This window comes from Dipodomys spectabilis, unplaced genomic scaffold (assembly GCF_019054845.1).
Source record: "Dipodomys spectabilis isolate Male_0828 unplaced genomic scaffold, ASM1905484v1 ptg000325l, whole genome shotgun sequence".
NCBI lineage: Eukaryota > Metazoa > Chordata > Mammalia > Rodentia > Heteromyidae > Dipodomys > Dipodomys spectabilis.
In genome coordinates this window covers 232,147-288,803 of record NW_024871002.1, presented here as the reverse complement: position 1 = coordinate 288,803, position 56,657 = coordinate 232,147, and the positions used below count along the sequence as shown (strand labels likewise).

At 43.4% G+C, this 56,657-nt stretch overlaps 2 protein-coding genes across 2 annotated transcripts; one reads left to right on the top strand and one right to left on the bottom strand.

Annotated features, from left to right (window-relative positions):
- The first annotated feature begins 10,055 nt into the window (after positions 1 to 10,055).
- Positions 10,056 to 18,339, top strand: Akap14 (A-kinase anchoring protein 14). The gene is made up of 5 exons (XM_042702515.1): positions 10,056 to 10,276; positions 10,367 to 10,458; positions 13,318 to 13,497; positions 17,445 to 17,497; positions 18,194 to 18,339. The coding sequence occupies exons 1-5, from the start codon at positions 10,057 to 10,059 to the stop codon at positions 18,276 to 18,278; spliced, it is 630 nt and encodes a 209-aa protein (XP_042558449.1). The 5' UTR covers position 10,056; the 3' UTR covers positions 18,279 to 18,339.
- A 5,235-nt stretch (positions 18,340 to 23,574) lies between these two features.
- On the bottom strand, positions 23,575 to 44,618 carry LOC122128206 (NFKB activating protein). The gene is made up of 9 exons (XM_042702487.1): positions 44,113 to 44,618; positions 41,513 to 41,593; positions 38,216 to 38,286; positions 36,370 to 36,513; positions 33,725 to 33,788; positions 31,397 to 31,506; positions 30,592 to 30,667; positions 27,481 to 27,630; positions 23,575 to 23,794 (listed from the first exon to the last, which is right to left on the bottom strand). Exons 1-9 carry the CDS (start codon positions 44,490 to 44,492, stop codon positions 23,620 to 23,622), a joined length of 1,251 nt encoding a protein of 416 aa, XP_042558421.1. The 5' UTR covers positions 44,493 to 44,618; the 3' UTR covers positions 23,575 to 23,619.
- Positions 44,619 to 56,657: the final 12,039 nt, after the last annotated feature.

The following is a 56,657-nucleotide window of genomic DNA, read 5'->3' as shown; positions in this document are numbered from 1 at the left end:
TGAAAAATGTTTTTTACTGTCATTATAAAGGTAACGTACAGAGGAGTTACAGTTACATAAGTCAGGTAATGAGTGTGTTTCTTTCTGAACACTGTCACCCTTCCCTCACTTTCTCCAAGTTTTTCCTTCCTGTCTCCACTCACAAAATTTTGTATCGTTCATTTTCAACATAGTATCTAGTGAGTACCACTGCTATATTTGTTCACCCTTTGTCCCTCCATTTCTTTACCTCCCAGATAAATGAACAACCACAACAAAAAGAAAATAAAAGAAAAACAGCATTGAAGAAAAACCCTCTTGTTTCTATTTCCTGGAGTTCATTTTATAAATATTATTTTATATGATCACATGCACATAGGCATTGCACCTTTGTGTTCCTCCCCAGAGGCATTTCTTCAAAAATCTATGCCAAATCAAGCAGTCTACCTAATGTAGCTTTATTACCTTTATAAAATGCTAGCAGACAATCCCATCAATGCTTGTGAACTTATATAGTGTATACCACACACCTATCTTTGTGTAGCATCTAATACTTCATAAATACTTTTAAACATTGTAATAGATTTTGTATGTGTGCTTGTGCATGTCTGTGCCAGAAGAAGGGCCTGAACTAAGTAAGGGCTTAGGTGCTATCCCTTAGTTTTTTTGCCCAGGGCTGGTGCTTTGCTGCTTGAGCCACAGATCTATTCCTGGCTTTTTGTGCCAGTCCTGGGGCTTGGACTGAGGCCTAGACACTGTCTCTGAGCTTTTTTGCTCAAGGTTAGCACTCTACCATTTGAGCCATAGCTCTACTTCCAGCTTTTTTTGGTGATTAATTGGAGATAAGGGTCTCATGGGCCTTCCTGCCCTTGCTGGCTTTGAATTCTGATCCTCAGATCTCAGCCTCCTGAGTAGTTAGAATTACAGGCATAAGCCACTGGCGCCCAGCCATTCCAGGGTCTTTACTGGTCAATTGGAGAGTTTTGTGGTCTTTTCTACTGGGACTGGCTTTGAACTTTGATCCTCAGATCTCAGCTTCCTGAGTAGCTGGGATTATAAGGCAAGAGTCACAATAGTTTTTGTGTTTTTGTTTTGTTTGTTTTTAACATTTAGTCAGAGATTGCTAGGATAATGTGGGGGGAAAGTTGTGTTTTTTCCTCTAGTTCCTTTTCTAAGTAGTCAATTTTTTTTTTTTTTTTTGCCAGTCCTGCAGCTTGAACTGATCCTGATCCTCTCTAGGCTCAAGGCTAGCACTCTACTATTTGAGCCACAACACCACTTCTCGTTTTTTCTGTTAATGTGCTAATGAGGAATCAAACCCAGAGCTTCATGCATGCCAGGCAAACACTCTACCACGAAACCACGTTCCCAGACAGTCCCTGAGCTTCTTTTGCTCAAGGCTAGCAATCTACTGCTTAGCCACAGCGCCACTTCTGGCTTTTTCTGTTTATATGGTACTGAGGAATTGAACCCAGGGCTTCACGCATGCTAGGCAAGCATTCTACCACTAAACCACATTCTCAGCCCTATATCATCAATGTTTAAAATTCCAGTTAGGGGGCTGGGATATAATTCAGTGAGAGAGCTGTTGCCTAGTATGTAAATGGCTCTGGATTGGCGCAGTTGTTGATTTTTTTTTTTTTGGTAGGTCATGGGGCTTGAACTCTGGGCCTGGGCGCTGTCCCTGCACTCTTCAGCTCAAGGCGAGCGCTCTACCACTTGAGCCACAGCGCCACTTCCGGTTTTCCAGTGGTTTATTGGAGATAAGAGTCTCACGGACTTTACTGCCCGGGCTGGCTTTGAACCGCGATCCTCAGATCTCAGCCTCCTGAGTAGCTAGGATTACAGGCAGGAGCCACTGGCGCCCGGCCAGTTGTTGATTTTTTAAAATAAGTGCCTTCTTTAGTTCTAGAGGACATGGGTTACCAATTGTATTTGGCTAGTAAGTGGTCAGGTAATACAATTTTCAAATGTGTCCAATTTTGACTATGACCTGAAAGAAATGTAATCTCCAAGACAATAGGAAGAAGGCAAGAAAGACATTGGGAACACTGAACATTATTACCCCCAAGAAAATGATCATGTGAGTAAGAATTTCTTTGGTGTACTTTATCCCTTTGGGTGTTATCTGCCATATGGCCATGGGAAACTTAATATTTGGGACATAGTGGGTTAGGTCTCTGTGGCAACCCTGTAATTTTCATCTGATGTCTTGAGAAGCAACCTACAATAGCTAGATATTTTCACTGGGAATCCAGCTATCCAGAAGTGGCTTTGCTAGTAACTGTTCTAAGCTTTGTGCAGTGTGACACTCATGCTCAAAGATGAGTGGGATGTTCTGAGTTTGACCAGTTTAGTACCCCAGTCTATAGGCCTGACCAGCACAGTACCCTAGTCAGTGGCCTTCACTCTTGAGGAATGGACAGCTTAGGAAAGGCCCTGGGCTCTTCACCTTCTTCCCCTTTCCCAGGATAGCCTGGTGGCCTTCTTCACTTGAGGCAATTTCATTCAGCGACATGACTCTTGCCTGTAATCCTAACTACTAAGAAGGCTGAGATCTAAGGATGGCAGTTTGAACCCAGCCCCGGCAAGAAAGTCTGTGAGACTCATCGAATTAAACAAAAAGCTAGAAGTGGAACTGTGGTAAAGCGCTAGCCTTTAGCACAAAAGCTCAGGGACAGTGCTCAGGCCCAGCGTTCAAGTCTCAGGACTGGCGAAAAATAAAAATAAATAAAAAATAAAAACTTTGCCCAAACCCAAGGGGCCTGTGTTTGAATCGGACATTTCACTGTCCTCTTCTTTGACTTGATAGTTATTTTTTCATGTCAGCACCCTATCTTCCCAAACAGGCTGGGTCACTGAGGGCAGGAAGTGTGCCTTAGCTTTACTTCACAAGTCTACCACCTGACACGTTACAGGTACTTACACTGTTTGTACTGGCTAGACTTTATATCCAGAATTTGTCCACATCTTGGCTTGGGGTAGCCAACAAGGTTCCAGCTGTGGAGTTTAATAAGCTCTTGCTTCAAATAATTTTTTTTTTTTTTTTTGCCAGTCCTGGGGCTTGAACTGTGGGCCTGGGCACTGTCCATGAGCTTCTTTTTGCTCAAGGCTAGGGCTCTACAATGAGCCACAGCATCACTTCTGGCTTTTTCTGTGTATGCGGTACTGAGGAATTGAACCCAGAGCTTCATGCATGCTAGGCAAGCCTCTACCACTGAGCCACATTTCCCAGCTCAGAAGGTTTTTTTTTTTTTTTTTTCTCGTTCAGTCTTGGAGCTTGAACTCTGGGCCTGCGCACTGTCTCTCAGCTCTGCAGCTCAAGGCTAGTGCTCTACCACTTGAGCCACAGCACCACTTCTGGCCTTTTCTGTATATGTGGTGCTGAGGAATCGAACCCAGGGCCCCATGCATGGGAGGCAAGCACTCTATCACTGAGCCACCTTCCCAGCCCATTTTTAAAAAATCTGCTGAAAAATAATCTCTCCTAGCTCTACCATGAAAACATTTAACAACATTTTCCACTAAATGTGCTGATGTTTACCACCTAAAATCCCAGCTGTGCAGGAGGCAGATAAGTAGGAAGATAGTGGTTGAAGAGCAGCTTGGGCAAAAGTACCTGACACTATCTGAAAAATAAAGCAGAGCAGGAAAAAAGCAAGCAAACAAAAGTAACAAAAACAAGGCACTTTTTTGTGTGTGCCAGGTGTTGAACTCGGCCTGGACACTGTCCTTTTGCTCAAGGCTAACACTACTACTTGAGCCACAGTGCCACTTCAGGCTTTTTCTGTTTATGTGGTACTGAGGAATCAAACCCAGGGCTTCATGAATGCTAGGCAAGCACTGTATCACTAAGCTACATTCCCAGCCCCCGCAAATCATGCACTTTTCCTTTGCTAGAATTGACAGTAATTCTCGCATGATTCGCAACCACTCCATTCACATAGCATGGCTCAGGCCAAGGGTTCTGAGATTTGGGAATGTCATGGAATAATAAAGCTGAATTCTGGCACAGGGTCAATAACTTTTTGTTTCACAAGTTATGACCATTTAAATGTATGCCATTTAAAAATATCCTTACTATTTTAACAATAATACTAGGAATAATACCTAACCTTTATAGAGTTTATAATATACCCAGCATTGTTCTCTTTGTGTGTGTGCGTGCGTGTGCACATAGACACAAACATATGCATATGCTTGAGCCTGCGTCTGTGTACACCTGTGCACTAGTCCTGGGGCTTGAACCCAGGACATGAGCACTCTCCCTTAATTTTTTTGTGCTCAAAGCTAGTGCTCTACCACTTGGGCCACAACTCCATTTTTGGCTTTTTGGTGGTTTATTGAAGATTAGAGTCTCATGGACCTTCCTGCCTGGGCTAGCTTCAAACCAGTTCTCAGATCTCAGCCTTCTGAGTCATTTATCCTATAGACTTTAGTCACTGGCATCCAGCCATTGTTCTCTTTTAATCCTCTTTTGAAAAAAGCAAACAAAACCAGCTAGTCTATCATGCCTATAATCCCAGAACTCAAGAGATGGAAGTGGGAGGATTATGAGTTTGAGGACAGACTGGTTTTAAGATTTTGTCTCAAAAAAGGAAAATATAGCCAGGTGCTGGTGGCTCACACCTGTAATCCTAGCTACTCAGGAGGCTGAGATCTGAGGATCACGATTCAAAGCTAGCTTGGGCAAGAAAGCCGGTGAGACTCTTATCTCCAATAAACCACTCAAAAAACTGGAAGTGGCACTATGGCTCAAGTGGTAGAGCACTAGCCTTGAGCTGAATTGCTGAGGGACAGTGTCCAGGCCCAGAGTTCAAGCCCCACAATCAACAAAAAAAAGAAAAAAAAAGGAAAGTATTCTAGGTGTGGGAATGTGACTCAGTAGCAGAATGCTTGTATAGCGCATGTGAGGTCCTACATTCCAGCCACAGCACCACAAAACATCAAAACCCTCTTCTTTAAATATCACTCCCATTTTATAGACAAGGAAACTGAGAAAGAAAAGTGTGAAGTAAATTGGTCCTGACTCTGTGCTGCTATTCATTATGTTATAGTCTCTCATGCTTGACTCATGTACACAAATCTTAAAAAACAGTCAGACACAAGGGAGGTCTTCAATCTCAGAATTTGAAAGGGAAAAAGAAAAAGATCCCTGAAGCCAGCCAGCTCTGGGTTTAACAATTAGGGCTTTTTTTTTTTTTTTTTTGCCAGTTTGGGGCTTGAACTCAGGGCCTGGGCATTGTTCTTGAGTTTGTTTTGCTCAAGGATAGCACTCTACCACTTGAGCCACAGCACCACTTCCAGCTTTTTCTGTGTATGTGGTACTGAGGAATTGAACCCAGGGCTTCATGCATGCTAGGCAAAGCACTCTATGGGCTGGGAAGGTGGCTCAGTGGTAGAGCGCTTGCCTTGCATGTCTGAGGCCCTGGGTTCGATTCCTCAGCACCACATAAGCAAAAAGCAAAAAGCCGGAAGTGGCGCTGTGGCTCAAGTGGTAGAGTGCTAGCCTTGAGCTGAAGAGCTGAGGGACAGCGCCCAGGCCCAGAGTTCAGGCCCTACGACCGGACCCCCCACCCCAAAAAAAAAAAAAAAGCACTCTACCACTAAGCCACATTCCTAGCCAGGCTGGGGCAATGGACACTGTGCCTAGGTTTGTTGAAGTGTAATATGAATGTATAGCAATTGTAAGTAAATGACCACTCGGTGACAGGATTCACAGTGCATGTGAGCTGAGGAATATCTCATTACTGGTCCTGACAGAGTCCTGCAAGCTCATTTGCTGGAAAGAAACTGGATTTAATTCCTCCAGTTTAGGCCTGTTACAGGTCACATGATTACTGTGGTTGGCCCTCCCTGCCTTGCCTTCCTTTCTCCCACTTTCCTCTTATAGGAAGCAAGACAGCTGATTATTTCTGAAACTGAATTTTGCTTCCCATTGGTTGAAATTGGTGTTGCCCTGGCAGCACTTGTAAACATTCCGAGAACCTTGAATCAAAGTTGCTAAGAGACTCCTGAGGCTTCCTCAACTACTGCTCCTACTGCTTCAAACATATCCACTCACTCAGGTATTGGGTTTCTTAAGGATGGGGAGCCCTTAAAAATGTTCTGATCTGGTTCTCTATAATTATTACCCAGACCCAAAACTTGACCTACCCTCATTTCTTCCCATCCATTCTATTAGGAAGGGAAGGGAAGAAAAAAGAACTAGGAGACGCTAGAGGGAGGGATGCTCAAGAAAAATGTGTGTCTACAGATGTGTGAAGATAAAAACAGCTGCTCTCTGAGCCCTGATCCTCACCTGCCCCCTCCTATTGGAGCACAATCTCCCTGAAAAAGGTCTTAAGGTTGTCTTCCATGCATAAAGTCCCCATGTCATTTGCTTGTTATACCTCACAGATTTGGCTTCTACTTGATTTATCAATAGAAAATTTGCTGAAAGCTAAGTCACCAAATGGGCAATTCCACAAAGGATCAAGACACTGTATGGATAATTCATCAAAGTCTTCTAATGGGAGCAATTTCTAAAAATCCTTTTGTGGGGTTGTCTAGTTGATAGCAAACCGCTTTGGCCAAACAGGCATGGTGTGAGGGCCACGAGGACACAGGTTTTCAGTGGTAGGGGCATTTAGATACACTTATCACCTATCCTTTAGCCTTTCCTTGCTCTGGCATACATACCCTAGATAGACCCCATTTCCCTTAGCATCTGATCCTGTCTACCCATAAGATGCAAGAGGGAACTGAGGCAGAGGCAAACAGAGCATAAAATGCTAATATCAAGGCCTAAATTATTCAGAAGGCATTTAAATTATTTTTGGGTTGAAGACCATAGGAACTGGTTTCCTTTTGCAGTATGGTGGAGCAATCATGACAAAGAAGGAAACAAGGGTGTCCTTCAAGAAAGAGAGCGGGGGTGGGGGGTGGGGGGATGTGGCTTAGTGGTAGAGTGCTTACGTAGCATACATGAAGCCCTGGGTTCGATTCCTCAGTGCCACATACACAGAAAAAGCCAGAAGTGGTGTTATGGCTCAAATGGTAGAATGCTAGCCTTGAGCAAAAGAAACTCAGGGATAGTGCCCAATCCCCGAGTCCAAACCCCAGGACTGGCAAAAAAAAAAGTAGCTCTGGAGGCCAACCTGGGCTACATAATAAGACCTTGACTTCAAGAAAGAGAGCGGGTACATTCTGGATTGCAGATGAATATGTGAGAGCAGGACTCCACTGCCCTCCTGTCTTTTTCTTTTTTCTCTTGGTGCAGGTACTGGGGCTTGAACTCAAGGCCTGGATGCTGTCCTTTAGCTTTTTTTGCTCAAGGCTAATGCTCTACCACTTGAGCCACAGCTCCACTTCTGGCGTTTTGGTGGTGAGTTGGAAATAATAGTCTCATAGACTTCCTTGCCTTGGCTGGTTTTGAACCAAGATCCTCAGATCTCAGCTACCAGAGTAGCTAGGATTATAGGCATAAGCTATTGGAGCATGGTCTCAACTGTTTTTCTCAATGTGATAAAACTTAGGTCATACCAGGCATCCTGAATAGAGTAATTAAAAAAAGCATGCCTACAAAAGGAGAATGCTCATTAATTATCTACTAGGATTTATTTTTTTTGAAGTGTTAACCAAAGTTAGCACTTACAATAAAAAGAAAAGAGTAAGAATGACATACACAAGCAGACAGTAACTTCTTGAGTTTCTTTTTTTTTTTCTTTTTTCTTTTTGTCAGTTGTGGGGCTTGAACTCTGGACCTAGGCACTGTCACTGAGCTCTTCAGCTCAAGGTGAGTGCTCTACCACTTGAGCCACAGTACCACTTCTGATTTTGTGGTGGTTAATTGGAGAGGAGAGTGTCACAGACTTTCCTGGCTGGGCTGGCTTTGAACTGTGATCCTCAGATCTCCGCCTCCTGTGTAGCTAGGATTACAGGCATGAGCTACCAGTGCCCAGCTTGAATTTGTTTCTTTCTTTTTTTGCCAGTCCTGGGGCTTAAACTCAAGGCCTGGACACTGTCCCTGGGCTTCTTTTGCTCAAGGCTAGCACTCTACCACTTGAGCCACAGCACTATTGCTAGTCTTTTCTGTTTATGTGGTACTGAGGAATTGAACCCAGGGCTTCATGCATGTTAGGCAACCACTCTACCACTAAGCCACCTTCCTAGCCCCTTGAATTTCTTTCTTTCTATCTTCCTCTCTCTGTCTCTGTCTCTCTCTCCTTCCTTCTTCCTTCCTTCCTTCCTTCCTTCCTTCCTTCCTTCCTTCCTTCCTTCCTTCCTTCCTTCTTTCCTTCCTTCCTTCCTTCCTTCCTCCCTTCCTTCCTTCCTTCCTTCCTTCCTTTTTTTGTCATGGGACTTCAACTCAGGGCCTGGGCACTGTCCCTGAGCTCTTTTGCTCAAGGCTAGCACTCTACCACTTTGAGCCACAGTACCACTTCTGGTTTCTTGGTGGTGAATTGGAGACAAGAGTCTCATGGACTGTTATGCCTGGGCTGGCTCTGAGCCATGATCCTCAGATCTCAGCCTCCTGAGTAGCTAGGATTACAGGCATGAGTCACCAGTGTCCTACTACATTGCCTTTATAATAACAATAAAAAAATTCTTAAAGAAACTCAAGCTTAGCTGGGTGCTGGTGGCTTACATCTGTAATCCTAGCTACTCAAGAGGTTCACATCTGAGGATTGCGGTTCAAAGCCAGCCCAGACAGGAAAGTCCGTGAGACTCTCATCTCCAATAAACCACCATAAAACCCGAAGTGGTGCTGTGGCCCAAGTGGTAGAGCACTAGCCTTGAGGTCAAGAGCTGAGGGACAGTGCCCAGGCCCAGAGTTCAAGCCCCATGACACACAAAAAGGCAATGAATAACTAGTGTATGTCTAGGACAAGCAGAAAAGTCAAAAGCTATGTACATATGACCATATAAGATGATGTTAAGTGAAATGAACCCCAAGATAGGGACACAAGTGTTTTTTTTCTTGCTTGCTACTTTGTTTTTAATGTATTTAAAATGTACTATGTGATTTTTTTGTCTCTTGTATGTTTTTCCCCTACAGTATAACCCCTATTTTCACTGTATTTGATGTTGGTGCCTTGCATTTTGTGTATAGATTTTTCTAATTTGGGGAGGGGAAGGGAAATAACAACATGCTAAAATAAGGATACAGGTTGACCCATTGTAACAATGAGATATACAAGACACTGTGTTTAAAATGAACTTTACAATTTGGGGAGGGAGAGGGAGGAGTTGGGAAGGTGGGGAGGGAAAGGGTGGTAGGGGAAAAACAAAGGAGGAGGTAACAATACTGGATAGGAAATGTACTCATTACCTTACTCATGTAATTGTAATCCCTCTGTACAGTAGTTTTACTTTTAAAACATATTTTAAAAAGGCAGTGTACAGAGGGGTTATAGTTATATAAATCAAGTAATGAGTACATTTCCTTTTAAACAATGTCACCCCTTCCCTTACTCCCAGTTTTTCTCTCCCAGTTTTTCCTTCCTGTTGCCACCTATAAGTTGTATAGTTCATTTTCAACATAGTGTCTAGTGGGTACCATTGCTACATGTATTCACCCTTTGTTCCTCTATTTCTATTCCCCCCTTACCCTCTCAAAGACATAAACAAACAAGACAAAAGAAATGATAGCAAAAACAACAGAGAAAACCCTCTTGTTTCCATTTCCTGGAGTTCATTTCAATAAATGGCATTGTGCCTTTGTGTTCCTCACCTAAGAATATCCTCCTTTGTATAATTTATCATGCCCTGGTATATTTTAGATCTAGCTTCCACATATGAGAGAAAACATGCACCATTTGTCTCTCTGAATTTGGCTTACTTAACATGATTTGTTCTAGGTCCATCCATTTCCCTGAAAATGATATGCTTCAGGCTTGTTTGTTTGTTTTTTTGTCAGTCTTGCGGCTTGAACTCTGGGTGAGGACATTGTCCCTCAGCTCTTCAGCGCTATACCACTTGAGCCACAGTGCCACTTCCTTCCTGTAAATGACATATCATTTTTTTCTAATGACTATGTAAAATTCCATTGTGTATAGGTACCACATTTGAGTTTCTTTATCTAGGTTAAAAAAAATGGATAGGCCTAGAAAGTCCCCAAAGAAGAAGAAGGTAAAGATAAAGGACAATGGCTTTAAAACCAGTAGTAAAACAAAGATGGCTACAAAGGACAAAGGGACTTCAATGGATACAGTAGACAAGAATGTGATAATGCAACAAGACCAGAGGAGTGTGACTGAAATAGCTCTGGCTTTAGTCGAGGAAGTCATTGCTGCTGCTGTTGAGTTTATCCAAGGTAGGAATCCTATGTGGTAGTGTAAAGACTTGTCCCATTATGTAATCACAGCCTTTTGAGCCAACTCACTAATTTATCCTTTGTTTTCAGATTCTCAAAGTCCCATCAAAAATGTCAAGTGGCTCACTCATGGTGAATTCACAGCAGAAAGATGCCGGAGACAAATTCATAAATATGTCTCAGTAAGTTTGCTACTCCACTTTGTCATACTGAGAGCCAGGAACAAGAAAAAGGCTCTTTCTTGATCAAAAGTTTAAGATCCAAGCCATAGCTCATGCCTGTAATCTTAGCTGCTTAGGAGGTTGAGATCCAAGGATCACAGTTCGAAGCCAGCCCAGGCAGAAAAGTCCATGAGACTCTATCTCCAATTAACCATTAACCAGACAATGGCCAGAAGTAGAAGTATGGCTCAAGTGGTAGAGTGCCAGCCTTGAGTGAAAAAGCTAAGCAAGAGCATGAGGACCTGTGTTCAAGCTCCAATGCATGTATAAAAAGAAGAAAACAAAAAGCTAAAAGCTATGTACAAATCATGACATAAGATCACCCTGTGCCCAGTTCTACACATGCCGTCACTCTAGAAGTGGGGTCTGCTGAGTAGGCACCTGGCATGTCTAATGGGGTTTTTTCCACAAGCTTATCGCCCAGGATCTACCACACATCAGGAAATGTGTGCTGTGTGCAAGCACTGCTAAGCACTTCATTATATATTATCTCATTTAATCCTCATAACAATCTGAGTAGGGGGGCTCAGAATGTGGCTTAGTGGTAGAATGCTTGCCTAGCATGCTTGAAGCTCTGGGTTCAATCCCTCAGTACTACATAAACAGGAAAAGCCAGAAGTGGCACTGTGACTCAAGGGGTAGAGCGCTAGCCTTGAGCAAAAAGAAGCTCAGGGACAGTACTCAGGCCCTGAGTCCAAGCCCCAGGACTGCAAAAAAAATTCTGAGTAGGCATATCTGTGTGCCCATTTTACAGATGAGGCTGCTCCAAGCTCACAATAATTGAGCCATTTGTCCAAAGCCTTTCTGATTAAACAGCAAATTGAAGTTACCTTTTTAAAAAATTGTGTGTGTGTGTGTGTGTGTGTACATGCTAATCTTAGGGCTTGAACTCAGGGCCTGGATGCTATTGAACCACAATAGGCTTTCCTGCCCAAGCTTGCTTTGAACCACAATCCTCAGATTTCAGCCTCCACAGTACTCAGGCCCTGAGTCCAAGCCCCAGGACTGCAAAAAAAATTCTGAGTAGGCATATCTGTGTGCCCATTTTACAGATGAGGCTGCTCCAAGCTCACAATAATTGAGCCATTTGTCCAAAGCCTTTCTGATTAAACAGCAAATTGAAGTTACCTTTTTAAAAAAGTGTGTGTGTGTGTGTGTGTGTGTGTGTGTGTGTGTGTGTGTGTGTACATGCTAATCTTAGGGCTTGAACTCAGGACCTGGATGCTATTGAACCACAATAGGCTTTCCGGCCCAAGCTTGCTTTGAACCACAATCCTCAGATTTCAGCCTCCACAGTACTCAGGCCCTGAGTCCAAACCCCAGGACTGCAAAAAAAATTCTGAGTAGGCATATCTGTGTGCCCATTTTACAGATGAGGCTGCTCCAAGCTCACAATAATTGAGCCATTTGTCCAAAGCCTTTCTGATTAAACAGCAAATTGAAGTTACCTTTTTAAAAAATTGTGTGTGTGTGTGTGTGTGTGTGTGTGTGTGTGTGTGTGTGTGTGTGTGTGTGTGTGTGTGTGTGTGTGTGTGTGTGTGTGTGTGTGTGTACATGCTAATCTTAGGGCTTGAACTCAGGGCCTGGATGCTATTGAACCACAATAGGCTTTCCTGCCCAAGCTTGCTTTGAACCACAATCCTCAGATTTCAGCCTCCTGAATAGCTAAGGTTACAGGCATGAGCCACTGGAACCTGGCTAAGCATTAAGGGACATGGAACTTCCTATTGCCTGACTCCTTTCTGATCTGATCTTGATTGCTTTGTTTGTGCCAGTCCTGGGAGTAGCACTGTCCGTGATCTTTTTTGCTAAAGGCAGTCCTGTACCACTTGAGCCACAACTCTCCTTCCAGCTTTATGGTAATGAGTTGGAGAAAAGAGTCTCACAGACTTTCCTTCTCTGGTTGGCTTCAAACCTCATTCCTAAGGTCTCAGCCTTCTGAGTAGCTAGAATTACAGGCATGAGCCACTGGTGTTTGGCTCTGATTTTGTTTTCTGAACCACCCCTTGTTGCAATCAAGTGAAACCAATTTTCACAAATGCTTGAAACCAGCTGCACTGCTTTCTAGTCAGGCCTATAGGTCTATATTATTTCTCCTTTAGCTAGTCTCACCTCCCAAGATAGTGAGTAGTGTGTAGTGTGTGGCTGGTACCTATTTGCACAAGCACATGAGGTGTCTGTGCAGCCCCTAAACCACATCTCAAATGATGTTTGCCTAATTGCCTTGTTTTACTTCAGCCCCACCTTTCTTTGCTCCACTCTGCAGATAATTAGGGATTGATTCTAGCTTGAATCACGATAAGAAAAAATTGTCAGGAGCCAGGTGGTGAGGCTGACACCTGTAATCCTAGCTCCTCAGGAGGTTGGGGAGAATGAGATCTGAAGATCATGGTTCGAAGCCAACCCAGGAAAGAAAATCTGTAAGACTATCTCCAATTAACTACCCCCACCCCCCCAAAAAAATTCTGGAAGTGGAGCTGTGGCTCAAGTGATAGACTGCTAGCCTTGAGCAAAAAGCTGAGAGACAGTTGCCCAGGCTCTGAGTTCAAGCCCCAGGATTGGCAGGAAAAAAAAATGTCAGGACTGGGCTGGAATGTGGCTCAAGTGGTAAAGTGCTTACCTAGCTCACTTGAGTCCCTGGGTTCAATCCCCAGTAGTGGAAAAAAAGGTCAGTACTTCAAAACACTAACCCTGACAGATACACACTGCCTTTATTGAAGCCACTAGAGCAGCAGAAGTGTGCTTTTCTTTCTCTGACAGCTTCTCTGTCTGTCTGTCTGTCTATGTCTGTCTCTGTCTCCTTTTTTTCCTATGAGACAGAGTTGGGAGAGTGAAGACCGCTGGGTATGCTGCACAACTCTTGTTAGGAGGGACGACATAGTTCACAGCTTCCGCTATATCTACTGTGTGCGCTGGAGCGTCCCTACTGCTCTGAAGCCCATGCCACGGGTCAGTGCCGCAGCCTTCTTCATTGTCAAGGTGAACAAGAGAAAACCTCCGGTAAGCTCTGCTTCTCCTACCTACCCCATGCCCTGCAGCGAGGCTGCAGTCACTGGCTGACCTCTCCAGTCCAGGTCATCCAGTCCAGGGACCTCATACTGATTCCTCATCTTGCATGGTCTATCTTAGCTGATTACTCTCTCCTCTATGACATTGTCCTCTGTGTGTGTGGTGTGGGGGAGGGGTGTGTGCACACACTAGGGCCTGAGAGCCATCCCTTAGCTTTTTGTTTGTTTTGTCCATTATGGGGTTTGAACTCAGGGCCTGGGTGATGTCCCTGAGCCTCTTTGTGCTCAAGGCTAGCACTCTACCATTGAGCCACAGCGCCACTTCTGTTTTTTTTTTGAGTGATTAATTGGAGGTAGTAGTCTTACAGGGACTTTCTGCCGGGGATGGCTTTGTTTTTTTTGTTTTTTTTTGGGTCCGGTTGTGGAGCCTGAACTCTGGGCCTGGGCACTGTCCCTCAGCGCTTCAGCTCAAGGCTAGCGCTCTACCACTTGAGCCACAGCATCACTTCTGGCTTTTTTCTTTTTGCTTATGTGGTGCTGAGGAATTGAACCCAGGGCCTCAGACATGCAAGGCAAGCGCTCTACCACTGAGCCACCTTCCCAGCCGTGGGGATGGCTTTGAACCACGATCCTCAGATCTCAGCCTCTGGAGTAGCTAGGATTACAGACGTGAGCTACCAGCGCCTGGGTCCTTTAGCTTTTTTAGGCAAGGCTGGCACTCTGCCACTTGAACCACTGCTCTACTCCCAGCTTTGAACTGCTTAATTGAGATAAGAGTCTCAGGTATTTATTTTTTATTTTTTATTGTTGTTCTAAAGTGATTACAGAGGGATTACAGTTATATAAATCAGGTAAAGAACATATTTCTTTTGGGACTTTATCACCCCTTCCCTTGCTCTCTCCCAGTTTTTCCCTCCTGTCTCCACCCACAAGTTGTATTGTAGTTTCTTTTCAACATACTGTCTAATGAGTGTCACTGCTGCCTTTGTTCACACCTTGTCCCTCCATTTCTGTGCACCCCTTACCCTCCCAAAGACAAATAAACAAACAAGACAAAAAAGGAAAAAACCTTGTTGTTTCCCTTTCCTAGAGTTCATCTTATTGCAAAGGTGATGTACAGAGGGGTTACAGTTACATAAATCAGGTAGTGAGTACATTTCTTTTTTTTTTTTTGCTTTTCTTTCTTTTTTTAAAATTATCTTTAGGGGCTGGGAAGGTGGCTCAGTGGTAGAGCGCTTGCCTTGCATGCCTGAGGCCCTGGGTTCGATTCCTCAGCACCACATAAGCAAAAAGAAAAAAGCCGGAAGTGGCGCTGTGGCTCAAGCGGTAGAGTGCTAGCCTTGATCTGAAGAGCTGAGGGACAGCGCTCAGGCTCAGAGTTCAGGCCCCACTACCAGACCCCCCCCCAAAAAAAATAAAATTATCTTTAAGTAGTTGTACAAAGAAGTTCCCATCCTATGGAAAGACTTGGAAAAAATTATATTAAGTAGTAAGCCAGGCCCAAAGAAACATAGGTCCCATGGTTTCCCTTATTTGCAATAACTAGTATATGCATAGGACAAGCAGAAAAGTTCAAAAGCTATGTACATATGACCAGATAAGATGATGTTAAGCAAAATGAACCCCAAGGTAGGGATACAAGTGTTTTTTCTTGCTTGCTATTGTTTCTTTTTTTTTTTTTTTTTTTACTTTTTTTTTTTTTATTTATTGTAAAGCTCCTATACAGAGGGTTACAGTTACATGAGTGAGGTTTTGAGTACACTTCCTCTTGAACATTGTTACCCCCTCCATTGTTTTCCCCCTACTATCCCCTCCCTCCCTCCCTTCCCCGAGGTTCTTTTTTTTTTTTTTTTTGATTGTGATTAAATGATTACATAATTTCTAAGTCACAAGTTCATTCTAACTTCCCTGGAGCAAATTGTCTACCACAGTCTGTAATATATAACAGTGTTCACATGTTATATACCATATTTGTGATCAGCAGCATGAGGATATTTAGTAGTGGTTCAACCAGATGAGCGGGAGTTCTTTGTTGCTATTGTTTCTAACCTATTAATAATGTACCATGTGATTTTTTTTTGTTTCTTTGTATGTTCCTCCCACATGGTATAACCCCTGTTTTCACTGTATTTGATGTTGGTGCCCTGCACCTTGTATATACACTTCTCTAATTTGAGGAGGGGAAGGAAAAAACAAAATGCTTAAATAGGGATACAGGTTGACCCATTGTAACAATGAGATGTACAAGACACTATGTTGAAAATGAACTTTACAATTTAGGCAAGGTAGGGGAGTGTAGTTGTGGAGGTGGGGAGGGAAGGGATGGTAGGGGAAAAACAGAGGAGGAGCCAACAATTCTTGATAGGAAATGTACTCATTACCTTGCTCATGTAACTGTGACCTCTCTGTACAGTATTTTTACAATAAAGTATTAAATAAAAAAGGAGTTCCCATTTTACAAAACAGTATATGAATACAAGGTGTCTAACAAAATTGTCACCCATTGCTCCTAACCTATCCCTTCTCTCACTTTTTTTTTAAAATTGAGATTAGGTGATTACATAAATGTTACATATTTCACAGTATTGTGGAATCGTGATACTTAAAGTCACAAACACATTTTAACCTTCACAAGGCAAATTGTCATTATCATGGTCTATAAAGTTTGTGAATTCTGGGGGCTGGGAAGGTGGCTCAGTGGTAGAGCACTCGCCTTGTATGCCTTAGGCCCTGAGTTCCATTCCTCAGCACCACATAAGCAAAAAGAAAAAAGCCGGAAGTGGCGCTGTGGCTCAAGTGGTAGAGCGCTAGCCTTGAGCTGAAGAGCTGAGGGATAGCGCCCAGGCCCAGAGTTCAGGCTCCACGACTGGACCCCCCCCCCCAAAAAAATTGTGAATTCTATAAGCTTTGACAATACAAATTATTTCTTTCACATCAGGTGATGATTACATTTCTGTCCTTTTGCTTAGTGTAGGCTGTTCCTTCTTTCCCTTTCATTCCTCCCTTCCCATCGCTGTCTTTGGGTTGCTTAGTTCATTTTCATCTATGTCCAGTGCAGCTGATGGGCCCCTTTGTTGTTTGTTTTTCTGTTTCCCACTTATTCTGCATCCTCCTCCTAGCTTCCCTCTGTTGTGCGCATATATATACCATATATATGGTCAAGAACATGGAGTCATTTAGCAATGATACAACACAATGAGTGAAGTCCTTTGTTTCTCAAGTCCTGTTTACTTTCTCATATCCCCTTGCATTTTGGCTTTAGCATCCACATATCAGGGAGACCATGTGCCGTTTGCCTCTTTGCTCTTGGCTACTTGAGCGGACACAGATGGGAGGATTGAGGTCTGATGCTGAGAAAAAAAAACCATCAGCCACTACCTGACAAAAATGTAAAGCACAAAGACTAGGGATATGGATCAAGTTGTGGAGCACCTATCTAGCAAGCACAGGGGCTTGAGTTTAAACCTCATTACTAAGACAAAATCTTCAAACCTTGTTCATCTGTACAATTCCCTTCTGATGCCACTCCTAAGAGGTAGCTTGACAGCTGAAGAATCTGGAACATGTAAAGAAGCCACACGAGGGTTTGGAGGCATGGCTCAGTTGGTAGAGCACTAGGCAATGAGCAAAAAAGCAGCTGTAGGTACAGAGTTTGAGCTCTGGGATCGGACCAAGAAATAAAAGCCAAATGACTCAGTATTGCTTCTATTTATGAGAAGCACAGCCTTGGCCAACTTGTCTCCCATTTAGGGGAGTGGATTAAGGTATTTAATCTTTTGCAGAATACATTTTCAGCGACAAAGAACTACCACGTATAGACTCTCAGGTTTATAATTGTGATCAGTTGTGGAAAATCAAGAGTATACATATGTACATAAGGAGCAAAGATATTAAGAGTTGGTCTAATTGTTCTAGACTGACAGTTCTTCTCTCTTGTAGGAAATGCCTATTGATGTCAAATATTTCCTTGAGGGCCAAGCATTAGTTCAAAGGTAACAAACTATTTGGGGATTTATTTTAAAGGCACAAGGGAAGGTCATCATATTCCGGGAATCCAGCAGGATTAACTCATTATAATAGACTTAAAATATGATTCTGCCATTGTAAAAAATTGTTTTCCTTAGCACTTGGTTTTTCAGGAATGAGCTTGAGGAAAATTGCTGGAGATGGGTGGGGCAAAGAGGGTCATGTCTTGTTTCTATAGACTTGAAAATCCTATGGAATTAACATATATATATATATATATATATATATATATATATATATATAAAACTTTTTATTAAGCTTGTTAAAACTCTCATTGACTGGGCTTAAGGAACAGTAAAGAATATACACAGAGCCAAGTGTCGGTGGCTCATGCCTGTAATCCTGGCTATTCAAAAGGTTGAAATCTGAGGAGCATGGTTCAAAGCCAGCCCAGACAGGAAAGTCTGTGAGACTTTTATCTCCAATTAACCACCAAAATGATAGAAGTGAAGCTGTGGATCAAGTGGTAGAGCACTAGCCTTGAGCACAAAAGCCCAGGGACAGTGCCCAGGCCCTGAGTTCCAGGAATAGCCCCCCCCCCCCCCCCCGCAAGAAAAAGAAAAGCTTCTTATTTACTAGGAATAGTAACAAAAAAAAGGAATCCTTGACCCAACATTTTGTTTGATTTAAAAAGTTTTTGGTGTGTTTTTCTTCCTCTATAGACCCGGAACAATTCGCTTTCGAGAACATTGGCTGAGAGAAATTATTGAGACCAAGCATCAGTTAATGGAATCATTTCCCATCTAATTCAACATGTTTAAGGATTGTGCCTGTAATCCAAATACATTAAAAAATACAACACACATTAGTCCACAGAGTATTTATTGAATCATAAACTTGTGGCATACCACTCAGCTGGATTTATTTTAAAATTATTTAGTTGTACAAAGAGGTTACAGTTCTCCAAGTCAGGTTAAGTACAACACCTTGATCAATGTTACCTTTTTCATTTTTCTCTCTCCTACCCCTCAGCTGTATTTTTTTAGTTTTATTTGCCACTGTGTGACTTCTATGACATGAACTGAAGAATTAGTAAGTTGTTTTCTACTTCTTAAAAGTCTATCACTTTGCCATCTCTTTAGGGTCTTGCAAATACAGAGCTAAGTTTAGAGTCGCTGAAGCACAACTGCCAGACCAAAAAACTGCTCCCTACCCACCTCCACCTCCCCGTCTGCCAGCAACCCCTCCCCCCCTCTCCCCACCCCCGCCCCACACACTGAGGAGTAACAAAATGGCAAAAGTAGCTCAGAATATAACTAGTCTGAAGAGTTCCCCTACTCACAGACTGCTTCATTTATGGTCAACGAAGCCTCAGTGCTAAATAATACACTGAAATCCTTTCAGACGACAAGATACTCATGATCCCATGCACGTGATACATACCATGGTATCCATGATGGCAGCAAGATGTCTTGAGGACAGGGAAACAGTGAAATAAGGATGGTTTAATCACCACCCTTATATACTTCTGGTCATGTTCCTATCCTGACAGATCAGCACTGTTCGTACCTTCCTTGCTAAGTTCCCTTGCCCAGCTGCAAAGTTTTAATATACCAAGACAAAATTACATTATACACATTGATTACTCTCAAGGACATCAGAATGTGTATTTACATAGAGAAGCACTGGGAAGGAACACAGAATACTAAAGACAATTGACATGGCAGGACTGCAATTTTTATTTGTGCAATAAATGAGGGAAAAAAATCCTATCATAGCAACAGGTGAGGAGGTGAGAAACTAGGTAAGTCTCCATTTTTTTGTTGTTGTTGGTTGTGGGGTTTGTATTCTGGGTTTGGGTGCTGTCCCTGAGATTTTTTGCTCAAGGCATTTTACCACAGCACCACTTCTGGTTTTCTGGTGGTTAACTGGAGATAAGAATCTCATAAGACTTTCCTGCCTGGGCTGGCTTTGAATCATGATCCTCAACTCTTATCCTTCTAAGTTGCTAGGATTATAGGTATGAGCCACTGGTGCCAGGCCAATTTTTTTTTTTTGGGTCCGGTCATGGGGCCTGAACTCTGGGCCTGGGCGCTATCCCTCAGCTCTTCAGCTCAAGGCTAGCGCTCTACCACTTGAGCCACAGCGCCACTTCCGGCTTTTTTCTTTTTGTTTATGTGGTGCTGAGGAATCGAACCCAGGGCCTCTGGCATGCAAGGCATGCGCTCTACCTCTGCGCCACCTTCCCAGCCCTTTTTTTTTTTTTAAAGTACAGTAATCTTGGGTTATGAGTCAGGTGACACAATTTGAGACAGAAACACTTGTAAGCTGAAAATAAAATACATTAGCCCTTTTAGTCTTTCCTTCTCTTTCACAAATATGCTACTGAAGCTTTATGTGTGGGTGCGCTGGTCCTGGGGCCGGGGCACTGTTTCTGAGTTTCTTTTGCTCAAAGCTAGCCCTCTACCACTTGAGCCACAACTCTAAGCTTTTTGGTGGTTAATTGGAGATAAGAGTTAAGGGACTTTCCTGCCCACGCTGGCTTCAAACTGTGATCCTCAGATCTCAGACTCCTGAGTAGCTAGGAATACAGGTGTGAGGCACCATCACCAGGCTTGAAACTATTCTTTATAGATCATCCCCAAATATACTACCATGAAGGAAATGTCAAGGTTCTGAAATAAACTGTTATCTTCTTTCATTTAGTCAACAAACATTTGTTGACTGCTCTGTGCAAGAGATCAGAGAATCAAATAAACTCACCTAAACTACTTTGCCAATGAAAAATTAAAAAAAAAATTTAGTCTCTAGGAACCAGTAACAAAGAAAATGTCCTAGAGAATAAAAATTTTAAATGGGAACTATAAACTTTAGGTTTTATTATATAAGGAAATACATAGAATAAGACAAGTTTCAGATCTAGTTCCTTTTAACTTTTGGAGAATATAAACTTATTAGGCTACCAGTATATAGAAAATGAAATCATTTGCAGTTCAAGGGCTATAAATGTTACAACATTACTGTTCAGTACCTGTGGATTAAACCAATATTTTCTTACAAAGGTTAAATAGAAAAAAAAAAAAACAAAAACATGTTCCATGCTTTGTAACACGGCTGTCTTATTAAAAAAAATCCACTGATGAAAAATAATGTTATTGACTGGTATTGGTGATTAAAGCCAGGGCCTTGCCCATACCATGCAAATACTCTAGTACTTAAGCCAAGCCCACACAGCTGGAAAAATGAAATTATTATATATAGAGAGGTCATTTTATAGAAGCACCCATTAATCTAAATTTACCCTATGCACAGTGATGGATATCCAAACAACCTGCCAACCTTGCCACGTGAGTGGCTTATGCCTTTAATTAATCCCAGCACTCAGCAGGCTGACAGAGGATTGTGAGCTTGAGGCTAGTTTGGGTTACAAAATAAGTTTGAGGTCAGATTGGTGTATGTAGTGAGATTTCTTTTTTTTTCTGTAGTGAGATTAAGTTAAAGCCAAAGAACAATCCTGAACAAAAGCAGCCAAAACATCCACTTCCTCCCCTTCATTCTTTTGACCTAACTGTAATTGAACAAAATAGGAGAAAGAAATACAGAACCTCACACACCCGCGATGTGCACTTGTCATAAAAGTGATGAGGTAGGGAACAGATGACACAATGTGAAAGGAAATGTACTTATTACCTGATGTATGTAAAGATAACCCCTCGGGGCTGGGAAGGTGGCTCAGTGGTAGAGCGTTTGCCTTGCATTCATGAGGCCCTGGGTTCGATTCCTCAGCACCACATAAGCAAAAAGAAAAAAGCCGTGAGTGGCGCTGCGGCTCAAGTGGTAGAGCGCTAGCCTTGAGCTGAAGAGCTGAGGGACAGCGCCCAGGCCAAGTTTAAGCCCCATGACCGGACCCCAAAAAATAAAATAAAGGTAACCGCCCCCCATATCACCTCTAAAGCAACAATAAATTGGAAAAAAAAGTGACAAAGTAAGGGGGTTTTACACAAACTTAAGTATTAAGCTGAATGATAGATATTAAAAGAAAAAATCAAAAAAAAAAAAAGAAAAAAAATCCTTGAAACAGGGGCTGGGAATGTGGCCTAGTGGTAGAGTGCTTGCCTAGCATGCATGAAGCCTAAGTTCATTTCCTCAGTACCACATAAACAGAAAAAGCCAGAAGTGGCATTGTGGCTCAAGTGGTAGAGCACTAGCTGAGAGCAAAAGAAGCTCAAGGATAGTGCCCAGGCCCTGAGTTCAAGCACTAGGACTGGCAAAAACAAAACAAACACAAAAAACAACCAAAAAACCTTCGCAAAAAAACCCTGAAAGGTTTAAAATAAAATCTCATCACTTAAAAGAACATCAAAAACTTTTAATATGTTTCATCCTTATGAAAAAAATGTTAAAAAATATGGATTCACTATTTTGCATATATCAGCACGCTGGAGCACAGTTGGTTCTCATTTGTTTTACACAGTATCTTAGAAATAATGTGCTTACATTGGCACAGCAATAGACTTCTGAAGAATTTATACTTAAATAATTTTTAGGGGGGGTATTGGCCCTGGGGCTTGAACTTAGGGCATAGGTACTGTTCCTGAACTAGTGATCTACCACTTGAGCCACAGCTCCACTTCTGGGTTTTGGGTGGCTACTTGGAGATGAATCTAATAGACTTTCCTGTCTGCGCTGGCTTTCAACCATGATCCAGAGCTTTGCCTCCTGAGTAGTTAGGCAGAGCATTGGCACCTAAAAGTAAGTTTGTTTGTGATGCTGGGGAGTAAACTCAAAACATCTCTAAGCTATACTTTCAGCTCGAGAAAATGAGTAACTTACTAAGAATTTTGCTTTTTGGTTTGTTGGTTTTAGAGACAGGGACTTTAATAACATCATTTCTAGAACAGACTGTAGAATCATTTTTTAAATTCCAGATTTCCTTTTTATAGCAAAATCATCACATCAAGAAAAATAGCCTCCTATATCATTTCTACCCAGTCAGTTTCTTTTTTTTTTTTTTTTTAATTTTATTGTCAAAGTGATGTACAGAGTGGTTACAGTTACATATGTAAGGTCGTGAGTACATTTCTTTTTTTTTTTTTGGTCCGGTCGTGGGGCCTGAACTCTGGGCCTGGGCGCTGTCCCTCAGCAGTTCAGCTCAAGGCTAGCGCTCTACCACTTGAGCCACAGTGCCACTTCCGGCTTTTTCCTTATGTGGTGCTGAGGAATCGAACCCAGGGCCTCAGGCATGCAAGGCAAGCGCTCTACCACTGAGCCACCTTCCCAGCCCCTCTACCAAGTCAGTTTCTGACATATTCAATATAGAATGACAACTCCCTACAAGTTTGTGATTGGGGTGGGAGTGAACATGAAGTAGCGCCAATAATATCATTAAACCACTGTGTGTCACTGAAGTTTCTCATATGGCACCTTGTTTCTCTATGTCACCTCTCTTAAAACAATGGAATTTTACTTTTTTTTTTTTTTTTGGTGCTGGTCTGGGGCTTGAACTCAGGACTGGGGCACTGTCCCTGAGCTTTTTGCTCAAGGCTAGCACTCTACCACTTGAACCATAGCTCCACTTAGAGCTTTTTTGGTAGTTTGTTAGACGTAACAGTCTGACAAATTTTCCTGGCTAGGCTGGCTTTGTACTCTGGTCCACAGCAAGCATAAACCACCAGCACCTGGCTAGAATTTTACTCTTAATTTGGATTTTCAACCAGAAATTCATGGCAATCCAAAAAAAAAAAACCAGTGAAATGACCAAAGATGTGAATAAGAAACATTCTTTTTTGTGCCAGTCCTGGTGCTTTAACTTGGGTTAAAGCACCTGGGTGCTTGGTTCAAGACTAGCACTCTACCACCTAAGACAGAGCTCCACTTCCAGCTTTTTAATGGTTAACTGGAGATTAGTCTCACAGACTTTCCTGTTCAGGATAGCTTCGAATTGAGATCCTCAGATTTCAGCCTCCTGAGTAATTAAGATTACAAACGTGGGTCACCGGCGCCGGGCTAAGAAGCCATTTTTAATGGAAGGACTGAAAAGAATTAAATAGAAGGCATGGTAGCATTGTAAAGCTTGCTCAGGGAATACTGTGGAACCCATGAATTTTGTTGTTGTTAAAAAGTCTGCTGAAAAGTCAGAAAAAATCTTTTATTTGTCATCCTTCCCTTTAGTTTTTCGGTATACCATTTCTCGAAAACTGGCCAGGATCTTGTTCTCTCTCTTCCGTCTCTCTTCTTGGTTGAAAGACGCAAGTGCTCTCTTCTCATCAGCACTATAGATCTGGTTTTCTTTCCTCAATCGCACGGCCTCCATTCGGCGATGCCTAGAAATAATTTTATATTTGGCTTAATTTCTCAATATTTTCATAGTATATCCTCATTCATTTAAAAAATACAGAATGTGTATTTAAGAACTGATAAAAATTGAATAGTTATTAGATGATCATTGATAATCTTTTTTTTGGCAGTCATGGGGCTTGAACTATGGGCCTGGGTGCTGTCCCTGAGCTCTTCAGCTCAAAGTGAGCACTCTACCACTATGAGCCACAGTGTCACTTCCGGTTTTCTGATGGTTAATTGTAGTTAAGAGTCTCATGGACTTTCCTGACCAGGCTGGCTTTGAACTGTGATCCTCAGATTTCAGCCTCCTGAGCAGCCAGGATTACAGGCATGAGCCACTGGCGCCCGGCGATATTAATCTGTTGATGTGTTCTTTGATTCATTTCTAGTATTCAAATAATGATCTTGATCTTCTGTCAACAAGGAATTCATCTCAAGACTGATCAGTAATATTAGCGGTAAAGGCAGAAGGAAACTATGCCAGGAGAGCTACAGGTCTGTTTTATGTAGAGGGAAAAATTTCATGAAAAAGCTGCCTTTTTGTCTATGTACTCAATCTTACACAATCAGTTTAGAAGTTTGACCCTCTACAAAAAGTGTTAAGGACAAGACAGGAGGGCAGAGGAGTAGCTGTATGGGAGAATCACAGAAATAACAATATAGTTTGCTCAGGATACAATGAGCACTCCATGCATTTTATCTGGAATAGAAAGTAAAAGATACCGCTGGGTGCCAGTGGCTCATTCTTATAATCCTAACTACTCAGGAGGCTGAGGTTGGCAGGACAAAAATTCCAAGCCAGGCAGGGCAGAAAATTCCCTGAGGCTCCAGAAGAACCAGCTAAAAAGCCAGACTGGAAGTTTAATTCAAGTGACAGAAGCCCAGCAAGCATGAGGCCCTGAGTTCAAACCTTAGCACTGGCAAAAAAAAAAAAAAAAAGTATATAAATGACGCTGTGATGAACACCCATTATCTATGTATGTGTTTCCTGGTACATGCAAAGATTCTTCTCCTGAGTTGCCTGGAATGGAACTTCTGAATCATAGAACATATGAATGTTCAGCTTTCCAAGATAATGCCGGTTAGGGGCTGGGAAGGTGGCTCAGTGGTAGAGCGCTTGCCTTGCATGCATGAGGCCCTGGGTTCAATTCCTCAGCACCACATAAGCAAAAAGAAAAAGCCGGAAGTGGCGCTGTGGCTCAAGTGGTAGAGCGCTCGCCTTGAGCTGAAGAGCTGAGGGACAGTGCCCAGGCCCAGAGTTCAGGCCCCACGACCGGACCCAAAATAAAAAAAAAAAAAGATAATGCCGGTTGGGGCTGGGAAGGTGGCTCAGTGGTAGAGCGCTTGCCTTGCATGCATGAGCCCTGGGTTCGATTCCTCAGCACCACATAAGCAAAAAGAAAAAAGACGGAAGTGGTGCTGTGCTCAAGTGGTAGTGCACTAGCCTTGAGCTGAAGAGCTGAGGGACAGCACCCAGGCCTAGAGAGTTCAGGCCCCACAACTGGACCCAAAAAAAAAGATATGCCGGTTGTTCACCAAAGCGTACTAATAGATACAGCCACTGGTAGGATTTAAGAGATTCTGATAAGCCACATCATTTCAAATGCTTGAAATGCTTGTTTTATTTTTCCATTTCCTTTTCGGTTGTTTATATGTATTCTTTACATATTATCATTATAGGCATGACCCATAAGCACCAGGAAAAATAAAATTTCTTTTGTTGGTTATAGGGCTTGAACTCAGGGCCTGGATACTATCTGAGCTTCTTTGTGCTCAAGGCTAGTGCTCTACCACTTGAGCCCCAGCACCACTTCCCCCTGAGCTTTTTTGCTCAAGGCTAGTGCTCTCCTACGTTGAACCACAGTGCCACTTCTGACCCTGACACTTTTTTTAAAAGTTCTTTTCTCCCTTTCTTTCTTTTGCCAGTCCTGGGGCTTGAACTCAGGCACTGGGCACTGTCCTGAGCTTCTTTTGCTCAAGGCTAGCACTCTCCCGTTTGAGCCACAGCGTTATTTCCAGCTTTTTTTGTTTATGTGGTACTGAGGAATCAAACCCAGGGCTTCATGAATGCTAGGCAAGCACTCTACCACTACACTACATTTCTAACCCGACACTGAAATTTTCTATGCAAACAATCATATCAATTACAAAAATATGCGATATATCCATTCTGAACTTTGTACCTTTAGTTCACTTTCCTTGTCTTACTGTACTAATCCCCTGAACTGTTGTTTTAAAGCCGGTCCTCAGAATTTCAAGATTCTCAATGTGCTTTAGGGGTTCTTCAAATACGTGCCTCCAATGCCATTTCAAAATAGTTATCCAGGGTAGGGTGGCTCATGCCTGTAATCCTAACTATTCAGGAGGCTGAGATCTAAGGATTGAGGTTCAAAGCCAGCCCAGGCAGGAAAGTCCATGAGATGCTTATCTCCAATAAAGCATCAGAATACCAGAAGTGGTGCTGTGGCTCAAGTGGTAGAGCACTAGCCTGAAGCTGAAGAGCTGAGGGACAGTGCCCAGGCCCAGAGTTCAAGCCCCACACCAACAAAAAAAAAAATAGTTATCTAGTTGGGCTCTGGTGGTTCATGCCTGTAATCCTTCTTTTGGGCTCTAAAATTTAATTTCTTTTTGCCGGTTGTGGGGCTTGAACTGGGCCTGGGCACTGTCCCTCAGCTCTTCAGCTCAAGACTAGCGCTCTACCACTTGAGCCACAGTGCCAGTTCCGGCTTTTTCTGTTTATGTGGTGCTGAGGAATTGAACCCAGGGCCTCATGCATGCAAGGCAAGCACTCTACCACTGAGCCACATTCCCAGCCCCTTAAATAATTTTTTATTTGTAACATGTCTCTGGATCCTAGCTACTCAGGAGGCTGAGATCTGAGGATCACAGTTCAAAGCCATCCCAGGTAGGAAAAGTCTATGAGACTCTTATCTCCAATTAACCACTTGAAAACCAGAAATGGAGCTGTGGCTCAAAGTGGTAGAGCACTAGCCTTGAGTGAAAGACTTCAGGGATAGTGCCCAGGCCCTGAGTTCAAGGCCCACAACTGACAAAAGATTGCAGTTCAAAGCCAGCCCAGGCAAGAAAGTTTGTGAGACTCTATCTCCAATTAAGCACCAAAAAAAGCTGGAAGTGGAGCTGTGGCTCAAGTGGTAGAAGGTTAGCCTTCAGCAAAATAGCTCAGGGAGAGTGCCTAGACAAGCCCTAGGACTGGCGGGGGGAGGGGAGGGAGAATCCCAAATTTAACTTAGTCTTAATACTGCTGCCTGTATTCCTCCTTCCTTCTTCCTTGCTATCTCTTCTCGAAGGACAGTGCTTTATGAAATTGCTAACTGCCAAAATGTCACATTCTCACTGGCACTACTATACATAAGTGATCTTAATTATATATCTGCAGTGGATAAAATATCTAAACCAAATATGAGCTAGGAAAATACAAGGTAAATACCACTTCTTTGAAGCTGGAGATACAGTTCAGTTCCATACATACCTGGAAGGGTAACTATATGTGTTTATATCAATAGAGCCATCATCAAACATGTATTTATCCTAGATTTTCCATTAGGAAGTAGTCACTTAAAGAAAATCAATCAATAATATGTAATTCCGGTAGAAATGAAGGAGGATAAAGGGCTACTCATAGAAACTAAACTCAGGTCTAAACACATACCTGCTACCACTCATTACGTAACCGGAACATTCAAATGATGCAATTTCTTCACTGGTCAAGCCAATTTCACCTCTTCGTGGAATACGTTTTCCAGCTTTTACATATTCAGCCATCGCTGCACCTTCACCAGGTAACAGAGCATGGCCATAGCTACAAAGTAGAAGTCAGAAAAGATCTATTAGAATTAGCATGTCATATAAAGCTCATCATTCTAGAGAGAACATTTTCTCTTGAACAGCAGTAGGAATAATAGTACTGAGGACTGTGCTAAAAAAGCCCAATAGAAATTGCCTTATTTTTATTATAAGACCTTTTAGTAACCCAGAAATATACACATAATTTGGAAGAACTATACAATTGTAATTTATGATGTATAGTTGTTGGTTAATTTATCCCTATAGATGCTGCTATCATTGCCTCTGCCTCCATTTCGTTCCCTTTCTCCCTCTTACCTTTTTTTGTTGTTGTTTTGCTTGTCATGGGGCTTCTCAAGGCCTGGGCACTGTCTCTGAGCTTCTTTTCCTCAAGGCTAATGCTCTACCACTTGAGCCAAAGCACCACTTTAGGCTTTTTCCTGTTTATGTGGTACTGAGGAATTGAACCTGGGACTCTATGCATGCTAGGCAAACACTACCACTGAACCACATTCCCAGCCCTCCCTTTTCTCTTTAAAACAGCAAGTCTCTAATTTACTTATATCTTAGGCTTATAACTAGTACTATTATTATGAATAATTACATATTATTTTTTATTCAAAGGGATTTTCAAGGCTATTATCCTTTAATTCTATTAATATTTCTTGCCCATACAACTTAGAACAAAAATAATCTCTGTCCTAGTAGAACTGACATTACTGTCAATTGTAATACAAGGGAAATAGAATATATTGCATAAAAGAAGTAGAAAGTGCTGGGAGATTAAACAGGTAGAGCTAGGCACCAGTGGCTCACGCCTGTAATCCTAACTACTCAGGAGGCTGAGATCTGAGGATCGCAATTCAAAGCCAGCTGGGGAAGGGAAGTCTGAGATTCATCTCCACTTAACCATCAGAAAACTGGAAGTAGTGCTCTGGCTTAAAGTGGTAGAATGCTAGCCTTGAGCAAAAGAGCTAAGGGATAGCACCCAGGCCCTGAATTCAAGCCCCACAACCAAAAGAAAACAACAACAACAAAAACAAAAACAGGGGTAGAAAACACAACTCCTTGTGGAGGACAAGTATTGGGAATCAGCATTAAGTTCCCTCCTTCTGAAAAGAGCTTTGAAGGATGGCTAAGGATTTTAACAAGAAATAGAAGTGAGAAAAAAAAAAAAAAACCAAACAACCAGAGGGCAGGAAAAAGAAAAGGCATACTGGGAAAAGAAACGAACTGGAGCGGCTGGGAAGTTGGCTCAGTAGTAGAGCGCTTGCCTTGCATGCATGAGGCCCTGGGTTTGATTCCTCAGCACCACATAAGTAGAAAAAAAAGCTGGAAGTGACGCTGTGGTTCAAGTGGTAGAGTGCTAGCCTTGAGCTGAAGAGCTGAGGGACAGCGCCCAGGCCCAGAGTTCAGGCCCCACGACTGAACCAAAAAAAAAAAAAAAAAAAAGAAACGAACTGGACAAGGTTTAACCACTGACTGTGCAGTAAGTATATATATATGTGTATATACATATACATATATGTAAATGTTTTTTTCTTCTTGGTGGGTCATGAGATTTGAACTCAGGGCCTGGGTGCTTTTGCTTAAGGCTAGTACTCTACCACTTTGAGCCACAGATCCACTTCTGGTTTTAGGAGGCTAATTAGAGATAGTCTTATGGACTTTCCTGCCCAGACTGGCTTCAAAAGGTGATCCTCAGATCTCAGCATCCTGAGAGGCATGAGCCACCAGAACCAGGCTCTTGGAAGGGACTTTAGCTATTGAAAATACACTGCTACTTGGGCTGGGAATGTGTCTTAGTAGTAGAGTGGTTCTCTAGCATGCATGAAGCCCCGGGTTCAATTCCTCAGTACCACATAAACAGAAAAAGCCAGAAGTGGTGCTGTGGCTCAAGTGGTAGAGTGCTAGCCTTGAGCAAAAGAAGCTCAAGGACAGTGCCCAGGCCCTGAGTTCAAGCCCCAGGACTGGCAAACAAAAATACCTTGCTACTGGATAGCAGTTCAGACATCTCACATGTGACCATTTCCTCCTCCTTCCTTCTCCAAGGAGCTGAGCCAGAGGAGAGACTAGATCACTGCTAGGTAGGGTCTACAGCTCCAAGTCCGCAATAAAACAGCTATAGAAAAAAAAGAAACCCCACTCTTTCTTCTCCCCTAAAACACATTTTAATATCTTGGGGCCCTCAGGGGGAATTTGAGGCAGAATAGCTATAGGAAAAGAATGCTGAAATTAACCCCCTCTCATAGTCATACCTTAGGAGACAACCAGGATTTCTTTCTTTCTCCTTTCCTCTCCTCCTCCCTCTCTCAATCTACCTCTCCCTCTCTCTCCCCTTTTATGATTAAAAAGGATCAAAGTTGTTTATGAAGGAAATGTAACAGGAGAGATAGGTGACAATGTGTAGGCAGTAAAACAGAAGCTAATCAAGAGAAATGCCTTAAACCTTAAATCTTAACCTGTAGCCAGCACTGGTAATGTAATCCTAGCTACTCATGAGGCTGAGATCTGAGGATCATGGTTCAAAGCCAGCCATGAGACTCTCATCTCTGATTAGCCACCAGCACAAACACACACAGACACACACAGACAGACACAGACACACAGACACAGACACACACACACACACACACACACACACTTTTTTGGACAGACCTAGGGCTTGAACTCAGGGCCTAACACTCACTTTGGATACCCGGAAGTACTGTTTCAATGTTCAGAGTTGCTAAATAACCTGGTGTTTTTCCCCAGCTTCAAAAGAATAAAGGCAGCAGATTAACAGTTGCCATTTTAACTCCATCTCCTGCATGGGAAAGAAGTTCTTTTCTTTCTCTCCACTTTAACCTTGCTCTTGAGCCATCTACCTCAAGCCACTGTCTCCTTTAATGGCCACTCTCTCTATTAATCTCCTTGCCTACTTAGCCACTTATAAACACATGAATGAATGAATAAATAAAAAAACACTGCTACTTACTTCAAAGGTTTATCATCTTGAGAGGCAAGTGTTTTTGGAGCTTCTGGGCCAATTAAATCCGATGGTTCTTCAGCCTCTGTAGTAAATATATTTAGAAATATATTTGATTTTTTTTTTTTTTTTTGGTCATGGGGCTTTGAACTCAGGGTCTGGGCTGTCCATGAGCTTTTCTGCTCAAGGCTAGGGAGCAAACACTTTGAGCCACAGCTCCATTTCTGGTTTTCTGGTGGTTAATTGGGGATCAGTCTCATGAACTTTCCTGCCTGGGCTGGCTTTGAACCTTGATCCTCAGATCTCTGCCTTCTGGGCAGCTAGGATTACAAGTATGAGCCACCGGTGCCCGGTTATCTATCTATCTATCTATCTATCTATCTATCTATCTATCTATCTATCTATCTATCTATCTATCTACCTACCTACCATCTGTAGAGGGAAGGAGAGAGAGAGGGGGGAGGGAGGGAGGGAAAAAAGAAGGGAGGGAGGGAGGGAGGGAGAGAAAGAGGTCATGGGTCTTGAACTCAGGGTCGGGACACTATCCTTAGTTTTTCTGTTTAAGGACAGGGTGCTAGCACTTTGAGCCATGGCTCCACATCTGGTTTTCTGGCTATTAATTGGAGATGAGAGTCTCACAAAATTTCCTGCCTGGGGTAGCTCTGAACTATGTGATCCTCAGATCTCAGCCTTCTGAGTAGCTAGGATTACAGGTGTGAGCCACTGGGGTGTCAGGCTTACATTTGCATTCTGACTAACCAGTTATTTTACTATTTCATCTGTTTTGAATAAAAAGTCTATCAGAAGAACCTACTTGCTCGTTCCTTCCAGGGATTCTCCAGGAATTCTTCTTGAGAATCTTTTGAGCTTGAATCACTAGACTCTTTTCTGCTCTTCTTAGACTTCTTTTTCTTATATTTCTTCCTGTAGAGATTATAATTTGATTAAAATCCACTAAACACTCCCATGTTTTAGGGCATCTTGTTTTTTTTAAATTGTCTGTCATGGGGCTTGAACTCAGGGCCTGGGCATTGTTCCTGAATTTTTCTGCTCAAGGCCAGCACTCTACCACTTGAGCCACAGCCCCAGTTTTGTTTTTTTGGTAGTTAAGTGGAGTTAAGAGTCTCACAGATTTTTCTTCCTGGGCTGGCTTTGAACCTGGATCCTCAGAACACAGCCTACTGAGTAGCTAGGACTACAGGCATGAGCTACTAGTACCTGGCTAAACATCTTGATTTTTTCATGGCAATGAAAAAAACTGATAAAATTATCTGAATTACCAGCTTGTTCAAAGTTGCTAAATCTTAAAAATCTAAGTAAATCATACTTTGCTAAGAAAAAAATGAAATACAGTTCTGATGTAGAAAGAGCATAGAAACAAAAATAGATTTTGCACTGGGCACTAGTAGCTCATACCTGTAATCCTAACTGCTTAGAAAGCTGAGATCTGAGAATCGTAGTTTGAAGCCAGCACAGGCAGAAAAGTCCCCATGAGATTCATCTCCAATTAACCACTCAAAACTGGAAGCTGCGCTGTGGTTCAAATGGTAGAGTGCTAGCCTTGAACACAAAGAGGTTCAGGGACACCAGGCCCTGAGTTCAAGCCCCATAACTGACAAAAAAGAAAAAAAAAAAAATCTTGCTAGGCACAATGACTGATACCTTTAATACTAGCTACTTGGGAAGTGATGAGGAGGGCTGTGGTTTGAGGTCATCTTGGACAAAAAGTGGTGGCACATGCATATCATTCCAGTTATGACGGAGGCATAAATAGGAGGACTTTGATCCAGGTTAGCCTGGGCAAAACAAAAAAATCCTATCAAAAATTAAAGCAAAGCTGGGCAACAGTGGCTCACACCCATAATCCTAGCTACTCAGGAGGCTGAGATCTGAGAATGGCAGTTCAAAGCCAGCATGGGCAGGAATGTCCATGAGACAATTATCTCCAATTAACCACCAGAAAACCAGAAGTGGTGCTGTGGCTCAAGTGGTAAAGTGCTTGCCTTGAGCTGAAGAGCTCAGGGGCAGTACCCAGGCCAGAGTTCAAGCCCCATGACTGAAAAAAAAAAAAATTAAAGCAGTAAGTGCTGGGGGGTATGGCTCAAGTACACTAGCAAGTGCAAATGTCCTGATTTCAAACTCCAGTAACTTTCACCCAAAAGCCCAAACACCCTCTCTACTTTTTTTTTTTTTTTTTTGGTCCGGTTGTGGGGCCTGAACTCTGGGCCTGGGCACTGTCCCTCAGCTCTTCAGCTCAAGGCAAGTGTTCTACCTCTTGAGCCACAGAGCCACTTACCCTCTCTACTTTTAACCAATTTGAACATAATAATAAGTTTGAGTATAGTGGATTGAAATGTATCAACTATGTTATCTACTTATTTATTTTTGCCTGTCCTGGGGTTTGAACTCAGGGCCTGGGCTCTATCCCTGAGCCTCTCTGTGCTTAGGGCTAGCACTCTACCACTTGAGCCACAGTACCACTTCCTGCTTTTTCTGTTTATGTGATACTGAGGAATCAAACCCAGGACTTCATGCATGCTAGGCAGGCACTCTACCACTGAGCCACATTCCCAGCCCAAAATCATTGTAGTTTATAGACATTACTTGGATATTGATTTCAATTAACTACAGAAGAAAGCCTACTGAGAATTAAGGATTGATTGCTAAGTATTTTAGGCATAATAATTTTTTTTTGGTGCCAGTGCTCCTGGGGCTTGAACTCAGGGCCTGGGTACTGTCCCTGAACTTTTATTTTTGTTCAAGGCTAGCACTCTACCACTTGAACCACAGCTCCACTTTGGCTTTTTGGGTGGTTAACAGGAGATAAGAGTCTCATGAACTTTCCTGCCCAGGCCGGCTTTGAACCGTGATCCTGAGTAGCTAGGATTATATACTAAACCAGTACCTTGTTTACTAGCATTGCTTTTGGTTTTTTTAAACAATGCCTATTCTTTAGAGAAAGATGTTAAATTGTTGATGGACAGAACAATATCTGGGATTAGTTCCAAAATAACTGGGGGAGTATGGAGACTGACCACGAGGCTAGAGTTGTTCACAATAAGATGGGCAAATGGGGGGATCATTATACTATTTTATCTAATTTCAGATATGCCTTAACTTTAAAAAATAAAGAAAAACTTACGCTCTGCGTTTCTTTTTCTTTTCCTTTTTCTTAGCCTTTTTTGCTCTCCTTTTTGTATCTTCATCTGCAAATTAAAACACACAATTGAAAAGTAGCTTTAAATTCTAAATCTCCAGCCAATGAGTCAATGGCTCATATCTTTAATCCTAGCTATTCAGGAGACTGCAACATGAGGATCGAAGCCAGCCTGGGCCGGAAAGAATATGAGATTTTTTTTTGTTTTTTGGGTCCGGTCCTGGGGCTTGAACTCTGAGCCTGGGCGCTGTCCCTCAGCTCTTCAGCTCAAGGCTAGCGCTCTACCGCTGTGAGCTCCACTTCTGGCTTTTTTCTTTTTGCTTATGTGGTGCTGAGGAATCGAACCCAGGGCCTCAGGCATGCAAGGCAAGTGCTCTACCACTGAGCCACCTTCCCAGCCCAAGAATATGAGATTTTTGTTTGTTTGCTGGCTGTGGGGCTTGAACTCAAGGCTTGGGCACTGTCCCTAAGGATAATGAGGACTAGGGAAACCTAAGTCATAGCAGGGAAAAAGTGCCTTTATGTAACACATCTACCTTAGAGGAGGTATCCTCTGGTTAAACATCACTTAGCAGACGGCACAAAAGGTACACTATAAACATGTAATTGAATAAAGTTAAGGAAATGAAAATATGGTTAGAAAATTAACATGATACCATATTCTAATTTTTTTTTTTGGTCAGTGGTGGTGCTTGAACTCTGGGCCTGGGCACTATCTCTAAGCTCTTCAGCTCAAGGTTAGTGCTCTACCACTAGGAGCCACAGCACCACTTCTGGTTTTCTGGTGGTTAATTGGAGATAAGAGTCTCATGGACTTTCCTGACCAGGCTGGCTTTGAACTGAGATCCTCAGATCTCAGCCTCCTGAGTAGCTAGGATTACAGGTATGAGCCACTGACATCCGGCTCTGGCTCTGCTATATATTTTTTTTTTTGGGGTCCGGTTGTGGGCCTGAACTCTGGGCCTGGGCACTGTCCCTCAGCTCTTCAGCTCAAGGCTAGCGCTCTACCACATGAGCCACAGCACCACTTCCGGCTTTTTTCTTTTTGCTTATGTGGTGCTGAGGAATTGAACCCAGGGCCTCTGGCATGCAAGGCAAGCGCTCTACCACTGAGCCACCTTCCCAGCCCCATGGCTCTGCTATATTTTAACACCCCTAAGAGGAAGCTGGAAAGGGAGAGTTAGATTGGCAGGACAGGGGAGAATGATGAAAGGGATGACACCAACTAAGATACATTGTACTTATGGACAGATTTGTTGAATGGAGACCCCTTTTACAATTAAAGCTAACAGAAATATAAATAAATAAATAAACAAACAAATTGGATACTTGAGTGTGTGCGTGCGTCAGTTCTGGCTCTTCAACTCAGAGGGCCTAGGTGCTGTCCCTGAGCTTTTTTTCCCTTTTTTGCTAAGGCTCTACCACTTGAGTCAGAGATCCACTTCCAGCTTTTTTCCTTGTGGTTAATAGGAGGTAGGAGTTTCACAGACCTTCCTGTCCAGGCTGGCTTTGAACTGTAATCTTTAGATCTCAGCTTCCTGAGTTGCTAGGATTACAAGCATGAGCTACTGGCACCCAGCTGTTAGTTTTTTGAGACAGGGTCTCAATATGTAGCACAAGCCGGCCTCATACTCTTTATTCTCTGGCCTCAGCCTCTATAGCGTTGGGATTACAAATGGATGTCAGTAGGCCCAGTGTCAATTTTTATATTTTTAGTGCCAGTCCTGGAGCTTAAATTCATGTCCTGGGCACTTGTCCCTGAGCTTCTTTTGTTCACAGCTATCACTCTACCACTTGAGCCACAGCTCTACTTTCAGGTTTTTCTGAGTAGTTTAGTGAGGATAGAGTTGCACAGACTTCCTTGTCCAGGTTGGTTTTGAACTGTGATCTTCAAATCTCAGCCTGCTGAGTAGCTAGAACTACAGGTGTGAGCCACCAGTGCCTAGTGTCAATAATTTTTTAAGGTAGCTTCTTATGATGTACTAACTCAGATAAAGTTCCATGTATCAATTGGCAGTTAGCCTGAAAGGAGTAATTCATGGCATGATTCTTTAAAAACTGCAGAGATGCCTCCTTGTAGGCATGTGAATTACACCAAAAGAGCCAACCATGGAGCATATATGCCCAATATGGATTAATTTGGCACCCTATGTGTTATAGTCCAATCTCTACAGTTGCTTGACGCCATGTACTTTGTGCAAGGATTCATTACTCGTGACCTCAGACATGGTACTTATTACTTGCACTCTATCTTAATTTCCTTATGTGCAAGATGTTTTTATTGTGTGTACTACACAGAAATAATAAATAATAAATACTTAGTAATAGTAAGTACTTAGTGGAGTACCTGGCACAAAGTTGGTGAGAAGACAGAAAATTCGCTATTTTTGTTTTAAGAACCTTCTTGTAGGGATGCTATTTCTTAGAGGGAAGAGTACAGGGAGTGTGATAGAGGGGGTGAAATATCAGAATACAGTGGAAACGTGCAGCGGTAAAACAACAAAATCCTACCCCAACCACATATAACTGATAGAAGCCAATTAAAAAACGAAAATAATTTTCTTCTAAAGTAAGTTTTAAGAAGTAAAACTGGTTTTGAAGCAAGGCTTGCAGAATGATGGCTTTCTTACCACTGGAGTCGGTTTCAGAATCGGAGTCACTATCACTCTCTTCAGAAGACTTCTTGTGTTTTTTTTTAGATGATTTTTTCTTTCTCCTTTTCTTAGACCTTTCTTTTGAATGACCAGATGACTTCTTCTTCTTCTTCTTTTCATCTATAGTAAATACAAATAAAAATTACCTTCTAGCCAGGTGCCGGTAGCTCATACCTGTAATCCTAGCTACTCAGGAAGCTGAGATCTGAGGATCATGGTTCAAAGCCAGCCTGGGCAGAGAAGTCTGTGAGACTCTTATCTCCAATTAACCACCAGAAAACTGGAAGTGCTCAAACTGGTAGAGCATTAGCCTTGAACAAAAAGGAGCTCAGGGACAGCACCCAGGTCCTGAGTTCAAGCCCCTCGACTGACAAAAAAATAACAACAACAATAACACCTGTTAGCTGGGCACCAGTAAGCTCACATATGTAATTTGAGCTGCTTAGGAGGCTAGATCTGTTGATTGTGGTTCAAATTTCCAGCTTTGGCAGGAAATTCTGTGAGATTCGTATCCCCAATTAAACACCAAAATCTGGAAGTGGAGCTGTGGCTCAAGTGGTAGAACCTAGCCATGAGTAAAACAGCTCAGGGATACCATCCACGCTGAATTCGAGCCCCAGGGCTGACACAAAACAAAAAAATCACTACTAAGGAAATACTTCTTAACATTGATTTTATTATATTTGATTTTTTTTTTTTGGGGGGGGTTGTCGGTTGTGGGCCTGAACTCTGGGCCTGGGCACTGTCCCTCAGCTCTTCAGCTCAAGGTTAGCCCTCTACCACTTGAGCCACAGCGCCACTTCTGGCCTTTTCTGCTTATGTGGTGCTGAAGAATCGAACCCAGGGCCTCATGCATGCAAAGCAAGCACTCTACCACTGAGCCACCTTCCCAGCCCTTTATTATATTTGAAATACTGAAAAATAATAGACAATTGCCAACTTCAGTAAAAGCAAAGTAGAAATAATCTTCAACTACTCATAAACTTTTTTTTTTTTTGCCAGTCCTGGGGATTGAACTTGGGGCCTGGGCTCTGACCCTGAGCCTCTTTGGCCTCAATGCTAGTGCTCTACCATTTGACCCATGGCACCACTTCCAGCCTTTTCTATTTATATGGTACTGAGGAATTGAACCCAGGACTTCATGCATGCTAGGCAGGCACTCTACCACAGCTAGATTCCCAGCCCTCATAAACGCAAGTTTTATATTTTAATTTTTTTGTCAGTTTGTGGGACTTGAACTCTGGGCCCGGGCGCTGTCTCTGAGCTCTACAGCTCAAGGCAAGCACTCTACCACTTGAGACACAGCGCGACTTCCAGTTTTCTGGTGGTTAATTGGTGATAAGAGTCTCATGAGCTTTCCTGTCCAGGCTGGCTTTGAACCATGATCCTCAGATCTCAGCTTTGTTAGTAGCTAGGATTACAGGTGTGAGCCACCAGAGCCCAGCAAGTTCTGTATTTTATTTTATTTTTATTTTTTTTTTTTGGGTCCAGTCGTGGGGCCTGAACTCTGGGCCTGGGCACTGTCCCTCAGCTCTTCAGCTCAAGGCTAGCGCTCTACCACATGAGCCACAGCGCCACTTCCGGCTTTTTTTCCTTTTTGCTTATGTGGTTCTGAGGAATCGAACCCAGGGCCTCATGCATGCAAGGCAAGCGCTCTACCACTGAGCCACCTTCCCAGCCCAAGTTCTGTATTTTAGAAGTACCTTCAGGGGTTGGGATGTAGCTCAGTGGCAAAGTGCTTGCCCAGCAAGTGCAACCTCCTGTGCTTGATCCCTAGTACCAAAAAAGAAAAGACAAAAACAAAACAAGTACCCAAAAGTACCTTCTGAACTTGATGCTGAAGTAGTGCTTTTCTTTGGCTCTTCATCTTCTACTGGTGTATGTTCATCAGAGCTAAATTTAAAGAAAATGGTTCTAAGAATTTTTTTAAAGTCATAAAATATAAACCAGAGCACTACACATGTTCTTTTTCTTTTTTTTGGTTGGTTGTGGGGGTTTGAACTCTGGGCCTGGGCGCTGTCCCTGCACTCTTCAGCTCAAGGTGAGAGTTCTACCGCTTGAGTCACAGCGCCACTTCCTGTTTTCCAGTGGTTTATTGGAAATAAGAGTCTCATGGACTTTCCTGCCTGGGCTGGCTTTGAACTGGCTTTGAACCTGATCCTCAGATCTCAGCCTCCTGAGTAGCTAGGATTACAGGTGTGAGCCACCGGCGCCTGGCTAAACATGGATTTTAAAAAGTTAAATAACAGCATGGACTGTCCAAGAAACCATTAAAAGCAAGCAGTGGTCTGGGAGCCAGTGGCTCACAATTGTAATCCTAGCTACTCAGGAGGCTGAGATCTGAGGATCACAGTTCGAAACCAGTCTGGGCAGCAAAGTTGGTGAGACTTTTATCTCCAACTAACCACCAGAAAACTAGAAGTGGTGCTGTGGCTCAAAGTGGTAGAGTGCTAGCCTTGAACAACTGACAAAATAAGTAAATAAAGCAAGCAAGCAGTCGACCATTTTTTTGGTGGTCGTGGGGCTTGCAATTCAGCTCAAGGAGAGCACTCTACCGCTTGAGCCACAGTGCCACTTCTGGTTTTCTAGATGTTTATTAGAGATAAGAGTATCACGGAGGTTCCCGCCCAGGCTGGCTTTGAACAGTGATCCTCAGATCTCAGCCTCCTGAGTAGCTGGGATTACAGGCGTGAACCACTGGCGCCCAGCTTGGAACGCGCGCGCGTGTGTGTGTGTGTGTGTGCGCGCGCGTGCGCGCGCACTCGCCAGTCCTAAGCTTGAACTCAGGGCCTTGGTTCTGTCCCTTAGCTTTTTTTGTTCAAGGCTAGCACTCTACCACTTGAACCATAGCTCCACTTCTGGCTTTTTGGTCATTAATTAGGGATAAAAGTTGCATGGAGAGCTGGGCGCCAGTGGTTCATACCTGTAATACTCAGGGGGTTGACATCTGACACCTGTGGTTTGCAGCCAACCCAGGCAGAAATGTCCCCATGAGACTTTTATCTCCAATGAATCACCAGAAAACCAGAAGTGGCACTGTGGCTCAAAGTGGTAGAGTGCTAGCTCAGGGACAGTGCTCAGGCTCTGAGTTCAAGCTCCATGACCAACACCCCGCAAAAAAAGTTCCATACTTAAAAAATTGTGACAGTACAGCTGATATTTGGCAAAGGTGCACAGCCTCTTCAATGATTGGTGCTTGGAAACCTAGGCAGCCACATGCAGAAAACTAAAAGTGGATCTCAGTCTATCATCATGCACTAACATCAACTCAAAATGGAATAAAGACCTTAACATCAAACCTTAAACCTGAAACTACTGCAGGACAGAGTAGGTGAGACACTTGAACTTATAAACACAGGCAGGAACTTCCTGAACAGAGTCCCAGGGTCACAATAAATTGGAGAGAGACTCAACAAATGGGACTACCTTAAAATAAAAAGTTTCTGCACAGCTAAAGACATAACAACTAAACTAGAAAGACAGCCAACTAATTGGGAAAAAAGTATTTACCAGCAATATTTCAGACAAGGGCCTAATATCCATTATATACAGGGAACTCAAGAAAGTAATCACTCCCAAATTAACAAACCAATCATTAAATGGGCAAGGGGGCTAAAGAGACTTCTCAGAAGAAAAGATAAAAATGGCAAAGAAATCCATGAGGAAATGTTCATCATCCCTGGCTGTAAAGGGAATGCAAATAAAAACAACCTGAGATACTACCTTACCCCAGTCAGAATGGCCCACATCCTAAATTCAGCTAACAACAAATGCTGGAGGGGATGCGGAGAAAGAGGAACCTATTGCATTGCTGGTGGGAATGTATACTAATACAACCACTTTGGAAAGCAGTCTGGAGGTACCTCAGAAAGCTAAATATAGACCTCTCCTATGACCCAGCCATACCACTCCTTGGTATCTACCCTGAGCAACAGGAACCAGGATACAAGGACACATGCACCTCTGTGTTCATGGCAGCACTGTTCACAATAGCCAAGATATGGAAACAACCCAGATGCCCCACTACAGATGAATGGATCCAAAAAATGTGGTACCTACATACAATGGAATTTTACATAGCCATTAGAAAGGATAAAATAATGGCATTTGCAGGGAAATGGATGGAACTAGAACAAATCATTTTGAGCAAGGTAAGCCAAGAGCAGAGGTAAATGGCACATGGTCTCCCTGATATGTGGATGTTAAATCCAAAATGCAAGGAGATATGACAAATTAAACAGGACTCGAGAAACAAAGGACCTCCACTCATTTTGTCATATCATTACTAAATGACCCCATGTTCTTGACCACATATATGGTATATATGTCCATATCTGAAGGAAGCTAGGAGGAAGACACAGAATCAGAGGGAAATGGGAAAACATACAACAGAGGGGCCCATCAGCTGCACTGGACATTGATGAAAATGAACTAAGCAACTCAAGGGCAACAATGAGAAGGAGGGAATGAGAGGGAAAGAGGGAATAGCTTACACTAAACAAAAGGAAAGAAATGTACATATCACCTGATGTGGAAGAAATAATTGTATTGTCAAAGCTCATAGAATACACAAACTTTATAGAACATGATGATAATTTGCCTCATTAAGGTTTAAATGTGTTTGTGACTTTAACCAAGTATCATATCTCACAATACGGTAAAATTTGTGAAATTTATGTAATCACTTAATCACAATACAAAATTATAAAAAAAATTGACAGTAAAGCTGGGCTGTCTGTGGCTCATGCCTGTCATCCTAACTACTAAGGTTCTGAGGCTGAGATCTGAGGACTTAAGTTCGAAGCCAGCCTGGGCAGACAAATCAGACTCTTAGTTCCAATAATCAGCAACAAGCCAGAAGCAGAAGTGTAGCTCAAGTAGTAGAGCATCAGCCTTTATCAAAATAGCCAAGCTAGAGCTCAAAGCCCTGAGTTCAACTATAATGCCAGAGAGCACATGCACGCACGCATGCACGCATGTATGCACGCACATATGCACACATGTACGCATGTATGCATGTACACACACGCCCCCCCCCCCCCCCCACACACACACAGAAAAAAATCTGACAGTAGACTCAGGATTCAAACAAATGTTACAATGACTTAAAACTACTTACTCTGGCTCAGGGTTCTTTGGAGAAAGTCCCCATACTTCAGGAGCTCCTAATTCTCCAATCCTCTCTCTCTCACTTAATCTCCTAGAAGATAAAATATTTCAATAACTCAATGAATTGTTTCCAAAATACATAATCAGATTGATTCAACAGAAATTCCATTTCCCTTGTACACGTTATTTTTCCTTCTTCATTGAGATGAAGTCTAAGTTGTTCAGACTAGGTAGGAATAATTGGGCTCAAGTGACTCTTCTCCTGCGTCAGCCATCTGAGTAGCTTGCTTGACAGGACATGCCTCCACATCTGGATTTCGTGTGTGTGTGTGTGTGTGTGTGTGTGTGTGTGTGTGTGTGTGTGTGTGTGTGTGTGTGTGTGTGTGTGTGTGTGTTTAAATTTTATTTGATGCCTGTCCTGGGGCTTGAACTCAGGACCTGGGCACTGTCCCTGAGCTTTTGTGCTAAGGCTAGCATTCTTCCACACTAGAGCCACAGTTCCACTTCTGACAATTTTGGTAGTTAACTGGAGATGAGTCTCATGGGCTTCGAATTGTGATCCTCAGATATGATCTTCCTTAGACAAAGAAATTTAAAAGGGGACAAGTTGGGCCTATGTGTCTCAAACCCATAATCCTAGCTACTCAGGAGGCTGAGATATGAGAATCTCAGTTTGAAGTCAGTCAGGGCAAATAGAGACTCTTATCTCCAATTAATCAGCAAAAAGCTAGTATTGGAGGCGTGGCCTAAGTGGTAGAGTAACATCTGTGAGGGGGAAAAAGTCAAGTTCCAGGCTCTGAGTTCAAGCCCAGCCTCAGTGATCAATCAATCAATACTCAGAGTAGTAGAGGAAAGATTTCCTGCTAAACTGTAAGCACAAAGTCCCATTCTCATACCTGTTACCACTTGCCTTCATCTGTAGTTAAGATAATTTATCCTCTAAATGTATAAATGCAATTTTTTAATCTTTTTTTATTGTGAAAATACTGTACAGAGGGGAGACAATTACATGGGCAAGATAATGAGTACATTTCTTATCAAGCATTGTAGCCTCTCCTTTGTTTCCCCTTCCCATCCCATCCCTCCCCCCATCAAAGTTGTAAAGTTAATTTTCGACATAATGACTTGTAAGTCTCATTGTTGCAATGGGTCCACCTGTATCCCTATTTAAATGATTTGTTATAAATGCAATTTCATCTGAGCAGTTCTTGAATGTTTTTCTGGAGTCTCCAGTAAGAAGCAATTTGCTTTGTGACTGATGTACTGTGAGTATCTTTATGACAACTTAGGTGAGGTAGGTTTCTAACCTATCTCAGGACTGCTTTTACTGTTTCTAGTACTATGTGCTCTTGGAATACTTGTTTTGTTCCAGGCACTAATTATTATAACCCTATAAACCAGCCGGGCGCTGGTGGCTCAGGCCTGTAATCCTAGCTACTCAGGAGGCTGAGATCTGAGGATCACGGTTCAAAGCCAGCCCGGGCAGAAGAGACCGTGAGACTCCTATCTCCAATAAACCACCAGAAAACCGGAAGTGGCGCTGTAGCTCAAGTGGTAGAGCACTCGCCTTGAGCTGAAGAGCTGAGGGACAGCGCCCAGGCCCAGAGTTCAAGCCCCATGACCGACAAAAACAAACAAACAAAAAACCCTATAAACCCTAGTACTAATTTTATATCCCACTTCTGTTGGCAGTGTTGGGGATTGAACACAGGGCCTTAAAAGCTTGCTAGGCATGCATTCTACTACTAAGTTAAAACCCTAGTCCCCAAGTCCCTTTAAATAGTGAAGAAATGAAGCTCAGAGAGGTTTCTAGGTTTACCAAGGCTATTATTAGGTGGTAAGTAAGGGCTTCAAACTCAGGCAGTCTGATATTGGAACTTGTCTTTTTCATCACTATTGTTTTGACTCACATAGCAATGTTATAAACCTCTTCCTTTCTCCTTCTACAACTATATACTCTCCCCACAACAGTTATTCTCATTAGAAGAGATCTAGACTTTTTTCCCCAAGGTAATTTCACCTACAGCTTAGCAGATGACTTGTCCCACTATAACCAAATAATATTGTGTGAGGGGAAGGCTTTACTCATTTCCAATTTAAACCCTAAGGGGCTTCCAGCCCTTCCCATTTCCCCTGCAAAACATTCCACTTACATATCACATTATGTCAAACTTATCTGTTCCTTTAGTCAACAAGCAATGGTTGCTCGCCCACAAAGTGGTTGGCACTAATTCTGTGACCAATCAAAACAAAGCTTTACCTTTCTATGGGTTCAGTTAGCGATGGAAAAACAAGCTTAGGCCTTTAGAATGACACAACCAAGTACGAGCTGTAGCGGCTGTCAGCCACATCCACTAATAAGCCAAAGTGGAAATGAGATGGCCTGAAACCAGAGCATTATGAAGGAGCTTGAGAATGAGTGAACATAAGAAAAGGAATTAAAAAGTCGCGAATAGATTAAAAAAAAAAAAAAGGTCGAACAAGGATCCAAACTAGGCAGGGAGCAAAAAAAACCGAATAATCAGAATCCGAACGAATGATAAAGAGGACCCCAAAGGCAGGAACAAGACAAGGAGCTGGAAAAAGACAAGGTACGACGATGTCACTCACTTCTGTCGAAGGCTCTCCTCTCTTTCCTTGTCCAGGAGGCTAGGCCACGGTTTGTCGCTTCCGTAGGGGCGCGAGTAGCCGCCATAGTAGGTGGACGAGGAGGCAGAAGCGAAGGGGGTGCTGCGTGGCGCAGAGGGGCGCTCTCGCGAGCGCGAGCGGGAGCGGTAAGACTGGTTTCGGGAGCTTTGGCTGAGGCCGCTCTGATGATGGCTGAGGCCATTCCGGTCACCAGACCGAGAACACGAGCGCGAGCGGGAGCGGTGGCCTCGCGGGGAGCGGGCATACTTGCTGGGCTTGGGGCTGTTCGAGGAACTGCGACGTTTTCCTCCGGAACCACTGGCCTCCCACTCAGGGCTTCGGGATCGAGACACCGGAGACATTACTTCAGTTTTCGCCGACGCGGCAGGACATGGAGGTGGCACTCACGACCCTCTAAGAATGTGGACTGCCTTGGCTCCTACAAGCCGCATCACCGAAGCGACTAAACCCGAAGAAACCTTGGAGACGGTTCCGGGTGCGCCGGCAAACTCCTTCCCCAGATTGCCAGAGGGCGCTGGCCAATGAGAAGGAATGTGTGTATCAGTGTAAATGTGTCCGGTCAGCAAATTGCGTCCATGAACTGTCTGGTTCCGAGTGAAGTTCCTCAAATCAATGTGCATAGATCATTTTCTTTATGAGTTTCAGATTCGCAATAGTTGAAGGGAACGACGAATATTAATACAAGATACAATTCATTGAGGAGCCATATAGACAACATGGTTATCATTATTTTCTGTCGTTCCTGAGGCTTGAACTCGGGGTCTGGGTGTTGTACGTGAGCTTCTTTGTGCTCAAGGCTACCACTCTACCACTTGAGCCATGGCACCACTTCTGGCTTTTTCTGAGTCTTAGGACTTTCCTGCCTGGGCTGGCTTAGAACTGCGACCCTCAGGTCTCAGCCTCCTGAGTAGAATTAAAGGCGTGAACCACTGGCTACCGGCTCCAGCTAGTGTGTGTGTGTGTGTGTGTGTGTGTGTGTGTGTGTGTGTGTGTTCATATTCAGGGCCTGGTGGTTGCTCCCTCAGCTTTTCTGCTCAAGGCTGGCACTTCACCACACAAGCCACAGGCAGTTTGCTGGTTAATTGATGATAAGCATGTCATGGACTTTCCTGCCTAGGCTGGCCTTTGACGATTCTCACTCAGCTCATAACTTTCTGAGGAGCTAGGATTACAGGAATGAACCACCAGCACCTAGCCACAGTCAACACTTTTTTTTGGGGGGGGGAGGGGGTCCGGTCGTGGGCCTGAACTCTGAGCCTGGGCGCTGTCCCTCAGCTCTTCAGCTCAAGGCTAGCGCTCTACCACTTGAGCCACAGGGCCACTTCCGGCTTTTATTTGTTCTGCTTATGTGGTGCTGAGGAATCGAACCCAGGCCCTCATGCATGCAAGGCAAGTGCTCTACCACTGAGCCACCTTCCCAGCCCAACACTTTTTTTTTTTTTTTTTTTTTTTTGGCTAGTCTTGGGGCTTGAACTCAGGGCTGGAGCACTTTCCCTGAGCTTCTTTTGCTCAAGGCTAGCACTCTACCATGTGAGCCACAACTTCACTCTGGCCTTTTCTGTTTGTGGTGCTGAGGAATTGAACCCAGGGTTTCATGCATGCAAGGCAAGCACTCTACCACTAAGTCACATTCCCAGCCCAACACTTCTTTTTTTTATGGGTCGTGGGGATTGAAATCTGGGCCTGGGTGCTGTCTCTTGTTAGGTATTTAAAGAGGCTGCCAAGTAAGATCACACCAGACACGTAGTAAGAGAGAGGTTTATTCAGCAGACTGGCTGGCACCAGGCCAGGTTGGCCCTCCACAGAGGGAGGCTGGCCCCGGACCATGCCTAATCTAGGATAGGGGCAGGAGAAGGTGTGGCCAGGTAAAGGGAGGTGGGTACAAATAAGAGGAAGTGGGACCAGGTGGGAGAAAGGTGTGGCCACATTGGATCCATTCGGTGTGCCAGTTGCCTAGGTGATGCTGGTACTGGGCAGATACTTGGCCGCGAGGAGGGTGGAGTCTACTCGCCTTCCAGGAGCAGATCTTACCTCCCTCAACTCTTCAGCTCCAGGAGCTCTCTACCACTTGAGCCACAGGGCCACTTCCAGTTTTCTGAGTGGTTTTTTGGAGATAAGAGTGTCAAGGACTTTCCTGCCCAGACTGGCTTTGAACCTTGAGCCTTAGCTCTCAGCCTCCTTAGTACCTAGGATTACAGGGACGAGCCACTGGCGCTTGGCTTTACAGGACTTTAAAACAGAATACATGGCATGCAACAGGGGATGTTCCTTTATGAGACACAAGTTCAAAATTATTTGAGCACTTTCCCCCCAGTAGTGCTAATATTCCTCCGTGACTAAAAAATAGCAATAAATGTTAGATTTTGATGCCTTTACTAAATGGCTCTCATCTTTGATAAACCCTAACTGGGCCCTTCAAATAAATGCCTCAAGTTGAAAGGAGACAGGATATAAAGCAAGGTCCTTAAATCAGAGAAAGAGAGGTATCTCTGATTTCTAGAATACAGAACTGTGAGTGAGCATACAGTAGGTTTATGAATATCCTTACATGCCAGAGAAGAAATTATTGCGACTTCAAAATTAGTCTGTTTTCTCCTGCTCCATCTTAAAACAAATTTCAATCAATGACAACTGCTAAAATTGGACCGATTATTCCCATACACCACAGTCTCTTTGGACAAAAGTCAAAGCCACAACCAAGAAATAAATCCGTTGTCTGCTCCATCCTGAAAATGTAAATGCTGGCAGTCAGTGGATGGGGTTAAGTTTGATCCGAGCTTCCCCATTTCAGAATCAACATCAGTGGCGGTGGGCGTTCTCTACTGTCCTGGTTTCTACTCCTTCATCCTCGTCACATGCCAATTCTCAAATCAGAGAAGGGTAGTATAGTCATTTCCTGTCCTAAAACACCCCAAAGTTGCCGCTTCCACCTTCCTTCTGTCATAGCTGTCAGGTTCGTCGGTTACAGCATGCAGTGAGTTATGTGGGCAGTATCTTCAATCTCTGGGCTGTATAGCACGTTGCTAGGCAGCAGATGGCGCCAACTGCACTAGGACCCGGTCCCAATGTGCCTCCCGAGCGCGCTCCACCCCGCGCTTCTCGGTCTTGCCCTCTCTTAGCACCCCTGAGCAATCCCTGTCGCCGCTTTCCTTGGCCAGGCTCCCGGCCTCATCTCGTTTGCACTCGGCTCATGCTTTTTCCTCCAATCATGACCACAGATCCGAAACGAGGGCCATCCCTGTGACGCTGCCACGCGGATTGGGGTGGGTGCGCCACAGCAAGCGGTTCAGAGCGTGTAGCTGAGGCGGACATGCGCAGTGCCTGGCAGGCGATGTGGCACACGGCTTCGGAGGTTGAAGGGCCAGTAGCAAACATTAGTCCAACTGGTTCTGATCTGGAAGAGAGGGCGCTGGCCCTTATCAGGAGCTGCATCGTGCCCGATTTGGACACGAGGGCATTGCATTGCACGTACCGCTGGCTCTGTGCTGAGGGCAACCAACATTCTTAAGGTGGAGGTTGGATCTTAAAAGATTTTTTTCCCCCGGTTGTGGGGCTTGAACTCTGGGCCTGGGCGCTGTCCCTGCGCTCTTCAGCTCAAGGCGAGCTCTCTACCGCTTGAGCCACAGCGCTACTTCCGGTATTTTCCCGTTTTCCAGTGATTCATTGGAGATAAGAGTCTCATGGACTTTCCTGCCCTGGATGGCTTTGAACTGTCATCCTCAGATCTCAGCCTCCTGAGTAGCTAGGATTACAGGCGTGAGCCACCGGTGCTAACTCAAAGATTTTTCTTTTCTTTTTTTTTCCTTTTTTTTGGGGGGGGGGGTCCACTCGGGGAGCCTGAACTCTGGGCCTGAGCGCTGTCCCTCAGCTCTTCAGCTCAAGGCTAGCGCTCTACCACTTGAGCCACAATGCCACAGCTTTTTTCTTTTTGCTTATGTGGTGCTGAGGAATCGAACCCAGAGCCTCATGCATGCAAGGCAAGCGCTCTATAACTGAGCCACCTTCCCAGCCCCTCAAAGATTTTTCTATCAGCATACATTAGTCATCAAGAATTTTGTTGCAACATTTAATACATACTGATAATCAGTTTTACATAGTTCAAATAACACTAAAATATACTTGGAACTCAAAAAATTAAATCCCCCAACAAACAACAAATCCTCAAAGAAACAACTGCCCAATAAGTAAGTGGGCGAAAGACTTAAAGAGAAACTTCTCTGAAGAAGAAAGAAGGATGGCCAATAGACACATGAAGAAATGCTCAACCTCCCTATCCATAAAAGAAATGCAAATCAAAACAACATTAAGATACCACCTCACTCCAGTTAGAATGGCAAAAATCAAGAACTCCAATAACAACAGATGCTGGAGGGGATGTGGACAGAAAGGAACCTTACTGCATTGTTGGTGGGAGTGTAAACTTGTTCAACCACTTTGGAAAGCAGTATGGAGGTTCCTCAAAAGACTCCACATAGAACTGCCCTATGACCCAGCAATCCCACTTTTGGGCATTTACCCAAATGTTCACAAACAAGACCACACTAAAGCTACCAGCACAACTATGTTTATTGCAGCATTATTTACTATAGCTAAGATATGGAACCAACCCAGATGCCCCTCAGTAGATGAATGGATCAAGAAAATGTGGTATATATACACAATGGAATTCTATTCCTCCATCAGAAAGAAAGACATTGCCCCATTTGGGAAATGGAAAGACTTGGAAAAAATTATATTAAGTGAAGTAAGCCAAGCCCAAAGAAACATAGGTTCCATGGTTTTCCTCATTTGCAATAGTTAGTATATGTATAAGTCAAGCAGAAAAGGTCAGATAATGTGATGTTAGGAAAATGAACCCTAAGATATGTATTTAAATGTTTTTTTTCTTTCATGCATTTGTTTCTAACGCAATTATAAGATTATTTCTTTGTTGCTTTGTATGTCCCTCCTCCACAGTATAACCCCTGCTTTCACTGTATTTGATGTTGGTATAATTTGTGGAGGGGAAGGGGAAAAACAAGTCGTTTAAATAAGGATACAGGTGGACCCGTTGCAACAATGAGAAGTACAAGTTGTCATGTCGAAAACGAACTTTACAACTTTGGTGGGGGGGGGGTGGGGGGAGGCCTGGGGGGGGTGGGGGGAGGACTGGGGGGGGGGGGAGGCTTGGAAGGGATGGGAAGAGGAAACAAAGGAGGAGGCTACAATGCTTGATAAGAAATGTACTCATTATCTTGCCCATGTAATTGTAACCCCTCTGTACAGTTTTTTCACAATAATAAAAAAAAACACTGTAAAGAATTGTCTGGACCCTCTGAACTGTATTTTTACAATAAAAAATACACACATACACACAAAAAAGAATTGTCTGGAGCCAGTGCCTTTGTAGTGTAATCTCAGCTATTCATTAGGCTGATAGCTGAGGATTGCAGGTCTAAAGCCAGTCTAGGTGTTGTTTTGATTTGCATTTCTTTCATAGCTAGGGAGGTTGAGCATTTCTTCATGTGACTATTGACCATTCTTCTTTCCTCTTCAGAGAATTTTCTCTTTAAGTCTTTAGCCCACTTGTTTATTGGCAGTTGTTTCTTTGATGATTTGTTGTTGGGGGATTTAATTTTTTGAGTTCCAGGTATATTTTAGATATGAGATCCTTGTCCGTTGTATGGCTAGTGAAGAACTTCTCCCAATCCGTGGGCTTTCTATTGATCTTGCTAGCTATGTCCTTTGCCATGCAGAAGCTCTGCAATTTCATGCAATCCCATTTGTCCAACCTTTCTTTGATTTGTTGTGTTTCTGGGTCTCTATTAAGAAAATTTTGGGAGATCCATTGATACTTGTGTATGTATTTTACATCTTGACACTTTACCTAATTCTCCTATTTAAAATTGTTTTAATATAATTTTGGGGGGTTTTATGTAACATTTCTCCAACTAATGTAAATTGCCTACTATTTTCCATTATTCATTATTAAATTGTATGCCTTTTGTATGAGCTTAAATTTCCAAAATCAATTTCAAATAATAAAGACATTAGGACATTAAAGAAAAGAAAATTTTGGCCTGTGCCAAGGAGACTTAGGGTTTCTTCTGTTCCGTCCTGTAATGTTTTCAGGGTATCTGCTTTGACTCCAAGGTCTTTGATCCATTTGGAGTTGATTCTGGTGCAGGGTGATATATAAGGATCGAAAGGAGTAAGTCTTATTTTCAATTAACCATCAAAAAGCTGGAAGTAGGGGCTGGGAAGGTGGCTCAGTGGTAGAGCGCTTGCCTTGCATGCCTGAGGCCCTGGGTTCGATTCCCCAGCACCACATAAGCAAAAAGAAAAAAGCCGGAAGTGGCGCTGTGGCTCAAGTGGTAGAGCGCTAGCTTTGAGCTGAAGAGCTGAGGGACAGTGCCCAGGCCCAGAGTTCAGGCCCCACGACTGGACCCAAAAAAAAAAAAAAAAAAAAAAGCTGGAAGTAGAGCTGTGGTGCAAGGGGTAGAGCACAAAACCTCAGGGCTAGCACTCAGGCCTTGAGTTCAAGCCACAAGACTGGCAAAAAACAACCAAAAAACCTAATACCAAAATAAAAAAATCTCATCAAATAGGCTTAAGAGAATTGTGATTATTTATGCATTATTACCTCCTTTTTTTCAGAGCTGAGGACTAAACTCAGGGCTTTTAGCAAGTGCTCTTCCAGAGCTAAATCCCAAACCCCTATTTATGCACTCTTTGAAATTCTGAGGTTTTAAAGTCCACTTGATATTGAGTTTATGAGACCCATTTCTAGTACTGTTGCAGGCATTATTTTGTTGATATGACCTTGAGTAAGTTACTAATCTCTTGTAATCTCAGATTTTTCTGGAAACAGAATGACAAAAACTCAGCAATTTTATAACTTCTAAGCATGTGTCCCTATCTTTTTCAAAGGATATTTAAGATCTCCGACTCATGTAATGAAATACACAGCATGCATGCTGTTGATATTGATCTTATTCACCCCTTTATTACCTTTTTCCCTCTCTACCCTTCATTTAAAAAGTTAATGGAATTTAATCATCTGTATGTAAAAATGTATCTTTTATCATATTCACCTATCACCTCCTACTTTCCCTGTCTGAACCCTCACCCAGTATCTTCCAGCAGTTCACTTTGTGTGTGTGCGTGCGTGTGTGCATGCGTGCACACCGGTGCTGGGGCTTGAACTCAGGGATTGGGCAATGTTCTTGAGCTTTTTTGCTGAATCTAGTGGCCTAACACTTGAGCCACAGATCCTCTAATGTCTTTTTGGTGGTTAACTGAAGAGTCTCATGGACTTTGCCACCTAGGCTGCTTTTGAACCATGATCCTCACATCTCAGCCTCCTGAGTAGCTAGGATTACAGCATGAACCACTGGTGAGCTTTTTAAAAAATTTAGTTCAATATTCTGCAACAGGATTATTAAACAGGATTTCTCATGGGTTTCTGAAGGGCATTCTTCTTTTGAAACTTCTTGAGAATTAAAAAAAAAAAAAAGATAGTCTCAACTGGGTGCCAGTGGCCCAGACCTATAATCCTAGCTACACAGGTGGCTGAGATATGAGGACCACATTTTAAAGCCAGGCCAGGCAGGAAATTCCTTGAGCCTCTAATCTCCAAGTAACCGTAAAAAAAAAAAAAACAAAACAACCAACAACTGGAAGTGGTGCTGTGACTCAAGTGGTAGAGGCAGTAGCCTTGACCAAAAAAGCTGAGGGACGACACTCAAGCCTTGAGTTCAAGCCCCAGGACTGGTTGGCACAAGAAAAAATAATCCCAGGAGCAAAGCTCAGCTATGGAAAGAACTAGAGATCGTAGCTTGCACAGCTGCAACAGAAAAGCTGGCCCCCTAGATACTACTTTCATAGCCTGTGGATTTTGGAATGATTTCAACAACCTGGGTCCAAATTCACTAACATTCCTCACCCCTGCATCTGTAGCTCTTCTTCATTACTGTACATCTGTACATACACCCGTACACTGGAACACTAAACTCACCTAGTGTTTTTTTTTTTTTTGTCTGTCTTGAATTCAGGGCTTGAGCTCTGTCCTTGAGCTCCTTTTGAACTGTGATCCTCAGATTTCAGCCTCCTTAGTGGCTATCCACTGTTGCCTAGCCTGGGATATATATATATATATCTCAAGCCCTGAGGCTTGAACTCTGGGCTGGAAGCTGTCCCTGAACTCCTTTTGCTCAAGCCACAGCATCACTTCCAGCCTTTTCTGTGATTTAATTGGAGATAAGAATCTCACAAATTTTCCTACCTGGGCTAGCTTTGACATCCTTAGATATCAGCCTCCTGTGTAGCTAGAATTACAGGCATGAGCCACTGGCACCCGGCTTAAAATCTTAGTTGGACCCTCACATAATCTAGTTCCTTGCTGTATTAAATTTGTATACTTCTCAGATGAGATTGATGCTCAACATGGCTATACACAGATGAGTTAAAGTAAGTTAAACTTTTTAAATTTTCTACAAAGAATACAAGTAGAGGGGCTGGGAAGGTGGCTCAGTGGTAGAGTGTTTGTCTTGCATGCATGAGGCTGTGGGTTTGATTCCTCAGCACCACATAAGCAGAACAAGCTTATGTACTGTGTTTCAAGTGGTAGAGTGCTAGCCTTGAGCTGAAGAGCTGAGGGACAGTGCCCAAACCCTACTACCAACAACAACAAAAAAAGAATACAAATAGAAACGTTTTTATTTTGTTCTTTCCATTAGTAAGTCATACTCCTCTTGGTAACAGAAATATGTTGGGGTTCACTTATCCCAATTCTTACAATACAAATATTCCAACATTCAAACATTATGTAACTAACAAGGAAAAGGAAACAAAACAAAAACAACTTGAACATATATAAAAGAGTGTTTTGAAGGTTACAGAACGGCTGCCCGGCATGATCACTTTTTTTCAGGCTCATCAGACTTCAAAGTGGTTTCTGTAAAAGCTGGAGGCTCATCTCTGAGGGGAAAAAACAGCAAATGGTCCATTTTGGAGTTGTGGATGAAATGAAAGATACAGAGACACAGTTTACATTCATTAAAAAAATTCCTGTTCCCAGGGTCTGGGAATAGAGTGCTTCCCTAGCATACATGAAGCTCTGGGTTCAATTCCTCAGTACCACTTAAAGAAAAAGAAGAAAAAGCCGGAAGTAGAACTGTGGCTCAAGTGGTAGAATGCTAGCTTTGAGCTGAAAAGCTGATGGATAGCGCCCAGGCCTAGAGTTCAGGATCCATGACCCACACACACACAAAAAAGACTAATCATGTGTCAATGCAACATTTAAAAATGTAGACTAATGAAAATGTTTATGGTGACCACACTGTCACAATTTTGTTTTCCTGTTGTATTGTTTTTGTTTCCTTGTGCTATTGGGGGGGGGTAGACCCCAAAGCCTTGTCCATGCTTAGAAGCTCCCCTACAGCCTCAGGGCCCAGTTTTAAATAAATGAAAAAGTGTTCCTTATTCTCAATATGGTGTCAATTCTGATTCCAATAAAACCTTATTTAAGCAAAAAGAAAAATAAGCCGGAAGTGGCGCTGTGGCTCAAGTGGTCGAGCCCTAGCCTTGAGCTAAAGAGCTGAGGGACAGCACCTAAGCCCAGAGTTCAGGCCCCACGACCGGAACCCCCCAAAAAAAAACAAACGAGTGAAATGTTGATTCACTCATAGTAAAATTTAGTAGCTATCATCTCATTCCAGTTTACCCACTCAGTGCCCTTAGACCCCCAAGCTAGCTTTTATTATGGAGGGGGGGAGAATGATATGAGGAGAGACAAGCAGCCACAAAAACCTAGCATCCAGGAGATGTAGAGGCCTGTAGAGAAAGCCACTTACTCATCGAAAATTTCTGGGTATTGAGTGCGTAGAACAAGTTGCTCCAGCTCAGACAGGCTCAATTGACTGAAACAGCGGCAGAGGGCGCTGTGGTCAATGTCAGGCTCTTCTGGATCGGGCTCCTTGGGTGGCAGGCTGGTGCCAGGGCCATTGGGGTTGAGGTGATCGTCGTTGTCTTTCATGGCGGCCAGAGCACCTGCGCCAGAGCCCGCGCAGGGGCCTTCTCCGGCCGCTCCCTGCTCATCTTCGCGCTTTACTTTCTCCCTGGCCTCGTCTCCTTCCCCTCCAGTCACTGAAGTCACTGTGGGCTTCACGCCTGCAAAGGAGAGACGCGGAGTGAGAGGGCGAGAGCTAGAGAGAGCGGTGGTGATGGAGGCTTTGCCGCGAGGTGAGGGCCGCACGCAGCAATGGCGGCGAAGGAGCCGCCCCCCCCCCCACTGGACCCGCACCAGCTTTGTATCTGCGAATTCACCCCAAATCATCTGTGTACCTACCCTGCACCTCTTCCTGGAGCCCAGGGGCTTCCAGGCTCTGGCAGCTGCTCTCTTTCGGAACATCCATGATGAAATGACTTTGAAGCAAGTATGCCCTTTCCAGCTCCAAAATGGCGTGTCCTCTCAGTTAACGGATCTCAGTTATGACGATTAATGCAGTTGCAAGGTCACAGTTCTCGCGAGGTTTTGCTGTGCTACATGAAGTGGGCTGTACCTTCTGGGGCGCATGCGCCACTATGGCAGGGTTACACGTAGGAGATGGGCTGGCCAGTTCTCCCGTTGGGGGTGTGTGTGGGGAATGAGCGAACATATCTATATGTGTGTTTGTCTTTTATTGTGTGTGTGAGCTGGCCTGGGGCTTGAACTTAGGGCCTGGGTGCAAGCCTATTGCTCTGCCACTTGAGCCACAGCTCCACTTGTGGCTTTTTTAGTCTGTTGGAGATAAGAGTCTTGATGACTTTCCTGCCCGGGTTGGCTTGGAACTGCCATTCTCAGATCTCAACTTCGTAAATAGCTAGGATTACAGACGTGAGCCACCAGTGCCCGCTTTTGCTACTTTAATACTTAAAGTTTTTTTTTTTTGTGTGTGTGTATGTGTGTGTGTGCCAGCCCTGGGCTTGAACTCAGGGCCTAGGTGTTATCTCTGAGCTTCTTTTGCTCAAGGCTAGCATTTTACCACTTGAGCCACAGCTCCATTTCTGGCTTTTTCTGTTTATGTAATACTGAGGAATCACACCCAGGGCTTCATGCATTTAGGCTAGCACTCTACTACTTGAGCCAGAGCTCTATTTTGGCCTTTTCTGTTTATGTAGTACAGAGGAATCAAACCCTAGGCTTCATGCACTCTACCACTAAGCCACATTCCCAGCCATTGTTCATCCTTTTGAAGGTAGATTTTGGCAGACTTTGAAAAACTTGTTTTACTTGAAACTCCATATTATTCTTAGCTTGTAAAACAAAACAGCCTACAGATCCTGCAGTAGGATGGACATTCCCCCAGTCACCACTGTACTGGGCTGGCAGCTCCATTCCTTTGAGGGGGACGGCATAGAGAGGTGGGGCTGAGATTCAGGGCTAGACAGAAGATCATCCACAAGCTCCAAGTGCTGAACTCACCATGGCTTAAGCTCAGCTCTCCTGTCTCTACCTAGAATGCCACAGCCTTTAGCAAAAAGCCACACCATCATAGCCAGTCACACAAACCTAACAATAGGAGCTCAGCAAAGAAGTGTACTTTCCTTCTTACCTGTTGTGGAATAAACATTTAATACTATAGATTACTATGGTTCACTGGGTGGTAGTTCTGGTAAGAATGAGGAAACTCCAATTTCCACTTTTTTTTTTTTGGTTGGTCGTGGGGCCTGAACTCTGGGCCTGGGCACTGTCCCTCAGCTCTTCAGCTCAAGGCTAGCACTCTACCACTTGAGCCACAACGCCACGTCCAGCTTTTCTGCTTATGTGGTGCTAAGGAATCGAACCTAGGGCCTCATGCATGCGAGTCAAGCACTCTACCACTGAGCTATCTTCCCAGCCCGCAATTTCCACTTTTTTTTTGTTGGTCGTGGGGCTTGAACTCTGGGCCTGAGTGCTGTCCCTCAGCTCTTCAGATCAAGGTTAGCACTCTACCACATGAGCCACAGCACCACTTCCAGTTTTTTGGTGATTTATTGGAGATAAGAGTCTCACATGGGCCTGGGAATGTGGCTTAGTGGGAGAGTGTTTGCCTAGCATGCATGAAGCCCTGGGTTCAATTCCTCAGTACCACATAAACAGAAAAGGCCAGAAGTGGCGCTGTAGCTCAAGTGGTAGAGTGCTAGCCTTGAGCAAAAGAAGCTCAAGGACAGTGCCCAGGCCCTGAGTTCAAGCTCCAGGACTGGCAAAAAAAAAAGAAAAAGAAAAAGAAAAAGAAAAAGAAAGAGTGGAACCCTAAGCATTTACTGGTGTGTGTAAAAGAGTGCGGTGTAAGTTTGTGATTACCCAAAGAATTAATCATGCAATAACCATCTGGTCCAGGCCTTTCCCTTCTGTATGTATACCCAACAGAGTGATGCAGAGACTTGAAAAAATATTTATGCAAAATATTCTCTTATTTTGCTTTGTTTTGTGATAGACCTGGGGTTTGAATTGAGGGCCTAGAGTATTGTCCCTAAACTTTTTTTCTCCCCTTTCAATGCTAGCT

What these genes read in the sequence shown, in the direction of transcription:
- Akap14 (XM_042702515.1), top strand. Translation starts at nt 10,057, where the DNA reads ATGGATAGGCCTAGAAAGTCCCCAAAGAAGAAGAAGGTAAAGATAAAG. An exon ending in TGCTGTTGAGTTTATCCAAG is followed by an intron (nt 10,277 to 10,366) that starts GTAGGAATCCTA and finishes CTTTGTTTTCAG; the next exon opens with ATTCTCAAAGTCCCATCAAA. An exon ending in TGAACAAGAGAAAACCTCCG is followed by an intron (nt 13,498 to 17,444) that starts GTAAGCTCTGCT and finishes TCTCTCTTGTAG; the next exon opens with GAAATGCCTATTGATGTCAA.
- LOC122128206 (XM_042702487.1), bottom strand. Translation starts at nt 44,492, where the DNA reads ATGTCTCCGGTGTCTCGATCCCGAAGCCCTGAGTGGGAGGCCAGTGGT. An exon ending in CCAAAGAACCCTGAGCCAGA is followed by an intron (nt 38,287 to 41,512) that starts GTAAGTAGTTTT and finishes CTTTAAATTTAG; the next exon opens with CTCTGATGAACATACACCAG. An exon ending in CAAGATGATAAACCTTTGAA is followed by an intron (nt 27,631 to 30,591) that starts GTAAGTAGCAGT and finishes TCTACTTTGTAG; the next exon opens with CTATGGCCATGCTCTGTTAC.